Raw genomic sequence first — 68,182 nt, 5'->3', positions numbered from 1 at the left:
GTTGTCCTAGAATTCTATGGTGTCCAAAACCTGTGACATGCAGTTCAATTGAAAGAAAAGGGTGTACTTTATACTAGTTTGTTATTAAGATTTTTATACATGCTCTAGTTTCTGTTTTTCTTTAAAAGATTTTTTTGCTGAGGGTTAGAATTCTTCATCTTTAACTTTAGGGTCCATTGTATATCTGCCTGGAGGAGAGACAGACATTAAACCTGTCTGCTCACCAGGAACAGACAAGCATAACAAAGTGTTTTTCACTATTGTGGTAGGAAAGCAAAACAAACATATTTTTTGTATATGCATAAGTTGTTTTTGAATTGTGTTTCATGTTAAACTTTTGTATTAGCTCTAATACTTTCAGCTTTCTGTTGTTCTATTTCTTATATAACATTTTACCAGTGTGCGACCTAGAAGGAATTATGAAATTGTCATCATTTCCCGTCATCTGCAAATTTTGTCACTGTGGGTATAAGAGGGAAAGAAATAAAAATTAGCTTTTTCCAAGTGACTACATTGCTGGCATGATTTATGGCAAGCTGCTCTTTCATTTCAATGCTGCGTTCAAATTATATGGTAAATCTGTCAACTGAAGCAGAACATTTTTATTTTTTTCAGGGGTGGAATAATTTAGGCTATTGTATCTGACAGCCGTCTCTTGCCTGGTCTTCTTCAGACAACTTGGTTCACCTCGTGCAGCAGAAGGAGATTAGTAAGTACTTACCCGTTTGATAGATTACGGCAGAACATCAAGCTGTTTTTTTTTCATGGTTTTTTTATCCCCCTCAGAGTTATTGATAATAGATGTGTATGTTTAGAATAAAACATTAAACAGTATTGTGCAAGGCAAGTTTTGTGATGGTTATCTTACCATCACCATTGTCATGTCCAGTGTCACCTGCAGCATCATTCAATAATTGGAAATAAAAGCATAAAAAACCTCTTGCAGGTTACTTTGAAGATAAAAGTTGAATAAGACTTTGAAATAGATGGATATTGACAAAGCAGAAATTGCAACAGGTGCACGATGAAAGTAATAAACCAAAAGTTTGATAACTTTAACCTTTTACTTTTCAACCACTTTAACACTGTTATGGCGGATTATGAAATTTGATCTTTTCTTTTCTTAGGATTTGCAAAACAATTTCCAAAAATCTTTCAAAAAGAAAACTGTAGGAGAGAATGCCTCATTAGCTTAATAATTATTATTATTTTTTTATATCAACCAGATAGCAAAACAAACCAAAAAGCGAGGTCGCATGAAGCAGCAGAGTGCAGCGCATCGCCATTGATGCGCAGTAGCAAGTCCCTCTCTAATTATGGACGACACTGAACCCTTCTGACACCATGCTTTTGCAACATTCCAGCAGAGTTGTTCTTTAAAACACCGAACTGTGTTATAGCATCGTTTTCACTTGAATCTGACCACTGGATAACCTTTTTGTTGAATCATTACAATTCTGTGGAGATCCGCATATCATCGAAACTTTTTGCAGCAGTATCAACAGTTGTCAAGCTAGACTGCTTTTGATCAATGAGAATGAAGAGGAAATAGAGCTGTTGTGTTTGAGGGTGCTGGACACATCAAGTTTGTGCTGAGTACCAAGCTCTTTTTTTGTGAAAGAATTGACTTAAAATTGACTGACTTGCGCTGTGCATTGAAATAGTCGTAGCATACCATGATACTCTTGTAGGAATGGTAGTAGCATTGTGTGTTAATTCGTGAAAAAGAACTTAAAGTGATTGTAGCGACTTCCGTTGCTTGAGATATAATCAGCAGTTTTGAGACTTACCGAGGGCTCTGAATGCTGGTCATTGCTAGGTCATGTAGACTATCTCTGAGCTGAAAAAAACCCATCATGCTACTGCTTCATGACTAGGCCTCGGCATGGTCCGTTGCATGGTGGTTGACCAGGCTAGTTCTCTTTGGACAGACAAAGCAAAGCAAAACTTTGAAGTATTTCACTTTGCCAAAAGCTTTTTGGGCATCTGCTATTTGTCAGAATATATGTAAATTTGGTGCTTTGGAATAAGACAATCTCAGCAGTCATGATTTGTGGGAGCTTCCATTTTGAAACTTTTAACATTAAACAGCAGCTTGCAGTTTACCAGGCTTATAAAACCTAATGGTCAGATGAGTTTCTCTAGAGTTCATATGAACCAGAAACACAAGATTGGCGTGTCGTGAAGAGAGAGGGTGACAAAATGGCTCGTGTTGATAAACTGTTTTAGAACAATTCTTAATGCCATGTTGTTAGTTGTCTTCCTATAGCATCTTCAGAACTTGGTTTGTCTATTCCAGGCCTGCTGGCTTCTGCTGCTGCTTTGGTATTATCAGACCGGAAACAGTACTTTTCTCACTGCAGTCCTTGAAAGCATGCTGACATTTTTTCAGATTTTGTAATTGGGGTGGGATAGGGGGTAGGGTTCAGTGAGGGGTGTGATTTACTGTGCTTCCGATGCTGTTGATTAAAAGGGTAATTTGTTGATTATGAAATCATCATGGTGAAGATTCTTAATGCTGAAAAGTTTAAACTATACTTTTAACTACTTAATTTAACTGTGTGTTGGTGAAAGTTGAAAGCAGCCTGATGTTTCTTTCAGACAATACTGGCATAAATGCTATTTGATATTTAAGGTTGCCACTCTTGTTTCTTGCACAAATGAGTAAATGCCAGAAATATAGGTGATGTTTAAGTGTGTGGGGTGGCTTTCCTTGGACTACCATCAATTCCATCTTCTCCTGCCACAGGTGACTAGGTACGCTGATCCACATCACTTGTTAGTCAGCCCTTTAGTCACAGGCAGCAGAAAAGGTTGAGAAAAGAACATCATGCTATTATTTGTTCTATCTGAGATGTCTGTTTAGCTCAGAGAGAGTGTTTGTGTGTGGCATCTATCTTTAGATGCATGATAAACTATTAGTAAAGTTTTTTTAGATATATGTCAGAGAGATAGTGTTATGTTTAGGGGTGTCGCGAGTACCACTTCAGTCTGCATACTTCTTGGTACATTGTCAAGAGAGAGTGTGTTTGTGTTGTGTAGAAAAGGTTAAACATTGCATGTTTTAAAATAAAACATCTCCAATCACATGTTTTGAGTAAATTCCCTCAACCATGGTACTTGATAAGAAAAGCGTGTTTGACTCACTTAACTTTCATCAGGAGATTTAAGTGAAAGATACTGGATGGCATGTCATTTTCAAAAAAATATACTCCACAGGTATTAAGTATATGAGCATTGTTATATAATCATCTGCTGCTTGGTTGTAACAGTTGTGTTACACCATAAAGTTATTATTCTTCATTTTATATAAAACCATAAAACCACTGCTCCATAATTTCTGTGGAGAAACACTTTAGTGTTAATACATCACAGGCTTCATTGTGTAAAGATTTACTGCTTTTGTGATCCAAGCTCTTGTTTTTGTTATTCAGAACCTAAGAGTTCATATCTGACACAATTTTCGTCACTTACCTCCAGCATGATGTTTGAGGGCTAACGCTGAAATGTTTATGTAACTTCCAGCATTAGAGATTCATACGGAATACTCTGAATATGTCCTTTCGGATCAATCTACCAATACTCATTGCATCGGTTCCTGATTTTTTCACTGGTGACTTTGCCTTATGCTTATGTGTTATAGATTGTGATTAACATGGATTCATCAAGTGTATATGCCAGTGGTTTTTTTAATCTAATAAGAGTTGCCTTTGCGTTGATCCTTTGATTTTGTTTTATGTATGTTTTAGATCCACAAAGGATTTTGGAAATTCTTGAATGCAAAATACATTAAGTCATGAAAATTTTCGTGGATAGAAATGCAGCTCCTTCTATTTTATCCTGTTTTCATCTTTAAAGAATTGTTAAAGCTGCAGTTAATGTCTGTCGCATGGCTTTCAAGAGTGAGTCTGTAAGATTTGTGTAACTGACAAGAGTTTAATCAGCAGAAATGTTTTATGTAGAAACTCTTTGACTTCTGTAATATTATAAGAGAAAAGAAATACAAAGGGCACTTTGATGAATAGTGTGTAGAGTTTTGCAGCTGTATTGCAATTTGTAAAGAATGCATTAACTTTCAATGTATTGAGTGCTAATCTTACATTTAATAGCTATCGGGTTGATAAAACTCTAGCCACAGTTTCAGTGTATTTTTTTTATCCTGAAAAGTACTTACCTGGTGAACATTTGTAAGACTTCTTAGAAAAATAATCTGTGATTGAAGTGTCCTCTTTAATAAGACTAGTCAACAGAAAGGTGGCATTCCTAAAAAAAAGATGGTGCATGTCATAAAGAGCCGATTACCCAGAGCTAGACTGCAGACAGACCTGGTCATTTGTCATGTAGTGCTGCGACTGCTTTTATGTGTGATAATTATACAAGGGTTTGTAGAAGTCATATGTAACTTTAATTTTGCAGAACATTCTAGAGATCTGTTTTAGAGGGTAGAACAGTAGGTCATGATTGTACTCAACTTCTTATGACTATTTGTTTTTCTAATGAGTAGCAGAAAATAGTAGAAGGATCTGATCAAATAAAATAGTCAACAAATAGACATCATGCGTAGTTTAATCATTCATAAGTACTTTGGCTTTTACCAAGAGATGTATTTTTATGAATTACAATCAGTTCCGAATCAGAACTGTAGGAGGTAAAACAGGCATGGCCTGTATCATGTATCAATGCTAGATGGTGTAGCTTTACAAAGTTTATTGAAGAAGCAATATCCTGCACTTTTTAAACCTTTTGTTCTTGTTTTCGTATATGACATATTGTGTTTCGCAAAAAAGTGCACAATTATTGATATCACAAAGATACATATACTCTTAAGAGGAGGAATTTCCTTTTTTTCCAAAGTATTTTTGCACAAATTTACATTTGTAACAAATACACTCTACCTTCTGACTTCTTTAAAGAAACTTAACCTGCTTACCCTGAGTTTTCAGTTTTATTTAATCTGCCTGTACAGACATAGATATATCTGTGTATGGTTGTGTGTGTATGAATTATTTAGTCAAGTACAAAAATATAAAATTTGTTGGTCAGAGACTACAGTTATAATGCTAAGATTTGAAACAGGCAAATGCCTTGCAATTTTTTTTTTTTTGTTTGTTTGTTTTCTTTTAAGGAGTAAAGAAGACTTGAAATTGAATTGGAGCAGGGTGATGTAAGATATTTATTTTTTTAGAGTCACAATTTTTTTTTTTTTGTGATTGTGATAAGAATCAAAAACTTACTCTAGTCACAAAAAATGTTGACACTGCCACCATTGATTTAAAAGGGTGTGTGTGTACACGCCCGCACTGATTATTTTTTAAGCTTTATTTAGCTGCATCAAGATGGATCAATTTTTTCAAAGCGACAGCTGTCCTATGCTTGATCAATTTACTCTGCAGTAAATTTAACAGATACCTTTTAGATTAAACACTATATAACAAAATATTTGAAAAGTAATTGCTAACACAGTAGATAGCATTTTATCCTGTTTCTTCATTATACACGAATGAACATAGATGGTGAAGCTTGTATTATGGTGGTTTATTCCACTTCATAACTCATTTGAGCAAAATCTGTAGCCACTAGTAAAAGGTCACAGTTTTTGCATGAATACTGACATTAGTGTTGCACACATATTTGTAAGTGTTGCTTCAAATGATCATATTTGCTGTGTACAAAAACCCATTTTTGTCTAAAATACTTAAGCAAGTGGCAGATAACTCTGATATGTGATGATAACAAGCTGTATTATTAACTAAGTTGTTTTTACAATTACTGATCAGCCTTTTACACTTAACCTTGTGATTATTTTATAGAGATTGCAGAAACAGCTGTTTAAAAAGGTTGTTTTTTTCTATTACAAAAATGTATTACCTAATCTCTCCCTGTTAGTCTTTACTTTTATCTGGAAGCTTTTTAAAACAAAAAGGAAACTGACCAGTTCTTTCTCAGTTTTAGACTTTATACCATGTAATCAACACACAGGATATGTGTTTTACATGTGATGCTCAAGTTTTCTGCCTGAAAACCTTTTTGCTTTCCCATTTTTCATGGTTCTGGGTTCTCTGTTTCTGTAAGCTTCAGGTGTCGATATAACATCACAAATCTCCATATTTGTATGACCTCACCACTAACAGTGCTGATACACACATGAAACGAGTCCAATTGACTAGCAATGATAAAAGTGGACATTTTTTGTGGTCAAGGACTTTTCAGTACTTAAATTGTTAAAATATCTATGCAACTTATGGAAATAGATTGAATCCAAAGAATGTTTTGAGAACTGCTTGGTGTAGATCATTGTTCAGAGCTTTTGGTAAGCTTCCAGATGCAGAGTTTGCTGAGGTACTAGTGATATTGGAGCTTGGATTGGAGAGCTTACAGTTGTGTTACAGCCAGTCAGTGAAGGCTGGTATTTGCTGTTATTGTTGCATAATTGCACTTGTATGAGAAAAATGCACATTGAGATTTCATTCATTAAAATTCAGCCTCCATGTCTGGAACTCTTCTGTCAGTGTGGAATTATCTCTTAGTTTGGTATGATGTCTGCCAGCATCTTGAATGGTTGTGTCTTCTGTCTGCCAACATATGTTGTTTGCTCCCGTGCTATATGTGTCTGTTGTCTGCCAGTTACGTATCTGTCAGTAAGTTGTTTTTATTGCCTGTCTTCCAGCACACATATTGTCTATGAAGAACAAATGTGCACATGCAGGAAGTGTTTACTGATTAGTAGTCTTGGTCTGTAAACTAGTGTTGAGACATACATTGTAAACATATGCTACCTCTGCACACTGCTTATTTCTTGCTCAACAAGGCATCATACATTGCTTAAGAGTCTCACTAGCCCTGAGAATTCATTCCTTGTAGCTTATTTATTAAATACTAGTCATGAGGTAGGTGCAGACTCGGAAGTCTGGGTTTATTGCTTTTGACTGTGGAGCATATGGTTGCTGACTGACAACCTCCTTAGGCTCATAGCAGGGAAAACTGTGTTCTCTCAACACATGTCCATCAGAAATATGTACTTAATTTATAAAGTTTGTAAGGGAAGCTGATGGAAAGGTTATGTTTCATTTTGCCATGCCATGCAAGACATGGTGACCCACTCCCATTCATTTGTCCACATATGCCTCTGAGCTAGTTAATTTATGTTTTACACTTACGACTTTTCACAAGTATTGTTCTTAACAGCTGAGTCTGTAACTGTTTCTTGACAAGCTTGACACAGCCTGCGCAAACCAGCTGACACCATTGCCAGGCAGACACTTGACTGGAACCCTCGGGGGAAGAGGAGAGTTGGGAGACCGAAGCAGACTTGGAAAAGAGGCAAAGAACATCGGAACCACCTGGGCCCAACTGAAGGGGTCTGCCCTATACTGGGTCCGCTGGCGAGGTGTTGTTGCGGCTCTATGCTCCTCGAGGAATAACTAGGAAAAAACAAACATACACAGAAAATCGGGCAAGCCCACAAACAGTTTGCCTCCAGTGTTGAGACCGTGTTCCCGGATCTTGATTCTCACACCTATACTTCCTTTCTCTTGTTTACGCCAGTGCTGAGGACCATAGAGATAATTAGATGCTGGTGAGGATGATTTGTTCCTTCATAAAGTATCTTGAGAAAATCTCAGACTGACATAAACTTCTTTTGGCGTTCGTTGAATAGCATTACAACAAGTCAGGAGTATCAGGAGGATAAACATTCATTGACTCGAATAATCTAGATGATGACACCTTTGCCTGAAAATGTTAATATTTTTTTCACTTGGTTTACTAAACATCATCATCAAAAATAGTTACGCATAGCGGGTTTGCCACTGCTTGCTAATGGAATCTGAAAGCAACTCAAGCGGCACGAGGTGGGGGAGGGGTGTAGTGGAGACGAAATCTCACGAACTAGAAATTTCATGGCCTTTGTGCACATTGAATTTATCTGGAAAAAACCCACCTCCCCCCTGTATCTCTCTGACAGCTCAAATGGAAACATAAATGATAAACATGAATCCCACCCGTACTTCGATCTCTCTCTCTTTCACAGGCACAAGGAACATGGCGTGTGTGAGAGACACTCCAGTGTAACCCAGTTTCGAACCCTTCTGCCTCCTCACAGGTGAGGAGAGAAAATGTTTAGAGTGTTTCTCAAGTCACGTGACAGCATTTGAGGTCACTGCGGAACATGATACAACACGGTGTTTCCAGAGTCGCATGTAATCCTGCCATGTGTAGACGCGAAGACAGGTAAGTCTTTTTACTAACTAACCCAGACATTGAAATCGCTTAATTGGTTCATTTAATGTTTGCGTGTTTGTATGTTTGGCTGACTTTCACGTGTGCAGCAGTGTCTTGGCGATATAACTGCCTTTTCTCTTCACTGATCATGCATGAAGATTTACGGGTGGATGTACCTGACTGTGCTACCTAGTGACATACAGAAACACACCCACACACGCTGGCTTCACACTGCGATGGCGAAGGAAGTCAACACAAAAAAAATAACCTACTGGTGTCAGCTGTACCGTGTCTGCCACCGTGATGTGTGTCTGTAGGTGTGGTTGGCACAGATTAGCTTGGTGTTTGCTGACAACATAGGTATACTGTACCCGTATGACCATCATTGTTTCGCTTCACTTAACTTTGGGAAGCGACAAACACTATTCAAAATGATATGGATGTATGCGTGTGTGTGTGTGTGAGAGAGAGAGACCATCTCTCGATTTTATTGCCCCTACCATCTGGCTCATATCAAATGGTATGTCTCGATCAATGCTTGAATATGAATGACTAAAGATTGTAGTACGAAATACTGTGATAATATCCACAACATACACTGGGATGTGATCTTGTGTACAGCATACACGGAGAAGTTAGAAATACAAAATCTCATCACATACACATGTAAACATTATGTACGTATATGCATATACACATACATCGCAATCAATAAACTAGACACACACATGTGTGTACACACCATAATCAATAAACTTTATATATTTGCCCAGTAACACACATACACAGGAGCTCGCAAAATTCATTTTTAAAAATTATTTGCCGCTGTGCAAACTTATGTTCTACCTGAGCCTACTATATATAGTGATGCGATAGTTTGAAGTCTCTCTCTAACCCTCTCTCTCTTGTAATTGGGTCAAGCTGACAGTAGAAACCTTTTGATCAGACATGTTGACGTATGTAGGATATGTTAATTCACCTTTAACATGTAATCACAAATAAAGTGTACACATGAATGCTCACAACTGGGAGCTTTCGTTTCCTATTATAAAAAAAAGACAAAACAACAGAACAGGTTTACGTGTCCTTACAGTCCGCTTCCCAGAAAGAATAAATGCTAAGCTAAATGCTAAATTCACATCTTCCAGACATCCTTCATTGACGATCACGTGACAGTGATGACGAAGTAAAAGTGGAGGATATAAACAGTCGAGATGAAAACATAGCAAAGGAACAGTTCACGACAACCGACGACGTAGGTTAACCCCACCCTCACCCTCATACCCTGCTACCTTGAAGGAAAAAAAAAGAACCTGCGTCACTAAATACATTTAAATGCTGCCATAACACCTCGCTCGTTAGCGACATGATAAAGGTCATGAGACGACCTGTACAGACGACCTGTACCCTTTATCCTCACATCAGTACTAAAGCTGTTTCACAAACCTCGTGTATCATCATCACGTATTCTTTAAAGAATATTCAGAGAAGGTAAGGTCATGTAATTATAAACATGATGTTGATGCTTCAGGTTTTCTTTCAGACAATGAGCAGCGGAACAGAGATCAGCCTCATCCCCGGAGAAGGAACTCAAGCAACGGACGCTGCACCCGATACACTTGAACCTCAGGGGAGACTGTTACCGACGATTTCTGATCATCCTCCGTCTACTTCACAACAGGTAAGACAGTGAAGAATGTCAAAATTAGAATAACTGCTATCATATTTAAAGTTTGCAATTGTCTGTCATTGCTGATGATATTTACTTGTCATCGCATGATGCAAAATAAAAGAGATGTAATTAATTCCTCCAGGAAGTAAATAGAGGAAGAGACTGCAACGTTTATAGGTCACGTGGCAGATGGCATTCTGCAAATGAGGATGTACAGTTTATTAAGACATAGAAATAATTAAATAAGACCTACGATGTAACATTTTCTTATAAGAATGGGCTATGCACAGGGAGTCATCGCAACCGAAACTCAGACATTCTGGCTCCAGTGGGTTGAGGCCGCGTTCCCTGATCTCGAGTCACAGGCCTACTTCCTGCCTCCTGTCTACGTCAACCGCGTGCCTATGACCAGCAGTCTGTTGGTGGTCAGGATGTTTGGGTTCTTCAGCATGCACCCGGACAAGCTTGTCAGTCCATGGAGCCAGCGACAACTCCACCAGTTGTTTCCATTTCTCAGCCTTTTCTCGTTCAGGACAGTGACACCAGAGATGATGCAGCCATGCAGCGGGTACTCCTCCATCTTCAGAGATTGTTTGACCAGAACGAGAAGTGTTGGTCGGAATAAGTCAGCTTCAGTTCGGACAGTACCTGGGTGAACCTTGTTATGCTGCGAGGCTGCCCAGCTCCCCCTACCCGCCAACCTTCCTCCTGATCTGCCAAGAAACTGGAAAAAGGGAGACTTTGATGTGCTTCTTATTCACCGACATTACGGGTTTGTCGTCTGTGAGGTGAAGTCTTTTGGTGAAAATGTTAGGGAACTTGACTTAACACAGCAGGATATAAACAGTAACATTAAAAGGAAACTGAGACAGGCTGTGTCACAGCTGGACAAGGCGGAGGCCATGTTGTCTCACCTGGTGTCTGATGTCTGTCCCGATCTGCGCATCACTAAGACCATCGCTGTCCCTAATCTCCCAACTGCCTGGGTACAACAGGCTATATCTGATGATCCCCAGCTGAGCCAAGTAAGGATTGTAGTAGCATTATGTCTCAAAAAAGAAAGGATTCAAATTGGTATTTTAAAGATTTGTTCAGCGAAAAATGTGTCGGATAAAGTTAACTAACATTCTTTAAACCCAGAAGAACAAAGTAGATCGAGTACTCATTTTCTTGTCATTTTCTCACTAGCTTTGGCTTTCTTTTATTACATAACTATTGACTTCTAGGCCTCGCTGGGAATATCTTCCAAATTGTTAGCATTCTACCTTCTCGGCGGGTCCCTTTACTCTGCAAAAATATGGTCTCTTGTGACGCATCGTCCTTTCTATTTTTCTCTACTATTTTTCTACCAAGTTCTCTTATAGTGTGGATTTCTCTTACCTCATTTCAGTCAGGTAAAGAAATGGTATTTTTAGAGTAGGAGCAAACAACTACCCCCGAACCCGGAGGAGCGCATACTATCCGTATGCGGCCCGATACCCGTGTGACGCACTATACTTTCTCACTGTCCATATACAGCTGTAATGTGGGTATCTCACTGTCCATATACAGCTGTAATGTGCATATCTCACTATCAATATACAGCCTTGAAGTAAATTGTTAATTCTCGATATGTTCGTCTCCTGTCAATTAGATATTCATAACCCTTTACATGACATTTCCATTTTCACATTTATTTAAATAGTGTGTATTCCTCCAGCAGCAGTGCTACCATATAGTAGTAATTTTTTCTTCTTCTTCAAAGCACGTGGTTGTGTTACAGGACCTGTGTCGATGTCTAGGAACATCAGACCCCGCTGACATCGCTGGTCTGTGTCTGTGCTGTGACCAGTTGTCTGACCCCAAGACCCCGTGTGACGTCAGTAGTCACGTGCTGAGGGAACTCGGACACTGGTGGCAGCGACGTGTGGCTGTGGCTGGACCTGACCCTCACATGACCTTTGATCTGTACAAAACTCTTTTAGCCAGGTCGATGCTAATTTAGAGTTTGCTAATTTGTTCACGATAACTGCAGCCCCAGAACATGTCAATCTAAGAACAATCAAAAAGATAATTTACAAGATTGCAGAGAAAACAGCAAAAAGTAAGGTATAGCCGAATTCATTTTTTTTTTTTGGTCTTCTTGAATATACTTTATTAAATAGAAAGTTTAAAAAGATAAAAAAAATCTTAAGATAATCAATAGGAAAACAATGACTAGTTAGAAAGCAGAAGGAGAGATATTGAGCAAACATGTTTCCCTGAAAACATTCTTTATATATTGACAGGTTCTGTGGACCAGCGACTACAGTGTCTGTAAAATGCATATTTCCTCCACGTGTGAGTGTCAAGACCCTGGGTCAGGCCGTGTGGTGGACAGGAGAGTGCTATACTGCTGTAATCACACTCTTCCCGGAGCAAGTTCACCTGCTACACACGGCGCCTCCCACACTCTTTGTCACCGGACCGCCCGGTACAGGTAAAACTGTGGTGCTGCTGCTGATGGCCATACAGTGGCTGCGGTGTGGTCACCACGTCTACGTTGTGTCTACATGGAAAGGTAGTCGCTTGGCGTGTAGAGTGCTGCATCACCTGCTGCTGCAGACGATAAAGGAGGATCCGACAACAGCGGCATCATCTGAACATCTCCATCTTCTGGAGTATGATTTCTTTAACGATAAGAAAGATGCGGACAAGGCAGCGAAACACTTATCACAGGCAGCGACAGAAGGGGAATTATATGTCATCGCGGATGAAGCAGGACCAAAGTAAGTTGCACAGAATGTGAGGAAATGAAACATTGGTGGATACATGTGTTGCTTTATCTTATGTGTCGTTAAACGATTACTACTGTTGATTCTGATAGATGTTACCTACACATTGTGAGACAGTCATAAATAACTCAGATGTAGAAAAATATTTTAGCACCAAACTTCGCTTATGTAGCTTTTATCATATCCTCACAAAGAACATTGAAAGCAAAAGGAAATAAGCACCATACACTTGGTAACTTTTCTTCATCCTCTGTAACACTCATGTTGGTAACAGGCATGATGTCCAGACCTTCCTTGGCAAGCTGCTGACACAAATTCCTCAGCTTCATCTTTGGGCGGCAAGTTATTATCATGGAGCTGCCCCCCGTGGCTGGCAAGAGGAACATCTAACCAGACCCCTTCGCTGTCCCCCGGCCGTCGTCAGGGAAGTGGAGAAGGACAGCGAGATCACTGAGTACCATGATGTCCACCCGTACAGTAAGCGAGGTGTGGCCGACCAGACAGACGGCCCGCCAGTCACACGACTGTATCACCGAGGTCAGGGTCACACAAGTCATCTGCCGCAAGACTGTGTCACTTGCGGTGGTGAGGTGGCCAGCTTCCTACACAGTCTCCGTGTTGATGCTACAGGTAGGTGTGGATATTGTTTAACGTTTTTATATACCAGGAACTAATTTCTTCTATACTTTTCCATGCTTTGCGTAACCGCATACAACAATTTGTGATGTAAGAAATTAAAGCCTGACTTAGTTTAAATTACTAAAAACAGTTTTAGTTAAATAAATATTTTAATTTCTTTTGTGCATTGTGTCATAGTGTAAATTATTATCTAAATATATTTAAGGCCGAAAAGTGTTTAAAATCTGAAATATGTCTAGTTCCTGGCCTGTCAATAGCGTCATGACTAGTGAAGTAGGTGAACAAGGAATAAACGTTATAATGCGTATGAGGATTTTATTTCAGGTTTGTTTCCATTTTTATGGAACCCTCCTATATATATGAATGCGTTTTGTTTATGCACACTTTAAATATTAACAGAGAATGGCCAGGCATCTTCAGAAACTTCCAGAAGTGACAGTACAACACTTCGTCTGCAGTGGCGAGACATGTTAATGCTGTACTGGGGTGACGTGACCGACATCTCGGGTATGGTGACAGGACTGCAAGAAGCGGATATCCCAGTGAAGGTGATGAAGGATGATGACATCGAGGATGTGGCCACGGCCCGTAGTGACGTAGTGTGGGTGGCCAGCGGAGATCGTGTTCGTGGTCTGGAGAGGAAAGTCGTGGTGTGTCTGGAGCATCATACAATCTTTGTCCCACTTCATTGGATGTCCCGGTGTACGTCACAACTGGTGATTGTCTCTCCTGACGATTAGCCACGTGAACACGAGCCACAGTCGTACCTCTGTCACGTGATGTAGTTTTGTGTGTCTCTACCTCTCCCACATCAAGGCTGCCTTCCCTACTTCTTGTCTTCTTTTCTCAGCTGATCTCCATAATATCATCATATCTATAATATATTGTGCTTTTATTTTCAAAACTATGCCCATTCAAGATGCACTTTGACATGTGTTGCTGTACTTTTACAACAATATAGCTGTAGATACTACTGTATATAGTGCACCACTTTGTATATACTTGACATGCTCAGTTGAGAAGCATTTGTCAATACCCTTGTAAATACAAAAAGTCTTTAAAGTATTTCTAATATTTTTTAAAAAATGTGTTCATCTAGAAAGGGGTTGAACTGAAAAAAAATATTTCGAAGCCTCTAGAATGTTGGCATTAAGATTGAACCAATGCTATTTAGATAAAACAAAATAAAAGATATAATGAGCATTCTTGAATTTGAAGTTTGTTAGAAACAACGCATAGACACAAACAAATTTGAGGATGTATATACTACAAGTCTGCTGTATCTGCGGTGATGTCACAGTAGTACAAATGTGAGGTTGTTGTGTGTCTAGGTACAGTTTGTAACATCAAGACTACACGCTCACCTGTCATTACCTGTCCATGTCATTTACTACAGGAGACAAATCACCCATTCTCCCCACCCCTCCCCCTCCCAGTACACGTGACTGTCAGTCAGACTGGAGTCAGACCATGAAGCACGTGGAGTTGAATGACCTGAGATTCTGCTTCTGCTGGGGTAGCCCTACCTGGCCATTTGTTACCATCTTAGGCTGTTGTCCACCGTATTGTGATTGTGATAGCCCGCATTAGTCCTTTTTCAACAACCTTAATTCATGTGTTATACTAACCATTCTGTTCTTGTGTCTAGTTTAAAACTTTAAGTTCAATAACACTGCTGTTTCTCCATGACTAGAACTAAAATAAGCTTGTATTTATTAAAACAAAATCATCATAGGCAAACAGAAAAATCAAAATTAACGTTACTAATCACACTTTCTCCAAAACAACCCCCCCCCCAAAAAAAAAAAAAATCAAAGAAAAAAAAAAGCAAAGCAAAACCAGCGATAGATTTTGTAGATATTGCTCGATATCAATATTTATTTGGTAATCTTCACTTTGACTAAGGGAGACTATTTACTTCGGTAATGAACTGTTTTCTGCTTGTGGAGTTTTTTTTTCTATTGTTTCTTTTATTTCTCCTACTCATGAGAAGCAAGGCATGGTGTCAAGCGCAAGGCTTCCAAGGAAACAAAATGAACAACATGGCTGAGTCGAGATCTGAATAAAGTGTATTAGTGACTAACCGACCTTAACGACGGAGACCAAGACATTAAGCCCAGTAAATCACAGAGGTGTGAAAAACAATGTCACAGACATTAACAAATTTCAAAGAATCAAAAGGTTTGATTCTGTTCTATGAGTCGATGATGAAGACCATATGGAAATAATTAAATGAAAAAATAAAAGTTTCAAAGCATGAAAGCGTTTTTTCCAGAAATTTTATTCGATGAATTGGTTTCTAGCACACCTAGCTTCTCCTTACTGAGTTGTCTTCCTCTGTATACAAATAGAAACAAATTCCATTTCCACATTATTACATAATTTTCACAGTTTTTTTCCCGTATTTCCATGTAATAACTAGGTGGGCATAGAGTTTTAGACAGAGAGCCCACAGTAATATATTCACTCAAAAAACCCTATATACAAACTATACAATATTGTACACAACCTATGCAATGCTATATACAAACTATACAATAATATCTACAAACTATACAATACTGTACACAAACTCACCCTGACACAGATGTGCAATCACACGTGTGCACTAACACATGATGTACGCACACGTACCTGAAATCACTCTCCATGCCTGTGGTCCCTTTAGCTCTGTGAGCCTGTGACTTACAAAAGTCAGGTCTGATGGCCGCAGTAACCGATGTGAATCACGAAGACTGAGCATCAAAGGGAAGTAACCCTGAGACCACGGACCTTCATTGCTGATCAGTGACTCGGGGTCAAGGGCGGTCTCAGAGAGACTCGTGTTTTCCGGTCTGTTAGTTGGTAAAAGACACACACACACACGATCTCTTTGCACACGTACCTGGATTCAAATAAAAAAATGTGCAAACTGTCACATTGTTGATTGTCAAACCAAGAAAGCGAGACGACGAGACTTGGCATGCATATCACGTGTTATGTCCCTTTGCCTCACAGGCTGAGAGTATCGGCTCTCCTTGATTGTGTTTTATTGTTGTGGTCGTGCTTCTATTTGGATAAAATTGTTCTGCCTTCATGTTTACATGTGTTTCTGCTGTGTTTTCTCCCCTTACTGCTGTGCGGCTGGACTGCAGATGATGTTATTTGAAGTGCGAACTGTTTGGATCTATTGGAGAGATTCCACTCCGCCTGCTTCACTCGCTTCAGCGGCGACCTGGACATGCAGTGAGTAAACTGAAGTGACGATCACTTTTTTCCATTTTAATAAGATAATATTTCTTCATATTCTCAAGATTTCTCAACGTATTCCCAGTATTCTTCTGATGTCACTGACCTTATTCTCTGGAGTCGTTACCGTTACATCTACAGTTATCTCCCTTTACGGGCAGTACGCAGCGCGTCCTCGCGCTGTTCTTCCTTCAACATCTTTGTTATTATTGTGTGATGTTCTACATCTTTGTTATTATTATGTTCTACATCTTTGTTACTACTTTGTGACCTTGCTCTACATCTTTGTTACTGTTGTGGGATCTTGTTCACGGCACTGAGTTTCCTTTGGCGGAGATATTACGCTTTAAAAATTCTCACCATTATTATTTTTAAACAACAGAATCTGTTCTGACGATGTTTTTATATGATAAAATTGTCTACAGACCAATAGGCACTTTCTATAAACAAAGACAATACCTTTTATAGAAAATCCTACTGTTGATTTGGCAATCAAGATTCTTTAAAAAGGTTCTCATGAAATAAAAGTTTAATTACTAACTTTTTTAACCTCTCATAGACACATTGACACGGATATCACATCTGTAGACTGACACATTCACACACATATCACACGTGTAGACTGACCCACGTATGTGATGGCACAGTCACACACACCCACTCACAAACACGTACATCTGCAAACAGACACACTTAATGTGAATATACTCTAAATAATTTATTTATGAGTATCATTGTGATGAATTTTAAATTTTACACTGTTGTTGTGTAAAAAAGATCCAGTGTGCATACCGTATGATATTAATGTTGACACTAGTTGTTGTATAAACAGAGACACGGACCTCGTGTTGTCAGAAAAAATGACGTCATGTGTATGGCATCAAGAGTTGATGACGTAGTGATAGACTGAGTGTAGAAGAGGAAAAAGACTGAAGACAATTGATGATGTCAGACATACAGACACGTGAATACAGCAGGTGACAAAATAATGTCAGTGTCAGTCACCTGCAAGCGCCTTGCTATCAGGGGAGACAATCACAAGTTGTGACGTACAGCGGGACATAAGGTCAAGTCGGAAAGAGCTACGGGTGTACGGTCGTACCAAGTCAGATTTAATTGACTGATAATCAGGGTCTTTGAGACAGACGACGACTTTTCTCTCCAGACCACGAACACGACGTCCACCCGCCACCCACACTACGTCACTGCGGGCCGTGGCCACGTCCTCGATGTCCTCATCCTTCATCACCTGCACTGGGATACCCGCTTCTCGCAGTCCTGTGACGACACCCAACTGATCACTACCGTCATACCAGTCCAACACCAGCACGTCTCTCCACTGTACACAGGGTGGTGTTGTGCCGCCGCTGGTGGAGGTCAATGTTGTAGATGTTGTGCTGCTCTCTGTCAACATGGATATAAACAATAGCATCGTGACGTGGTGACGTAAACTAACAGACTCACGTCACTAACAAAATCTCTTACTAGACTGTTTCTCACCCGTTTGTTATTTATCACACACACACACACACACAAATATTCAGGTGTAAACAACGTTACGCTACACAATACACACACCTACCCGTAACACCAACACGGAGACTGTGTAGGAAGCTGGCCACCTCACGACCGCACGTCACACAGTCACCTGGCCAGCGACCTGAATGACCCTGACCTCGATGATACAGTCGTCTGACTGGCGGGCCGTCTGTGTGGTCGGACACACCTCGCTCACTGTACGGGTGTACATCACAGTGTCTAGTGATTCTCCAGTCCTGCTCGATTTCCCTGAAACGGCCGGTGAGAGCGGAGGGGTCTGGTTAAATATTCCACTTGCCAGCCGTGGGTGCGTATTTATTGAAACAACTTGCCGCCCACAGATGGAGGTGAAGAACTTCTGTCAGCAGCTTGTCACACAAAGTTCTGAAAGTTGCTGATCTGTAGCTGTAATTAAAACGTAGCTACGAGCGTTCACTGGTGTACTGTCTTTAATGTTTGATTTTGTTTGTGTATGCTGTGTACGATGAAACTTATAAAATAAGTGATGAGACATTAATGACAAGTGATTTGCAACAGAGAAATCTGTGTAACAGCTGATTAACTTCAAAAGACAAATGTCATTTTGACAACATAGCACCCTCCATTAAGTGTAACACATTTGTTGAGGAAATACAGAATTACCTGTTGAGCACCAAATAGTGTTGAATCTAAATAAATGCGAACAACATTTACCAGGTGTTTCTATCATCACATCACACGCTGTACAACTGACCCATAACTCCCTACTTCATCAGGCGATGACGTACAAACGACCCTCCTCTCGCCGCCTGTGACAAGTTCCTTGACGGCCTTCTCCACTCTTTATCGCAATAAGATGATACAGCAGGAGGTGAGGCTGACGGGACACACCTGCTGACTGTAGTGTGTTTACTGTCTGCGCAACAGGTGATACAACATGCTGCAGCTGCACGACTCCCCTCCAGGTACTGACAACGTAGACGTGGTGACCACAAAACGCAGCCACTGTATGGCCATCAGCGAAGCAGCATCACAGTTTTAACCTGTACCGGGCGGTCCGGTGACAAAGAGTGTGGGAGGCCGCCGTGTGTGAGCAGGTTGAACTTGCTTCCGGGAAGGAGTGTGATTACAGCACTGTATATGCACTCTCCTGTCCACCACACGGCCTGACCCAGGGTCTTGACACTCACACGTGGAGGACATGTGCATGGCACACTCACTGTTGTCGCCGGACCGCAGAACCTGTTCAAATCAATAAGAAACAAAATTAAGATTCGTTTTAAAAACGTTAACATTTAAATAAATCTTTGTGTGCACCTATAGATTATGTAGTAAGCTTTAGAATGTATTGTTAAATTACTGTTCCCTTCCACCTTACTTTTTATTGTTTTCCTATGAAACGTTCGTCGTTGCTATTTTAAAAAATGGAAATAAAGCTTTCTGTCGTTTCTTTAACCCAAACTAAGATGAACGATATACAGCTTTTTACAAGGACAGTAAGAACTGTTGACATTTGAATACTTAATCACTAAAGCAAAAAGTACAACAACATAGGATGAAACTTCGCACATTTTTTTTTTTTTATAATATAAAATACATGCAAATAGCTTGCACTGTCAGGGTTACTAGAAGGTAAATAACAAATGTACTCTGATAAAATTGATTGAAATATTATTTTGATTGCATTTACAAACATTAAAAGCCATTTAATTCTGCTTAATTAAGTAGCGGAGATCTTGTGCAGCCTATACAACACAAGACCTCGGGTACTGTTTCCAATCTTAAGGTTTTACTGAATTATAAGACAGACAAATAAACTGTTTCCTTCAGTTGAGGCTAAAGAGATTGTGGATTTATCTTTGTAGCTGTTTTACAGGACTAAAAAATCTGGATCAGATCACCGAAACAAACATCGCAACAGAACTTGTACCTGTCAAGTCCAACTGTCATCTTGCTAAGATACAACGTTATTTTACAAGAGAATTTACAATCGATGCAATATAAAACATAACCTTTTTACTTCACTATTAGTTCAAGTACAGACTCTTGTAGACATTGAAGGTGTTGTTGACTGTTTCAGGCCCCAGGCCCCCACAATACATCCTAGTATTATTCATATACCTACATTCTGTTACTCACGCTAGCTACCAGTATCTTGTACACCCAGGTGTCATGTGACTGTATGTCCCAGCCCAAGTCACACGTCGCTGCCACCAGTGTCTGAGTTCCCTCAAGCACGTGACTACTGACGTCACACAGGTGTCTTGGGGTCAGACAATGAATCACAGAACGACAGACTAGTGATGTCGCGGGTACTGATGTTCCCAGACATCACAAGGTCCTGTAACAGAACCAATAGTGTGAAGTGTAAAGGAATCCAAGACAAAGATTTTTTTTCAGATGTACTGCAGAGTAATGGAAGATCTTATCATAACATTTCACACAGTTTTTAATAGGACTCCTAGTAACATGATAGTTTTTGAAAGATAATAGTTTTCTACCTGCAATGACTTCATTATATAAGTATACACCTAAATGTTACAATAGATGGGATCATGTCAAGTCAGGAAACAATAATGGACATCTCAAGAAGGATGTACATTTTAAACCAATGATCTATGACTGTGAGCCCATGTTAGTTGTACAACCCTTTTTTAAAGACTTCGAAGCCATAAATTTAATTAGTTCACTCAATTTTTACAATTTGTAAAAGCGGTACACAACACAGTTTTAGAATTTTAAAAAAAAATCGTTTAAATTATGCCAAAAATCGAATGCCGACTGTTAGCCCTTATCAGCACATGTCATGGAAATTGAGGCTCTCATGGAAAAGAAAAATAGAAAGAAATGTAAATTACATGGCTGTCACAGACGATGACACTCACGTAGTAGACGGACATTTGAGCGCATTTTATTCAAGTGTAAACATAACAACTAAAACTGCCTCTTTGCAGGCCCTGTAAACATGTTATCATATTAAAAATAATATGGTACCGTACTTTAGAAAAATATAAAATAGTTATTCTGAAAACAAATTTTTCGTGCACATCCATAGAGTTACTCGATCGTTACTCAACAACCCTAATTATCAATTATTTTACTAAAATTTTCTTTTTTTCAGTTTAATTGTCCACAAACGATCGAATATTAGTACCAATAATAAACACAAGATTTGTATCGTGCAAACTCACACTTGTAGGAAGCATGGTCGTAGCGATTAAGAACAAGAACGATACACGGGCGACATAAGATGGACTGAGGGATAGATGTAACTTGTCTATCATAATAGACAGACTGACAGACAGTTATAACTTGTCTATTATAATAGTGAAAACAGTAGCTTGTCTATCATAATAGACAGACTGACAGACAGCTGTATCTTTCTATCATAATAACAGAGAGACAGCTGTAACTATATAATAGACAGAATGACAGAAAGCTGTAACTTGTCTATTATAATAAAGTGAAAACAGTAGCTTGTCTATCATAATAAACAGACTGACAGACAGCTGTAATTATCATAATAGACAGAATGACAGAAAGCTGTAACTTGTCTATTATAATAGAGTGAAAACAGTAGCTTGTCTATCATAATAGACAGAATGACAGACAGCTGCAACTGTCATAATAGACAGAATGACAGAAAGCTGTAATTTGTCTATCATAATAGAGTGAGAGCAGTAGTTTGTCTATCATAATTGGCAGACTAGCAGACAGCTGTAACATATCTTCCATAATAGACAGAAGAGCATGCAGCTGTAACTTGTTTATTAAGAGTCATGTCTGTAGTGACAATGAATCCTAGATTCTCAACGGATAGCACAAAGGTGATGTTGGTTTCGCTCACCTGATGTGATTAGGCAGACAAGCGAGTGAAGATCATTTTTTTTCTTCTAGAGCATAAAAGGGATTCCTTTTTATCCTATTTACTTCTTGCGACATTTTATCCTCAGTACCTACACAAAAGCATGCACAATAAAAGACGGAGTAAATGTAAAAATAAAATAATTCTTAGAGCAAGTTTAGAACACCGATGCAACACTTTTTTAAAAGCTAGGTATTGTTTACCTAAATTCTTAATTTAACAGGTATTTGAGTTTAGACATGTTCAGCTGTCCCAGATTGACTTCCTCAAAACATATTGACCTTTATCTTCAAAAAAATAGCAGTCTTCCACCAATAAAAAGCAGATTTAAAAAATGTTATTTAAAAGCAATTATTATCACTGGTGAGATTTATGTTTCTGTACTTAAACAGGACAGAATGTACTAACCTGGTTAGCCGGGTGTCGCCGGAGATGGCCTGTTGAAGTTGATGAGTCGTGAGGTTGGGGAAAGCGATGGTCTTAGTGATGCGCAGACCGGGAGCGATGTCGGACACCAGGTGAGACAACATGGCCTCCGCCTTGTCCAGCTGTGACACGGCGTCTCTCAGTTTCTGTCTAATGTTGTTATCTACATCCTGCTGTGACATGTTGAGTGTCTTCATGTTGTCACCAAACGCCTTCACCTCACAGATAATAAAACCGTAACGTCGGTGAATAAGAAGAACATCAAAGTCTCCTTGTTTCCATTTCTTTGGCAGAGCAGGAGGAAGGTTGGAGGGACAGGGTAGATGTGCAGCAGCAGCAGCAGCATCACAATGTTCACCCAGGTACTGTCCGAATTGAAGCTGACTTAGTCCAACCAACACTTCTCCCTTCTGTTCTGTCATATTTTGCAGACAGAAGAGTAACCGCTGCATGGCTGCGTCATCTCTGACGTCACTGTCCTGAACACCAAGAGGCTTAGGAAGACAGCTCTGTCCAGCAATGGATGGAGTCATCGCTGGTTGGCTGGACTGACCAGCCTTTCCAGGTGCTGACTGAAGGACCAGAACATCCTGACCAGCAACCGACTGTCTAGACATCGGCACGCGGTTGAAGTAGACAGGAGGCAGGAAGTAGGCGCGTGAGTCGAATCAGGAACGCGGCCTCAACCACTGGAGCCAGAAGTCCTCGGCTTGGGTTGAGATTACTCCTGTGTATAAATCATTATTATAAAAGCGCAAAAGTATTAAACTACAACTGACCATTGCTGGACACCATATCTCAAGACAAAGGCATGTAGTATATTCCATTCACACACAGTCTGGGTTCGGTCCATGAGATAAGATCAGAAGTAGGACAAAGCAACAGGAATACTAAAAGAGTGTTAAAGTCTGTGTAGAAATATATAATAATCTTCAGTATCAAATGCAGCTGACAAGTCTAACAACCAGAAAGGACCCTTTGTCGTTGTCAGATCGGTCGCAAACTTCAGAAGGACAAAGTCAGTACAGCGGCCTTCATTCATTCACATAAGCGAGCTCGAAGATGAACCGCACGACTTGCTATTCGTAATGCTTTCTTTGGTAAGCCATTTGCTCTTCGGCTTTTTACTGAAGATGTTAAAGGTTAAATTCTTCGTTTAATTTGATCCAGCACACACCTACCCCTTCAACCTCTCTTTCACTCTCTCACACACAAACAATTCACAAGGAGTGACTAAACCAAGTGACAAAATGCAGAATGCATCCAATGTGTAGTGACAGTATTCCTAATATAAAATTATGCCTCATACACTAACAATCCAACAATAACTAGAAAAACAGATGCTTACAATGATTGTTTACCTTAGCTTGTTGATGGCGGGGTGTTAACTTAGAGCTACTATCTTCATAAGTGTCTCCCTTAAAACTGTTAAACACCGTTAAAGATAAAACAGCGCGAACATCCCGACTTGATGATGGGTAGGTTTGTTTATTCGTTCTTTTTATCCTGTTTGAGTCGACTTTATGTAAAGTAATGAGGTTTTATTTTGACAGCCATCGAGATGGCATTTTGCTCCACGCAGTCGGCAACACACGTCGAAGCACAAGAGTTAATGGCGCTGGCTGGCTGGTTGGCTGGTTGGCTGGCTATTGTAAGAGCTCTAGTCGACTTCCTTGTCTGCTACGTTTCGGTTCAATGTACTGTCTCTTGGAAATAAGAAAGATAATCCCTTCCTTCTACTAAAATCTTCTCGCGACTACCAAGATTGTACAGTGTTTTGCTTCACTGAAGCATGACTTCATCCGCAATTCAGTTTTTCATCCACCTGGATTCTCCGTGCACCGTGCTGATCGCTAGCCCGAAATTTCAGACAAGAATGCGGGTTTCAGTGTGTGCTTCTTCATAAACTAAAGATGGTCTACGGACTGTAGTCTTCTGTCCATGCTCTGCTCTGGTGACATTGAAATGATAACTCTGCTGCAGACCATCCCACTTGCCTACGGTGCTTACATCCCTTGTACTAGTTGTGTACACATCCATGGCAGTCGATGCACTGTCTACAACTGTGTGCATGTGGCATCTGTTTATAGGGCTGGCTGCCTTACCGTGAGATAGCTTTAGTTACTAGCTTGGTGTAGAACAATTGTCCCATCACCCACAATGTTCCGTGTGGGTAGAGGGGACTTGAGTCACTCTAATCTGTGCTCAGAGATTCGATCCCCGCTATAAAGAGCAAGTGGACATTGAGACCAGATGAGATTCTACACTTGATCAGTGCTACTGTGTGAACAAAGCTGAACATTGTGTTAAAATTATCGATGACTAAATACAACATCAAAGTCAACATTTCCGACATCACTTCTTCTAATGGTCTGCTGCTAAAATTGATTTAAAATAGTGATGACCTCTGTGACCTCTGCCCTCTCACCCCTCACCTAAGACAAAGTCCTGGGCTGACGACACCTTGTCTCACCTGTTGTGGAGCAGACAGTGGATGACCAGACATGGCTGACAGTGGTCTCCCCTCAGCAGGACCAAGTCTATCAGAGGCAGCGACTGTCGTCTGCGGTCTTTGTCAGGACAGGACATAGACTGTCAGTCCGCTCTGTGCTTGATGGTAGACAGCTAGGATAGCAAACATAGGCGACACTAGGTGTAGTGAGATATTTATTGTGCATGATTGTCTACACTGTAAGTACCACGTCTGAAAATATGTCACGTAGCTAAATGTAATACTGTGTTGATGATGATAAAAGTGATAATAGCTGTATTATTACTAACATGATTGACTTTGTATCGGATACTAAGCTTTCAAGTAAAATCATCCTTTATGAAGTAATTGAATGAATCATGAATGTGCAGCATACACACGGTGCACAATATCGGACATTACCAAGTAAATAGATAATTGACTGGACAGCTGATAGTCTACTGCCATATCATAACGACAAGATGTACACGTCTACATATCACAAGGTAAAAAAAATAATGATATTGTATGATATTGCAGTCCTCTAATAACAACAGACCTAAGTCTTTTTGTTTAGAGATGTGTTAAACCGATATCTCCATGGTTTACATGTAAACAAGAGTAATCTTTCAACTAATGATAAGGTATATTTCCACACAGCAATAAAAACAAAATAAATATTTTTAGTAAGCTTAATATTTCCAACGTAAAATGCAAATGAGTCATCGCAAGATCTTAGGAAAACGACTTGTGCTTCAATCACTACTACAAACTGAAAGATCCGTGTGTGTGTGTGAAGGGTGGGACCTGTACATCTATGTGCCTCTGTGTGTGTTATTTGATTCTATATAACACTGAGAGATTTGTGCGCACATATTGTGTTTACTTTCCGATAGTCAACATTCATGACCAATTTTGTTTACTTATTATTTCTCATCAATAATCATCACTGCCACTGCTCATTGCTTACCAATTAATATACTTCAGACACTTCTTTTCCGGCTCTTGTGTCTGTTGTGATATCATCGATGTTCTCAAATGAATTAATCATTTAACAACATCAAGTAATACACAGTCACCTGTCATCAAATAGACTGGGTGGTCAAACCGTGTATCTTTACATAACACTGACAGTATCTGTCACCTCTGTTAATCTGATCATGAAGAAGATGGCAAGATGGCGGAATCATAGTCGTCTACATTATCGGATTTTCCCAAAGCAAAACTTTTATATTTTTGATATCAAATCGTCAGTGCATCTTATTTGCAGCAAATAAATAAGGAGGAATGTGTACTATTATAGGAAATATTATTTATCAACGGGGAGAGATGTTCAAGAAGTTCTAAAGAGTGTGACCACTCGATCGTACAGGATACATGTCCTGTTGTAGGCTTGCTGGAGGTCTCTGTAGTTGGTCATAACAGGGGCTGAGGCCTCTCGGGATGGACTGTGTCTGTGGTTCTCAGTGTGTATGTGGAACAGTCGATAAGAAGACTTTAATTTCTAGAGGTATCAGCTGACTTTTTTTTTTAATAGAAGTCTGTTTAATTATGGAAAAATATGTTCCGTAGGTTTTATCCTGCTTCTGTCATTGCTGCTAGATTTTATGTGTTCTGTGTTTTGTAGGTTTATACCGTGTTGTTACTACTAATAGATTGGTGTGTCTGTTTTACAAGACTAGTAAGAGGATTTTTGTTCTAATGTTTGCTTAAAGATGAATGCAAGATAACTTTTCCCACAAATCTTTGTGAAATGTTGTTCTCGAAACAGGTCGCCAAACATTATAACATAATTGTGATTGGATTCATAAAATCGCTTATTTACCGTCGAAACTTACAGAGTGAATATGAAGACCACACATTCATCACTCCACTACCATCCTCTCCTCTAACTGTGTGTCTCAGTGTGTTTGTGGTTCACCACTTATGTCGAATGTTGAGGCTTCGGGAAAATCCCAAAACAGATTTTCGATCACATTTGTAGCACCTGGAAATCTTTCCTGATTACAGCTTTGCCATTTCTCTTATTGGCTGGATATGCACTGCTACAGTGACAGCTTCTCAACATTCAAACTGAACACAAACACTGACGGTTGTCTCTGCCAGCTGCTTGTCATTTATCTCCGCATATAGGCTATAAATAGGACGATCTATGTAATTGGATTTTTCCGAAAAGGGAGACGAAATTGTGTTTCCTGTCTACGAGATCGTTCGCTGTTCAAGATAACTAAAGCAGTTCATTTTATTTGAAAGCAAAGGACAAGTGAAAAAATTTTGTAGAAATAGAAGTTGTGAAGTGTCCAATACACGTATTCAGGTAAGATTTATTTGATTAAGTATGTTTGGTAGTTGATTATTGTACTTGTTTGTGGCAAGTAACACGTCGCCGCCATTTGCATGGGTAGGGCGCCAGCTCCTTTATCTCTCATCATTCTGATCAACGACAACATAAAAATGTACACATCGCAAGATTAAAAATAACCGGAGACAGTAATTGCACATTTTAACTGTTCTTTTCTAATATGTGTTCAAATAACTTTTTTTTTATATAGAAGTCTGTTTAATTATGGAAAAATATGTTCCGTAGGCTTTATCCTGCTTCTGTCATTGCTCCTAGATCTTTGCTCTGCTCTCTCGAACTTCCTGTTTTAAATCAGGTTTTCACAACGATAACTAGCAGGCGACTCGAAGTGAAAGGGAAATAGTTAATATGGATGACATGATCAATACGGACTTTTTGAATCCAGTTTGATTACAATTTGGGTTTGCACATACATCGTTTACTTGTATCACCGCCTGAAATAGTTTAGTGCTGATTAATGAAGGTCGCCATGTTGGGTACTCACGAGTTGACCCCAAATAAAGGTCAATGAGTCAAACGATGCTCTGACCCTGTTGTGTCGGTTCAGTTTATAGCTTGTGGCGGATACAATTTTCAATCTGCCAAAAGGTAAAGTTTAGAGGTAAAGATGTAAACATGTGTTTGTTGGTTGCATTCTGTATAATAACAACGTGCGTAATAATAATAAACAACGTGGTTTGACAATGAATTGCTCACCTGTGCGGTAAATGACCATGAGAAACTATCGGGTTGAAGGCTGTTGTTGGTATAAGAAGATATCGAGGTGAATGTGTGTAGGGGGAAGGCAGAGATAGAAGGATGTCAAGGTGGGTATACGGGCTCTGGTGATGAGAGGGAGGTGAAAGGTATTCTAGGGATTTTGAAGTGGGTGTGGATCCTTGTAATCTTTTCCTAGTATGACAGTGCTGTATAACTACAGGTGTATGTGGGTGTGTGAGAATGCAGATGAATTGTGAATAAAAATTGTATAGATTTGGGTATGTGGCCATATTTGAGTAGGTTCTTGTACTTTTGCTGAAACCAATATGGTTAAAGCAATGAAAGATATGTGTATGCCTCTCATTCTCAATATCAATTAAAACACATTCACTGAGAGTGCCAATATATGACAAGCTGTAGAATGTTGTGACAGCGATTTTAATGATTTACTTATTTGATTATTGATAACAGTCGCACTTACGCAATGTTTTAGTTATAAAGGCCTTATATAACGATGTATAAATAAAGCAAGCTGTGGCAATGATCTCACTTCAGTGTGCGATAAGCGGCAATGACTCGGAGATGTTTGTCCTGTCCTATGATAGGGCCACGTGAGAGACAAGGCTTCCAGCAAAGTTTGTCCTCTTCATGGACGACTACTGATAGCAAGGTCTGAACATTGACTTCTTGAAAAACAAAGAGAGACCATTGACACTCACTGAGGGAAAGTTGCTGGACCTGCTAATATGGTAACAACTGTTTGTTTTAACAATCAGAATATCTTGTGTGTGTGTGTGTCAGAGAGAAAGTGTGTATGTGTGTATGTCTATGTATGTGTCAGAGAGAAAGGGAAGACACAGAAGCGAGTATTAGGTGGAGTAACATGTTAGGTATCGAAAACAGTTTTGACAATTTGTCCATTTGCACGTGTTGACACATCTGATCAAGCACAACAGTCCACATACAGTAATGTAACACAAACCTAACAGCTAACGATCATTACAGTTGTTTGTTTTATTTAAGGTCAGGAAATAACTGACATGTCATCAACCAGGTCAGGTTATGTCGATGAAATGTAGTCAGCCTTGTGTAGGATTTTTTAAATTACAGTTTGCTATTCTTTAATCATCGCGTAGCCTTGTCTTCAAGATTATTAAAAATATTTGAACAATTCTTGTGGCTTTCTTTATTTTTGACGTAGAGTGCACTGCACAATACAGAATTGAAATGTGTGTCATGACACTGTCACATACTGTCACTGTCACATTCACGTCACATTACATCATTGCATTCACAGTTTTATACACTGTGTTCATATCTTCCACAAGTTGAAATGTAGACTTGTGTACCTGATGTGCTCACACTGTGTCATGTTCACTGTATGTGTGTTCACACTGTCTGTCATGTTCACCGTGTGTGTGTGTGTGTGTTTTCACACTGTCTGTCATGTTCACTCTGTGTGTGTGTGTGTGTGCGCTCATATTGTCCGCCATGTTCACTGTATGAGTGCTCACACTGTCCGCCATGTTCACTGTCCAACTACAGGCCAAGCGGAAGAAGGGGGCGGGAGGTGGTGGAGCAGATTCTGGCGGTGGTGGCCGGGTCAAAGTTTATCTCCATGCCGTGACCAATGATGAGGCTGCTCTTCTAACAGACAATGGTTGGTTGTATTTCTTTCAGCCTGTAAAGGTTTTTTTCATTATATATATTTAAATAAGTCATCTGTATTTAAAGATACAGCAGGATGTAATTCTTACAGAAGAAACTAATTTTTTCTTACCTCCTCAAGTAGGATGACACTTTTTCTTCATAAATAAGTGTAATTTTATTTCCTTTAAACACAATCAATCAGCACTTCTTAAAGATAATAGCAGATTGCATGTCTTAGAAAATAAACAGTCTATGCCAGCCTTATGTGTGCACATCAGTCGAAATGTTTTACACAGAAGAAACAGCGTGGGATGAAAACAATAAAGATAACTTGTATACACATTATCTACCTCTCCCTTGTCTTCGTGTAATATGAGCATCAGAACTAAAAACATATTTCATTACAGTTTGTAAATAATGTGTTGCTTTATGTTCAAGGAAAGACAAGCCCCCTTCAAGAAGTCAAAAAGCAGTCACGTGCTTCTGAAGTACAGTTCCATCAGAATCAGCCTGTAACGGACATGAAGATTATCATCATCTGTGGCAATCCAAAACAAATCGAGAAGGCTGTCAGCCTCATCAATCAGAAAACTGGTTCTAAGGTTCAATAACTATGTTGGATTAATTCAGACAAAGAGAGTTGCACAAGTTAGTATTTGTTAATATATTGAAAAGCGGGGAACGTGCCTTAGACGTATCAACATTATAAAATAAACATATCATATTTTGCAATTCAGGATATCTCCAAGTATCATTTGATATCACAAGACTTTCTTCAAACACATTCACACCTGACCGTTGCGCATTGCTTCTCCAAAGAACTCTTCGTCCTCCCAGGTCGCATGTTATTTGTTATAGCGGACCAAGAACCCCACAACAGTTATCCCCCCACTAGCTGTACAGAAACAAATTTTATGGTGTAATGGCCAGGGAGGCAATGATAAACAATAAACAAACATTTAAACCAACACTGCTAGGTAGTTGGCCGGCAAAACACTCTCAGCAATGTAAGTCTCGAATCATTTATAATATCTACTAAAGGAATTCAGATACAGTGATACCTCGGTTCTCGAACGCCTTGACTTTCGACCAAATCGGTATTCGAACAGAAAATTCGAGAAAATTTTGTCTTGGAATCCGAACAAATATTTGGAACTCGAACATCCGAACGTCCGAGATGAGCCGAGTTGAGCCGAATGGCGTTCATTCGGCCCAGCGCGCCTTGCTTGCGTCATCAGTGTGAGTGCAGAGAGAGAGAGAGAGTGACTTTTGTGGAGAGAGTCATGAAATGTGTGCAAAATGGCAGAAATTGCAAATTTTGTTGAACAACATCACCCTGATAAAGTGGTAGCAAATAGAGCAGTTAACATTTTTATGACAATGTTATGTCCACTTTCCGCAAAATTTGCAAAGGAGAAAAAAAACAGCAAACAATTGACAAATTCTTCCGTAAAAAATCAGACAAGCAACTGATTCTCCTCAGCAAAAAGATACAGAGAACAGAAACACCCGAAGAGCAGTTACCCTCTGTTTTTATTGAAGAGACTCCCCTTCAAAACAATAACCATCCCTTCCCTCCTCCCTCCACATTCATTCCCTCCTGCCATAAAGTTTGTACAGGTACAGTAAATGAAACACAATTTTACTGTACTGTACAGTACATTTTTTTTTTTGTTTAATAAATACACTTTTATTTCTTATTTCTTTGTGAGACTTCATGTTTTTCTACATATTATATACAAATTAGACCAGTAAATAGGCATTTTCTGGGGCTTGGAACGAATTAATCCAGTTTCCATTATTTCCTATGGGTTTCATTGCTTCGGTTCTCGAACAATTTGGTTCTCGACCGTCCTCCCGGAACGAATTATGTTCGAGAACCGAGGTATCACTGTATTTGTAACTATTCCACAGCAACAATGAGGTGTGTAGTTCAAACATAACCTTCTGATGCCCACGCTATTCAAACAGCATAATAACCATCACACATCACATTGTTCTCTGGCAAAAACAGGCCAAACTCACATTTTGCAGTTTTAACCCAACGATTATTCCTCTCGAGTGTTGAGGACATTGAAATAATCTGCTTCAGTTCAGTTCCTTGGACGCTACTTTCTCTGTCTCTCTACACGAGAAGTGTTTCACTTGTCTACATACAGGTATCTGAACCTAGTGCTTCTTTCCTCCTTCACTTCCAAGGCAAGCTTTTGCGGTTTCTCGCCAAACTTTGTATGATCAGGTCTGGTCAGTAGTTGGCTGTTTTTGTGATGCGACAAATACCAGACATACTTTTACCTATTCTCACAGAGTTATCAAAGCCATCCTGGTTTAACAAAACTCTAAATAATGAACATGTCTACCTTTTTTGTAGTTTGAAATATCGGGTTTTAACATAATTCGAACTTTCAGTTTCGCAAGCACCTTACAGGCATGTTGTAAAACACGTCTTCCAAAGCTATCCAGCAACCAGTTTAAATACACACATCATTAAGAACATGAGAGACTAAAAAAATTAATCGTATGTATTTTTAATTTTGAAAACAATTCTTCTAATATGAAAGCTATCTTTAAATATTAAGCTCAAGAATACTAAACAGTAACGGTTTCCATTTGTTATCTGCACGACAACTGTGGCGCCTGACGTCTAACGATTGAGACTCGATTTAATTGTATTTAACTTAAATGCATTTGGTGCTCATGGAGCAATTGGCCTACCCCGTGTTACCACCTGTTTCATGTTTTGTACCCTTTTCCCCTATATTTTCCCTGAAACCTTATCTCCATCCCTCTTAAACTATTGCAATTATAGTCATACAACACGCATTCTCTCAACGGTTTTCCTTATGGTGCTATTTTGCTAATAAAAAAATGATAATCTCATTTCTCATTGAGGAGACAATGTGGGAATTAAAGCGAGTGTTGTGAACTATGTGGGGAAGGTGGGACACAACTAGAAAATAACCTAGGTTACCCCAAACCCGTGAAGAAACCCTAAACATTTCATTTTAGGTGTCAACTCATTACTGTGAGACCAGCAATGGATATAGTTTAGTTTTATATACTAACATGCTATAAATTATCTTGCTTCAGGAAACCATTTCAGATCAAGCCCAGAAATTCTGGCTCCAGTGGGTTCAGGAAGCGTTCCCTGATCTCGACTCTCGCGCCTACTTCCTGCCTCCTGTCTACGTCAACCGCGTGCCGATGACCCCAGGGTCAGTTGGTGGTCAGGATGTTCTGATCCTTAACACAGAACACGGACAGTCTAGTAAGTCAAACCAGCCAACACCACATGAAGGAGTCGGAGGGTCCAGCGAGCAGGAACTGCCTAGACATGCATGTGTGAGCATTCATCCAAGTCTTCCTGATGACGAATATCAGGACACCCAACCTACTTTACCTGGACAAACCAGTCAATGTATCCAACCAACATCAGATGAAGAGTCTTGCATTTGCAACCACAGATTACCATCTGGACACTTCAGCCAGGTAAGCCAGCTGGCACCAGATCACAAGGCCAGGGGTTCAAACCATATGGCACCACAAGAACAGGCCGGTAACTACATCCAAGCGGCATCACCAAGACAGGCAGATGAGTGCATTCAACTGACACTACCTGGAGAAGTCAGCCACTACAATGAGACATCACACAAACATAACGGTCAGTTCATTCAGACTACTCCTGGACAGGCTGATCAATACATTCACACTTCACAACCTACACAGACAGGTCAGTACAATCAACTGACCCAAACTGGAAATACAGATCAGCACATTCAATCGGGCCCACCTGTACATACCGGTCAGTACAAGCAGACAACACCAAACGTACAAGGCGGTCAGCATCTCCAGACGACAACAACAGGACACACCTGTCAGTACATCCATTCACCTCCAAGACAAGATAGTCAAGGCAACCAGAGTTATCCATCTGGACAGACTGGTCAGTTTAGCCAGACAACATCAGGACGATATATTCATGACACACAGGAGACAGGATTTGGACTAGCAAGTCAATATAAGCCGACATTACCTGGACAAGGTGAGTACAACAATGTACCAGCTGCGCAGGCCTATCAGTATAGCCAGACAATACCACTTGGACAAGCAGGTCTGTACATGCATCCGACTGCACGTGGGGAGGCATATCAGTATAGTAAGATGATACAATGTGGACTGACATCTCAGTCTATGCTGACGATACCACCTAGACAGGCAGACCAGGATATTCTGTCGCCATCTGGACGGACCGGTGACTACATCCAGACACCACCTGAACCAACAGGTCACTATATCCAGACAAAAGCACATGGACAAGCAGGTGCATGCATCCTTCCGACTCCACATCAGCAGACATCTCAGCGCATTGAGCTTGAAGCTTCTTCTTCCGATGTCGTTCAGCCTTCAGTCCATCGGCCTGCTAACGTTCTAGACAGTGACGTCAGAGATGACGCTGCCAAGCAACGAGTTCTGGTCTGCCTGCAGGAATTTTATGAACAAAATAAAGAAGTTTTGGTTGGGATGAGTCAACTTTTGTTTGGACAGTACCTTAGTGAACCTTGTTACGCTGCTGCAGCTGCCCAGCTCCCCACAGCCGCCAACCTTCCTCCTGCTCTCCCTCGGAACTGCAAACAGGGAGACTTTGATCTGCTGCTGATTCACCGACATCACGGTTTTGTCGTCTGTGAATTGAAGGCGTTTGGTGACAACACACAGACACTGAACTTGTCACAGCAGGATATAGACAAGAAAATTAGACAGAAACAGAGACGCCGTGTCACAGCTGGACAAGGCGGAGGCCATGTTGTCTCACCTGGTGTCCGACATCACTCCCGGTCTGCGCATCACTAAGACCATCGCTTTCCCCAACCTCACGGCTGATCAGGTGCAACAGGCCATCTCTGAAGACATTCCTCTGACTGAGGTAACTATTCCATCCAAAGCTTCATGTCCGTCAACCTGCTAGAAGATAGTGCGTATAGTTTGTAAACTGAGAGAGGTACTACAACAGGTGTGTACTCTGAGCATTTAATAATAGACTCCATTTTAGCACTAATCATCCCCCTCATAACTGTTAAAAGAAAAACTGTTTCTATGAAATTTAATAAAACAATTATGTCACTTATTCATATGTTGTCCCAGACTGATATCGGCGTGAGGTGTAGCCCTCGTGTTTATATATATATAGCATGAGACTACTTTAGTGGTGAAATATTTCCCATATAGTGTCTACAGTTTGTGTGTCACAGTAGCTGGTAAGATACATTTACACATGCTATTCTAGGATTATTTGTTATCATCACAGACACCAGTTTGCAACATCACTTTCCCGCACTTGACAGGAATTTTGAGCCTCCTGTTGATTACAGGTGCAAAACTCCTGCGATACAAGCAAATGTCCTATAAACGGCTACAAAATACATACATATCTCAAATCTTCCTAAATTCTCTTAAAATTACGAAACATTCAAAGCATTATTATAATAAAGTTTTAAGAAGTAAATTATTTCATACTCTTTCATGTATTTTTTGCATAATATTTTATTTTGCTGGCAATTGATTTCAATAACTTACGGGTACCACAGTACACAGGTAGCCAAGAGAGTACATTACAACTTTGCGATGTACCATTACCTTTAAGATGACATATTTTTCATTTACATCGAACAGACAAATATTTATCTGCGTTGCGTAAAACAAAAACCCATTCTGCAGTCTGTGACAATAAGGATGTAAGTAAAGTGTCGGCACTTTGTGTGTAACTGTCTGCAACTCTAAAATAATAATCTGATGTTACCTCTCAGGTGTGTTTTCAGTTTGATTTGTTCGTTAGATAAGTTTGATTAGTTAGTCCTCCTGTTGTTGTAGCTGTACATGTTCTGTCTTAATGTCCCTCGACATCAGAGGTTTGTCAAGTATCGACAGGTTTGATTAACACCTTAAGGCCCGTGGTTTATGTACAGAACCTGTGTCGGTGTCTGGGAACATCAGACCCCGCTGCCATCCCAGGTCTGTGTCTGTGCTGTGATCAGTTGTCTGACCCCCAGACACCGTGTGACGTCAGTAGTCACGTGCTAAGGGAACTGGGACACTGGTGGCAGCGACGTGTGGCTGGGGCTGGACCTGACAGTCGCATGACTGATGTGGTCTACAAGATGTTAGTAGCGAGGCAAGTATATACACAACACAGTATTCCGTACAGTGATCTCAGATGGTTGTTCACATGTGTGTGTGTGTGCGCATTCACTGACTGAAATACACAAACCCTGTACTGTATATGTGTACTTACATGTACAACAAGCTTTGGTTACATTAACATGATGTCAATGGAGGTGCACATAGCAAATAGCATATTAAATGTCAATCAAACTTTATTTAATATCGTTGTACAGTTTGATATCCTGATATGTCGTTGGTTCTTTCTTAAGATTTAGCTTTGCTTAGCTGAGATGTCTCATGCTACAGAGTTTGGTTTCAGCATTTTAGGTAGGTACTTTTTTAAAAGTAAAATGCAATATATAAGTATACAGACGTACAAAGAGTATTGGCCACACACGTTATTTTAAAAGAGAGAAAAGTTTATAATATTACTTTGTGCGCTTTATGTAACCAAAGAAGACACTATCCAACATTTATTTTTAAATGAATCATGTTGGACAATTCAAAATAGCATTAGAGACTGGAATTCATGAGAAGTGTAATTATGTAAATATAATAAAATTTACCTTACTCGGCTACAACGAGAATTTTTTTATTTACAAAGTAGTAATTAATAGAAAGGTTTTGCGTATATAAATGTAGATTTTAAACTAATTAAAAGACAAATTGATATTTACAATTAAAAGGGACATTCTTTGGATTTGCAGTGTTTCCTCCCGTTTTGTAGTCAAGGGAAAGAGGACAGAGATGTTGATTTCGATAATAAACTAAATATATGTATAACAATAAAACTAACATATGTTTAAATTTTTATATGCTTTCTATCAAGTGGTACTAAAAGTATCAAATAAAATTGTTGACGGAAAAAATAAAGAATAAGTAAATATGAAAAAATATATATATTCGTGAAAAACGACCATTAAAATGCTCTAAACAATAATATAATGACTTATTAACTGATAAAAACAGAAGGCTGGCTGATACTTTTTTAACATGTATCTGTTTTTAATTGACAGTAAATTTTTCTTTTATCTAATAAAAACTTTTCACTTTTATCAACTCCATATATTGCAAGACCATAAGAGACATTCGTTTTTGACGGCGAAAAAATAATTCAAATTTTCCTTTTTTTCCCATGAGGAACATGTTTTAACGATATTGTTGAAACTGTATCTTTGATGAAGAGACAGACTGTGAAAAAATCACACAAAGGATGATTTTAAAAAAAAACTTTAAATGAGTGATTGCTATAAGTGGCTGGTGATAGACTGAAGTACTATTCAGCATGCCAAGAAAGTTCCTCTTTTCTAACCACTTTTAAAAATATATTCAAAGTTTGCATTTACGCCGGCAATCAAATAAAAGCTCGTAGGTATCTGACGAAGTGAACAATTTCAAGATGCTAATCTTGTTTCACACTGGAATCAAACCGCCACTTGTACCTCTTTTGTCTTATCTACACAGTCATTGTAGTGTGATTACTGTCTTTTTACCAGGTTCTGTGGTCCGGCGACAACAGTGAGTGTGCCATGCACATGTCCTCCACGTGTGAGTGTCAAGACCCTGGGTCAGGCAGTGTGGTGGACAGGAGAGTGCTATACTGCTGTAATCACACTCTTCCCGGAGCAAGTTCAACTTCTCAACAAGGCTTCTCCAAGAGTCTTTGTGGCCGGACCGCCCGGTACAGGTAAAACTGTGGTGCTGCTGCTGATGGCCATAGAGTGGCTGCGGTGTGGTCACCACGTCTACGTTATCAGTACGTGGTGGGGGAGTCGTGCAGCGTGCAGCATGTTGTATCACCTGTTGCTGCAGACAGTAAAGAAGCAACTCGCACCAGAGGTATTAGCCAGTCAGCTTCACCTCCTGCATGTTAATCTTAATGGCGAAGAAAAAGTGGAGAAGGCCGTCAACGACTTGTCACAAGCTGCAAGTGGAGGATCGTTGTATGTCCTCATTGACGAAATTGGACACGAAGACAAGGCTTTCATGGAAGCAACGAAAATGTAAGATTAAAAACGTGTTTACAATAACTGAAATAAGGTAAATGGTGTTTGTACGGAATGAGCGTCTGTCAACAACATCTCATTCCTGTTCATTACCTTTTACTTCGTCTGTTAGCACGAGCAGGGGAAGCAGCATTCAAAACTGTGTATAAATAGCGGGTAATAATAATTTTTGATCCTCAGCAACCCCAAGGTTACCTGGCCCACCCTCCCCCCCCCCCGCGCGCTCTACAGACGTTTATCACCCCAAGATGATGAGCGCTGTTGGTAGAGGAGTAAAAAGCTCTGGTGCCTCAATATTCCTGCCCGGGACTCTCCATAAAGTAAGGTGCCGGGTCCTGCTTGGCAGAGGGTCATCCTCCCCTCAAGCAATTGATTCTCGGAGTGTCACTAGCTTTAACCACCCGTATACATGACTGTGCTTATGAGTAGTGATCGCAAAATGACCATACATCATTACTGTGGTTACTATGGTGACAAGAATCATAATAATGAGCTGATAAGACGAAGAGCAAACATTCTGGAAGGGATTTAGAGGAAGAAACGTTTAGAGAACAACTGAAGACAAGTGCTTGAAAGAAATAAAAGTGAGGCGCAGACAACTGACACAGAATGCTGACGTGAGCAGACAACTCTTGCAGAGGACAGAGGAAGGGAGTGTCAGGGTCTTTTATTGTTTTGTCTAAACACGAGGCATGAAGCAGTTTTGTACCTTTTAAGGTTCGTGTAGAAAGTTTGCATGGAAGCCCGAGAGCAACAAACAACAGTGATTAAGCCTTGATATAAATAACACACAGAAGTGGCAAGGCTTTGGAAATAAATTTGTATACATGTGTAAATATTGTAGTTACATCTATTTTATACATACGTCCTTATTCACTGATTCTATTGATACAAATATTATAAAATACTTTTGAAAGTTTTATTACGTTGATAGATAAGTCCTTTTGGCAATGTAAAACTTATTTAGAGTGATCTGCTTACTACTTCTTTTTAGGAACTTCCATACTTATAAAAATTTGTTTCCTGGCCATGTAAGCGGCGTACTTGATGACATAGTAACATTAACATACAAACAATGCACCTCAGCTACATAAACAGTGTAACACGTGTCTCTCCATCCTCTGTAACACTCATGTCTGTGGCAGGAAACACATCCAGACCTTCTGTGAGAAGTTGCTGGCACAGGTTCCTCGTCTCCATCTTTGGGCGGCAAGTTGTTACCATAAGAACTGTCCCCCCGGCTGGCGAGTGGAATATTTAACCAGACCTCTCCGCTCTCCACCCGCTGTTGTCAGGGAAATCAAGAAAGATACAGTTATCACTAAGGGTGTTAGTATCAAGAAATACAGTGAGCGAGGTGTGCCCGACCACACAGACGGCCCGCCAGTCACACGAGTGTCTCACCGAGGGCAGGGTCACTCAGGTCACAGGCCAGGTGACTGTGTCACGTGCGGTCGTGAGGTGGCCAGCTTCCTACACAGTCTCCGTGTTGGTGTTACGGGTATGTAAGGCTACAATGTAGTTTAGTTACCGTTGACATGAGATACAAGGCGTAACACCTAAGCGAATCTTTGTGATAATTTACAAACAGTCCAGTAAGAGAGGTTGTGAGGAATTCATTTTAATAATTCAATATGTTTGTTCATACTCCGTCACAGGTGGCTTGTCATTCTTTGTCAGTTTGCGTATGTTGGTTTGTGTGCGTTTTGGCGTTTGTGTGTATGTGCATGCGTGTGTGTTGTATCTCATACAAGACAACGAATAAATATGCTTTGTATGTTGACAGAGATTAATGAGCTGACAACAGTAAACACCGTCACTTCAACAACTTGCGGCACACCACCCTGTCTACAGTGGAGAGACGTGCTGGTGTTGAACTGGGGTTACTTTATGTTCTCGGGTATGGTGACAGGACTGCAAGAAGCGGGTATCCCAGTGCGGGTGATGGAGGATGATGACATCGAGGACGTGGCTACGGCCCGCAGTGACGTGGTGTGGGTGGCGGACGGGGAGCTTGTTCGTGGTCTGGAGAGAAAAGTCGTCGTGTGTCTGCAGTACGATTATCGGTCCCTGTATGGTGACGTCACAAGATCTGAGGCTTCAAGACTTCTCGCTCCTGTTAGGTCTGACAGTTTCCACTCCATATCCCGGTGTACATCACAACTCGTGATTGTGGAGTAGCCACTCGCCACCTGAACATACTTCACACTCCCTCACCTGTCACCTGTTGTAGTCTCATGTCTGTCTCCATCACACCAACATCTATAATCAGTTGTAACATTGTAACATTCTGCTTTAGTGTGCGGGCTACTGTACTCTGCTAAACGACTGTATCAACAGTTTGTATCCTGGAATGTGATGCATGTTCTCGAAAATGAAGTACAAGCTACTTTTTTAAATACATAAAATACAGATATACTAGAATAGTATTGTTGTGTTCTATTAGCGAAAAATTGTAAATGATTGTAGACATGCTTTGTTATATCACATACTCGCCGTGTACCTTTAAACACGTGAATATTGACAATGCTGCAGTACCTTTCCTCATCACATACTTATACCCTAGTGCACCCTAACCCTAACCCTAACCCACATAAATACAAGTACATAAGACTAATACATGAACCAATCAGACTGAAGAGGTATGACCATTGAGCAGCTCACAGTTCCAGTACATTCTACAGACTCAATCCACCACTCTCCAGTCTGGCATCATGGCGAGGCGGGAAATGTTGAGATTCCAGTTGTGTAATGAACGATACAAAGAACCCACCGACAGCAGAGCCACCAATCCACAGATAGTTTACAATATGCGCATGTTTAAAAATCTGCCAACGAAAGTGTTGATGCTGTTCTAATGGGACGGCAATACAGCTGACAACGATGAACATTTGTCTGTTTTAGAAACAGAGATAACTATCCATGGGGTTGACTGCTGCAGGAAGTCATTGACGACCTTGGCCATGTTCTGTCTGTCGTTTTCGTCCTTAAGACCGACGCCTGGTCCAACAGCTTGTAGTGCTGACAGTACCCGAGTCTGTAAAATAGTATCTCTGTATGCCACACCTGTCCGGTTCTCTTGTACGAGGTAGTTAGAGGTGAGGTAGGCCGTCACAATTCCAACCCACACCATGATGGATGGACCCACCACCATAATCATCACACTCCACGACAGTTACATCGTAGTAACGGTCTAACTGTCGTCTCCAGACGTGGATTTGGCAATTGTGGCAAGGTCTGGCAAAGCGACATTCATGAGTGAAGAGGAGTGAGGTCCACTGTTGCCGTATCCATGTCTCATGGCAGGTGTCAGGACAAGGGACAGCGGGTCTTCTTGGCCGAAGGTTGTTCATTTTGGACCTGTTGAGTATCGCCTTGTCACTGACAGTTATGTTGGCGACTATCCCCTGGGTGTGCTGACCGTGGCTGTTGTCTGACTCAGAGCCGACAGAACAGTGAACCCACCCTGCTATTTAGTGATTGACTGCGGGCGTCCGGGTGTCTTCGCTCTGCAAAACTTCCCGTTGCATTATAGTGGTCATTATAGAGTTTGACTAACAGAGGGAGCAAGTCCCTATTGGCAGCCAATTTCTCCAACAACTAAACCCTCTACAGGCCTACATTACAACCCTCCTTCGTCTCTGAGTCATGATTAAAATGCCACAGCAACTTCACTTTACAAGACCTTGAATACATTTCTCACTGTTGATACAAACACGATTAATAATAATGTAGAAAATGAGAAGTTTGCGTGTTCATTGTTTCGAGCTGTGTAGTATTCGGTAGATGTTGTACATGTACCTGCGATTAACGTGTAACAACAAACATGGGAGGTGTGTTACTTGTGACTGTCTCAGTCCTCATCAGCAGACTGACAGCCTGTGTAAACAAATAATCACAGCCACTTGTACGGTGATGAGCACCACAGACTTGAATGGACCCTAACGGCCATCTGGTGCAACAGCTCAGGGCGACTGGGAAGGTTTGGTACAGGAGGATATTTGTTGAGCTGTGGGGCTGAAGGTGAGGGGGTCAGGTGTTAGGTGTGTTTAGGTGCAACAAAGCAATAACCTGAGACGTGTTTGTGTGCAGAGTGTGTTTGTGTGTGCATGTTGAGCTCCAGACACACTGAATCCAATCGGAGCAATGAGACATGAGTTTATCCGAGGTAGACAGCAGTTTGTCTCGCATGCCAGTCATAGACCTTTAAACTAAAAGTACAAGAAGTTTGTTGAATACAGTTCATTGGATTTCTAAACATTAGTAAAATGGTAATTACTGAAAATTACATCCAAATGGTAGATTGTAACAACTAACCATGTTTGTTGTCCTGGAGGGGAGCCTCCATGGCTTGTAAATCTTTATCACAGGTGATCGGTGCTATATCTTTTCTCTCGAAACCAGTCCTCGACTCTGGTTGAACGTTTGTAGATATATTTGTTTACACATATAAGCTCAATTGACTGTTTGCCTCGTCGTCTTCTTTTACAATGATAAAAGCACATCTAAGACTACAGTTCTTCATGCAATGTACTCCCATTATCAGTCAAAGAGTTTCATAGGAATTCATTTCTTTAGATAAAAGAAAACAACGTGGTACTACTTGATAGTCCAAGTCTATACATTGAATTCTGCAGGATTTTTTTTTTCCTAATATTTGTTTAAAGATGAATGCAAAATAACTTTTCCCACAAATCTTTGTGAAATGTTCGCGAAACAGGTCGCCAAACATTAAAACATAATTGTGATTGGATTCATAAAAAAGCTTATTTACTATCCAACATTACACAGTGAATGTGGAGACCACATATTCATCACTCCACTACCATCCTCTCCACTAACTGTGTGTCTCAGTGTGTTTATGGGTCGGATGCAGGTTCACCTCGTTTGTCGAATGTTGAGGCTTCGGGAAAATTGCAAGTCACAGATTTTCGATCACATTTGTAGCACCTGGAAATCTTTCCTGATTACAGCTTTGCCATTTCTCTTGTTGGCTGGAGATGCACTGCTACAGTGACAGCTTCTCAACATTCAGACTGAACACAAACACTGACGGTTGTCTCTGCCAGCTGCTTGTCATCTATCTACGCATATAGGCTATAAATAGGACGATCTAAGTAATCGGATTTTTCCGAAAAGGGAGAAGAAATTGTCTTTCCTGTCTCCTGGCTGTTTGCTGTTCAAGATAACTACAGCAGTTCATTTTATTTGAAAGCAAAGGACATTTGAAGAAATTTCGCCCCTTAATTTGTAGAAATAGACGTTGTGAAGTGTCCAATACACGCATTCAGGTAAGATTTATTTGATCAAGTATGTTTGGTAGTTGATTATTGTATTTGTTTGTGGCAAGTAACATGTTGCCGCCATTTGCATTGGTAGGGCGCAGCTCCTTTATCTCTCATCATTCTGATCAACGACAACATAAAAATGTACACATCGCAAGATTAAAAATATGTCAAAAATATGCGAAGACAGTAATTCCACATTTTAACTTTTCTAATATGTGTTCAAATAACTTTGTCATTAGGTCTTTGCTCTGGTCTCTCGCACTTCCTGTTGTAAAGCAGGTTTTCACAACGATAATTAACAGCCACTCAGAGTGAAGTGCAGGGGAAATAGTTATTATGGATGACATGATCAATACTGACATTTTGAATCCAGTCTGATTACAATTTGGGTTTGCACATACATCGTTTACTTCGGTCACCTTCTACAATAGTTTAGTGCTGATTAATGAAGGTCGCCATGTTGAAACTCACGAGTTGACCCTAAATGAAGGTCAATGAGTCAAACGATGCTCTGACCCTTTTGTGTCGGCTTTAGTTTATAGCTTGTGGCGGATACAATTTTCAATCTGCCAAAGGGCAAAGTTTTAGGTAAAAATGTAAACATGTGTTTGTTGGTTGAGTCCTGTATAATAACAACGTGCATAATAATAATAAACAACGTGGTTTGACAATGAATTGCTTACCTGTGCGGTAAATGACCATGAGAAACTATTAGGTTGAAGGCTGTTGTTGGTATAAGAAGATATCTGGAAAAAATCCATCATTTGTCCTGTGCCTAAAACCAGAAACCCGGTTGAACTAAATGATTACAGGCCCGTGGCATTGACTTCTATTGTTATGAAATGCTTCGAACGCATCATCCTTCGCACACTTCTCTCACAGACACAACAACACCTCGATCCCTTTCAATTTGCATACAAACAGCACAGATCCACTGACGATGCCACACTCACTCTTCTGCACAATGCATACTCTCACTTAGACAGGTCTGGCTCCTATGTACACATTCTTTTTATTGATTTTTCTTCTGCATTTAATACTATACAGCCTCATCTGTTAGCTCTGAAACTTCTTAAACTTGATGTCAGCCCCAAACTCATCCTATGGATTGTTAACTTTCTGGTAAAACGTTCCCAGTCAGTCTGTTTCCAGCATGCACTCTCCTCTTCCAGAAATACATCTGTTGGGAGCCCTCAGGGTACATGTCTCTCGCCTGTAATCTTCACCCTCTATACCAATGACTGTCGTGGCACTGATTCATCTCTCTTGATTAAATACTCTGATGATACTGCTCTCCTAGACCTCTCCAACTCACACTCTGCCTATGTTGATGTAGTAGATAAATTTCATAAATGGTGCACAGAAAACTATCTTGATCTAAATGTAAAGAAAACAAAAGAGCTGGTGATTGATTTCAGACGCAAGAGCACTGTTATCCCTGACCTCTATATTGATGGTGCCAAGGTTGAACGTGTTGAACAGTACAAATATTTAGGAACTGTGATTGACGACAAACTCACTTTTAACACCAATACTGAGGTTATTCATAAGAAATGTCAATCTCGATTGTACTGTTTACAAAAACTCCGTTCCCTGGATGTCAACAAAAAGGTTTTAAGTGCTTTTTATAGATGTTTTCTTGAGTCTGTGCTGACATTTGGATTTTTATGTTGGTATGGAGGATTGAGAGCTAGTAATAGGAATGTGTTAGATAGAGTTGTGCGTGTGAGTGGGAAGGTGATTGGGGAGAAGCAGGAGTGTCTGAGTGAGTTGTATGAGAGGCGAGTAGTACGGAAAGCGAGAGCGATTGTGAAAGATAGAACACATGTTTTAGCTCAGTATTATAACCTTCTTCCGTCCAAGAGACGTTTTATTGTACCCAGAGCTTCCACTGCCCGTTCTCGGAATAGTTTTATACACCAGTCTGTTGTCTTACTGAATAAGTGTTGGAAGGATTTGTGAGTGTGAGGGTGTGGGTGTGTGGTTTTGGGAATATAGTTTTAGTGTTGTTTCTTATTTAGTCGGGTATTTACATGGACTGTAGGTGTTTGTGTGAGATGATAGTTTGAGTGGAATTAAGTTGTTATCAAGTTTTTATTATAAGTTTTATTATCAGCCAGTTGTTTTACCACGTCTTTTAATTTCTCCTAGTGAGATAATAAAGTTAAATTGAATTGAATATCGAGGTGAATGTGTGTAGGAAGAAGGCAGAGATAGAAGGATGTCAGGGTGGGTATAGGGGCTCTGGCGATGAGAGGGAGGTGAAAGGTATTCTAGGGGTTTTGAAGTGGGTGTGGATCCTTGTAATCTTTTTGTAGTATGACAGTGCTGTATAACTACATGTGTATGTGGGTGCGTGAGAATACAGGTGAATTGTGAATACAAATTGTATAGATTTGGGTAAGTGGCCATATTTGAGTAGGTTCTTGTACTTTTGCTGAAACCAATATGGTTACAGCAATGAAAGATATGTGTATGTCTCTCATTCTCAATATCAATTAAAACACATTCACTGAGAGTACCAATATATGACACGCTGTAGAATGTTGTGACAGCGATTTTAATGATTTACTTATTTGATTATTCATAAAAGTCTCACAAAGCAACTATTTAGTTATAAAACCATTATGTAACGATGTATATCAATAAAGCAAGCTGTGCCAATGATCTCACCTCAGTGTGCGATAAGCGGCAATGACACAGAGATGTTTGTCCTGTCCTATGATAGGGCCATAGAGAGACACGGCTTCCAGCAAAGTTTGTCCTCTTCATGGACGACCACTGATAGCAAGGTCTGAACATTCACTTCTTGAAAAACAAACACCATTGACACTGACGGGAAGTTGCTGGAGCTGCTAATATGGTAACAACTGTTTGTTTTAACAATCAGAATAGCTTGTGTGTGTCAGAGAGAAAGTGTGTGTGTGTGTGACTGTGTGTGTGTCAGAGAGAAAAGGAAGACAGAGAAGCAAGTATTAAGTGGACTAACATCTTAGTTATCGGAAACAGTTTTGACATTTTGTCCATTTGCACGTGTTGATACATCTGATCAAGCACAACACTGTATGTGTATTCACACTGTCTGCCATGTTCACCGTATGTGTTCACACTGTCTGCCATGTTCACTGTATGTGTGTTCACACTGTCTGCCATGTTCACTGTATGTGTATTCACACTGTCTGCCATATTTACTATATGTGTGTTCATACTGTCTGCCATGTTCACTGTATGTATGCTTACACTGTCTGCCATGTTCACTGTATGTGTTCACACTGTCTGCCATGTTCACTGTCCAACTACAGGTCAAGAGGAAGAAGGGGGCGGGAGGTGGTGGAGAAGGTTCTGGCGGTGGTGGCCGGGTCAAAGTTTATCTCCATGCCGTAACCGATGATGAGGCTGCTCTTCTAATAGACAATGGTTGGTTGTATTTCTTTCAGCCTGTGCAGGTTTTTTTCCTTATGTATATATAAATCATCTGTATTTAAAGATACAGCAGGCTTGTAATTGTTACAGAAGAAACTAATTTTTTCTTACCTCCTCAAGTAGGATGACACTTTTTCTTCGTAAATAAGTGTAATTTTATTTCCTGTAAACACATTCAATCAACACTTCTTAAAGATAATAACAGATTACATGTCTTAGAAAATAAACAGTCTATACCAGCTTTATCTGTGTACATCAGTCGAAATGTTTTACACAGAAGAAACAGAGCGTGGGATCAAAGCAATAAAGATAACTTGTATACACATTATCTACCTCTCACTTGTCTTTGTGTAATATGAACACTAAAACTAAAAACATATTTCATTACAGTTTGTAAATAATGTGTTTGTTTATGTTCAAGGAAACACACGCCCCCTTCAAGAAGTCAAAAAGCAGTCACGTGCTTCTGAAGTCCAGTTCCATCAGAATCAATCTGTAACGGACATGAAGATTATCATCATCCGGGGCACTCCAAAACAAATCGAGAAGGCTGTCAGCCTCATCAATCAGAAAACTGGTTCTAAGGTGCAGTAACTATGTTGGATTAATTCTGACAAAGAGAGTCGCACAGGTTAATATCTGTTAATATATTGAAAAGCAGGGAATGTGGCTTAGACGTTTGGAGTTGGATGCAGTTTGTTTTTAAAAAACTTCATTATCACCTCATGTTTGTTTTCACGAGGTATTGATACTCAAACTTACTAAACATTATAAAATAAATATAGGATATTTTACAATTCAGGATATCTCCAAGTATATATCATTTGATATCACAACACTTTCAACACATTCACGCCGGACCGTTGCGCATTGCTTCACTAAAGAACTCAGAGATTACCTTCGTCCTCCCAGGTCACATGTTATATGTTGTACCGGACCAAGAACCACACAACAATTATTCCCCACTAGCCGTACAGAAACAAATCTTACGGTGTAATAGCCAGAGGAGGCAATGATAAACAACAAACATTTAAACTAACACCGCTAGATAGTTGGCCTGCAAAACACTCTCAGCAATCTAAGTCTCCGGCATAATAGCCCAAACTTACATTTCTGAGTTTTAATCCAATGATTATTCATCTCGGGTGTTGAGGACACTGAAATAACCCGCTTCAGTTCGGACCCACTTTGTGGTCTACACAGGTAACACTTACAGTCTTCAATAAGAACTTGAGGTACACACAAGGAATAATTACTCGCGATGGGGACACTCCACTGGTCACGTGACTAGGCGAGGTTGACCTCGACTTCCCAGGGTCGCTGTCGTTGCTGGGTAACGCCGTCCTCAAGAGTATTGTACAGTTTTCTGTATGTTTGTCGCGAAACTCCTGGGGAAGAGTCCGTGGAGATGGTAGAGGTTGTGATCCGTCCTTCGGTCTATCACACTGTCGATACCTCTACCAAATCACGTCGACATTTACCGCGTGCTCTCACACTAAATTGCTTATCAATTAACACTTTAATTAGCTCGAGCCCCCAGCACGCATAACCCCAATGAACAACTCAAGGCAATTTAGTGTATAAAAGAAAGTTATTAATCATCGAGAGGATTATACAAATTATGGCAAAATGATACAATTTCAAATATAACCATATGGTCGTTATCTAGGGCGTCCCGTTATTCTAATTGCTCTCCTTCTTCTAGTCCAGATATCTAATGAGCCACGATTCAACTAATCTTAATCCAACCACACACTGCACACACCACACGCCACTTATCTTTACACACAAGTCTCTAGTCACTTGAGGGGCCCTCCGTTGTTGACGTCCGAGAATCCGTTGATGATGCTCCGTCGGTCGTAGCTGACTCCCTCGCAAGCGCTGAGACCCTGGCACCACCGCGTGCCCCCCACGTGTCTGTCTCACGTCCCTTAGGGCGGACTGCTGTCTCAAGCTTAACAGCGCCTACAGGACCGACACTTATCTACCAGCTTTGCCTCTACTGTTTGCGACCAAACAGATGCTGGAGATGAAGCGTCGTACACTCTGCGACAGAGCGGGTCTTCCACACCTCTGAGTCGGTTGTGCTGGAGTTGTCACGATTCCCAGACAAACTCACAGCAGAGAATCTGAACAGCCTTGAACAGATTTCGGCTACAACCTTCCCCTTCGAGCATCGGTGCGAAAGACCACGAGTCTTGACCGATCACTGTACTAAATCCTCGTCTGCGAGGATCATCCTCTCTCGCGATTGGTCCAACATACTCCAGTCTTACCTTCAACCATTCCATTACCTAGCTACAACCAATCGTACGTAGCCAACACATGATAGACAGGTGGTCACTTTGGCTTATTCCAGCCCACACTACACCCCCCCCCTCTTTACCCCCACTCACCAGTAACGCAGTCTACGACTCCGGCGCCGTCCAGTCTGGCTTCCTATTCACTACCTGTGTCCGGCGGGTGACAACAAAAGGTAGCTCTGTTGTCCTGTTTCAGGTGTACCGCGGACTTCTATAATTAACGGGTGTAGGCTGATTGATGCTCTCCTTTCCTCTGAGAGATCCCCTGCATGACAACTACCATCCCGCATTCCAATCTGACTCTGATCTATGTCCGTCGTGATGTAAGCGGTCCGCGGTCACGGGTCTACTGATCCCAGGGGAGATAAACGGTGGTGAGACTTCCTGGCCCTTTGTCCACCCGACGGTCCAGTGCCGCCAAAGGCCGGCTACTCGTCTCGACATACCTCACCGCAACCGCACCCTACAATTACCCATCCCGCCTCCTGACAGTCTGCTTACCAGCGCGTCCGCCTGTTCTGGAGCAGAAGTGAGACACCAACACTATAGCCCTATACTACTTATCACATGACAATGTTTCTATATTCATATCCATGCGTTCACCATTCATTCAGCAAGTCCAGATGTTACAATAATTTTCAAACAGTTTCGTCGTGTTTACAACAAAATTAATCATCAGACAACACTGCAAAAGATAATTACTTCTATGCCTCGTCTTGGCGAGGACGATTACCATCGGATCAAATACCTGCGATGAGTGCGGCTTTCACCGCTACTTTCTCTCGCTCTGTCTACACGAGAAGTGTTTCACTTGTTTACATACAGTATCTGTATCTAGTGCTTCTTTCCTCCTTAACTTCCGGTGACGAGCTTTTGCGGTTTCTCGCCAAACTTTGTATGGTCAGGTCTTACAGGCATGTTGTAAAACACATTTTCCAGAGCTATCCAGCAATCAATTTAAATACACCTCATCATTAAGAACACGAGAGACTAAATACTAATCGTATGTATTTTTTAATTTTGAAAACAATTCTTCAAATATGAAAGCTAACTTTAATATTAAGCTCAAGCATACTAAACAGTAACGGTTTCCATTTGTTAGTTGCACGACAACTGTGACACACGTCTAACGACTAAGACTCGATTTAACTGTATTTAACTTAAATGAATTTGGTGTTCATGAAGTGATTGACCTACTCCGTGTTATCACATGTTTCATGTTTTGTACCCTTTTCCTCTATATTTATCCCGAAATTTTTATCTCCATCCCTCTTAAACTATAGTAATTATATTCATACAACACACATTCTCTCAACGGTTTTCCTAATGGTGCTACTAAATATTTTGCTAATAAAAATGATAATCTCATTTCTCATTGAATAGACAATGTTTGAATTAAAGCGAGTGTTGTGAACTATGTGGGGAAGGTGGGACGAAGCTAGGAAATAACCTAGGTTACCCCAAACCTGTGAACAGTAAGCAATTCATTTTAGGTGTCACCTCATTACTGTGAGACCAGCAATGGATATAGTTTAGTTTTCTATACTAACATGGTATAAACTATCTTGCCTCAGGAAACCATTTCAGACCAAGCACAGAAATTCTGGCTCCAGTGGGTTGAGGCCGCGTTCCCTGATCTCGACTCTCGCGCCTACTTCTTGCCTCCTGTCTATTTCAACCGCGTGCCCATGACCCCAGGGTCAGTTAGTGGTCAGGATGTTCTGATCCTTAACACAAAACACGGACAGTCTAGTAAGTCAAACCAGCCAACACCACATGAAGGAGTCGGAGGGTCCAGCGAGCAGGAACTGCCTAGACATGCATGTGAGAGCATTCATCCAAGTCTACCTGATGACGAAGATCAGGACACCCAACCTACTTTACCTGGACAAACCAGTCAATGTATCCAACCAACATCAGCTGAAGAGTCTTGCATTTCCAACCACAGAACACCACCTGGACACTTCAGACAGGTAAGCCAGCTGGCACCAGAGCACAAGGCCGGGTGTTCAAACTATATGGCACCACAAGAACAGGCCGGTAACTACATCCTAGAGGCTTCACCAAGACAGTGCATTCAACTGACACTACCTGGAGAAGTCAGTCACAACAATGAGACATCACACAAACATCACGGTCAATTCATTCAGACACCTCCTGCACAGGTATTACAGATACAAGCACATTTTCAATCGGGCCCACGAGTACATACCAGTCAGTACGAGCAGACAACACCAAATGTACAAGGCGGTCAACATCTCCAGAGGACACCAACAGGACGCACCTGTCAGTACATCCATTCACCTCCAGGACAAGATGGTCAAGGTAACCAGAGTTATCCATCTGGACAGACTGGTCAGTTTAGCCAGACGATGACATCAGGGCAATATGTTCATGACATACAGAAGACAGCATTTGGACTAACAAGTCAATACAAGCCGACATTACCTGGACAAGGTGAGTACAACAATTTACCTACTGCGCAGGCCTATCAGTATAGCCAGACGACACCACGTGGACAAGCAGGTCTGTACATGCATCCGACACCACGTCGGGAGGCATATCAGTATAGTCAGACGATGCAATATGGACTGACATCTCAGTCCATGCTGACGACATCACCTAGACAGGCTGACCAGGATATTCTGTCGCCATCTGGACTGACCGGTGACTACATCCAGACACCACCTGAACCAGCAGGCCCATACATCCAGACAAAAGCACATGGACAAGCAGGTGAATGCATCTTTCCGACTCCACATGATCAGACATCTCAGCGCATTGAGCTTGAAGCTGCTTCTTCCGATGTCGTTCTGCCTTCAGTCCATCGGCCTACTAACGTTCTAGACAGTGACGTCAGAGATGACGCTGCCAAGCAACGAGTTCTCGTCTGCCTGCAGGAATTTTCTGAACGGAATAAAGAAGTTTTGGTTGGGATGAGTCAGCTTACCTTCGGGCAGTATCTGGGGGAACCTGTTTACGCTGCTGCGGCTGCCCAGCTACCTCTCCCCCAAAACATTCCTAAGACTTCTTCCAAGACCACACAGGGCTCCTATGATGTGCTTCTTATTCACCGACATTACGGATTCGTGGTGTGCGAGGTGAGAGCTTTTGGTAACACCGCAAATAAGCTATCTATGTCAAAAGAAGAGATAAACAAGAACATCAAAAAGAAACTGAGAGATGCCGTGTCACAGCTGGACAAGGCGGAGGCCATGTTGTCTCACCTGGTGTCCGACATCGCTTCCGGTCTGCGCATCACTAAGACCATCGCTTTCCCAAACCTCACGGCTGACCAGGTGCAACAGGCCATCTCTGAAGACATCCCTCTGACTGAGGTAACTATTCCATCCACAGTTTTGTGTCCGTCAACCTGCTAGGAGATAGTGAATATAGTTTGTGTACTGAGAGAAGTACTAGTACAACAGGTGTGTACTCTAAGCAATTAATAAGGAGACTCCATTTTAACACTAATCATCCCATTCATAACTGTTAAAAGAAACACTAATTCTATGAAATTTAATAAAATTATCGTGTCACTTATTCATACTATGTCCCAGACTGATATCGGTGTAGCCTTCGTGTTACACTATATATATATAGCATGAGTCTACTTTAGTGGTGAAATATTTCCCATATAGTGTCTACAGTTTGTATGTCACAGTAGCTGTAAGATACATTTATACATGCTATGCTAGGATTATTTGTTATCATATCAAACACCAGTTTGCAACATCACTTTCCCGCACTTGACAGGAAGTTTGAGCGTCGTGTTGATTACAGGTGTAAAACTCCTGTGATACAAGCAAACATCCTATAAACGGCTACAAAATAGATGCATACCTCAAATATTCCTAAATTGTCTTAAAATTGCGAAACATTCAAAGCATTATTTAAATAAAGTTTTAAGAAGTCAATTATTTCATACTCCTTTATGCATTTTTTGCATAATATTTTATTTCCCTGGCAACTGATTTCAATAAGTTACGGGTACCACTGTACACAGGTAGCCAAGAGAGAGTACATTACAACTTTGCGATGTACCATTACCTTTAAGATGACATAGTTTTCATTGACATCGAACAGACTAAATATTTTTTGTTGCGTATTTCTAAAACAAAAAACCATTCTGCAATCTGTGACAATAAGGATGTAAGTAAAGTGTCGGCACTTTGTGTGTAGCTGTCTGCAACTCTAAAATAAATAATCTGATGTTCCCTCTCATGTGTGTTTTCAGTTTGATGTGTGTGTTAGATAAGTTTGATGTGTTAGTCCTCTTGTTGTAGCTGTACATGTTCTGTCTTAATGTCACTCGACATCAGAGGTTTGTCAAGTATCGACAGGTCTGATTAACACCTTAACGCCCGTGGTTTATTTACAGGACCTGTGTCGATGTCTGGGAACATCAGACCCCGCCGACATCGCTGGTCTGTGTCTGTGCTGTGATCAGTTGCCTGACCCCAAGACCCCGTGTGACGTCAGTAGTCACGTGCTGAGGGAACTCGGACACTGGTGGCAGCGACGTGTGGCTGGGGCTGGACCTCACAGTCACATGACTGATGTGGTCTACAAGATGTTAGTAGCGAGGCAAGTATACACACAACACGGTATTTCCGTACAGTGATCTCAGATGGTTGTTCACATGTGTGTGTGTGAGCGCGTGTTCACTGAATTAAATACAATAATCCTGACTATATTATTATGTGTACTTACATGTACAACTTCTAGTTGCATTAACATGATGTCAATGGAGGTGCACATAGCAAATTGCATATTAAATGTCAATCACAACTTAATTAATATCATTGTACAGTTTGATATCCTGATATGTCGTTGGTTCTTTCTTAAGATTTAGTTTTGCTTAGCTGAGATGTGTCATGCTACAGCGTTTGGTTTTTAGAATTTTAGGTAGATACCTAGTAGTGATTTTTTTCCTTTCACAACACTGACATTAACAATTAAAGTAGTTTATTTATAAAGATTGCCTCGCAACAAAATTTCTTCAATATAGTATACTTACTGGAGGTAAAGTGGAGATTCGGTGCCTACAATTAATTAAAGCAACACCATAGCAACTACATAAAATTCAAATTTGAGTTGTACTCAAAAGATATTAAAAAGTACTCAAAAGAAAAAAGAAATATTTATTGACAGGATACATAGGTTTTCCTGAACATTTGTATAATTTGCAAAAAAAGGTTCAAAACCCAATCAGTTGGAAACGACTATCAACAAAACCATATGAGAATTTAAACTAAAAAAAATAGAGTGCGAATGAGAATTAAAGTTTAAACAGATACTTTTTTAAAAGTAAAATGCAATATATAAGTATACAGACGTACAAAGAGTATTGGCCACACACATCATTTGAAAAGAGAGAAAACTTTTTAATATTATTTTTTGCGCTTTATGTAATCAAAGAAGTGACTATCCAACATTTGTTTTTAAATGAATCATGTTGGACAATTCACAATAACATTAGAGACTAGAATTCATGAGAAGTGTAATTATGTAAATATAATAAAATTTACCTTACTCGGCTACAGAGAGAATTCTTTTATTGAGAACGTAAAGGTAAAGGTCGTCCCATAACCTTTAAAGGTCGTTTGGGGAGTGAGGTGTTAGAGACCCCACTTTTCTCGGGGCCAGCTTTTTACATGAGGGTGGTGCCCATCTCCTCTCCCTCGCTCAGGGTCGCTGCCTTACCTTCCCCAACCCTCTATGGAGTCAGGTACCCATTCCCCGATTCCCGTCAGCTGGGTCGACTGGGGGAAGTTTGCTGCGCTTATCGGGAATTGAACCAGCGCGCTCTCGGTTCGGACGCCAGCGCTCTAACCACTCGGCCGTCCGCTTCCCCCTATTGAGAAAGTAGTAACTAATAGAAAGGTTTTGCATTAATAAATTTAGACTAAATCCTAATTAAAAGACAAATTGATATTTACAATTAAAAGGGACCTTTTTAGATTTGCAGAGTTTTCTCCCTTTTTGTAATCAAGGGAGAGAGGACAGAGATGTTGATATCGATAATAAACTAAATATATGTATAATAATTATACTAATATGGTTAAAATTTATATGCTGTCTATGAAGTGATACTAAAAACAGAAATTAAATTGCTGATGGAAAGAAATAAAGACTAAGTTGAAAGGTAAATATTTAAAAAAATATATTGGTCACAAATGATAATCACAATGCTCTAAGTCTAAACAATAATATAGTGGTTTATTAACTGATAAAAACAGCAGGCTGGGTAATACTTTGTAAACTTCTATCTGTTTTTAATCTACAGTAAATTTTTCGTTTATCTAATAAAAAAAATATTTTCAATTTTGTCAACTCCATATATTGCAAGTCCATAACAGACATTCTTTTTTGACGGCGGAAAATTAATTCAAATTGTCTTTCTTGCCCCTTTTTTCATTATCAACAGATTTTAACATTATTGTTAAACTGTTTCTTTCGAGTGCGGACGTTTCACCGCATTATGTCAGAGAGAGAGAGAGAGCTTACTTGCTTCTCAAAGAATAAAAGTAACTACTAGATTACACAATAATTCTTTATTTCAAACAAATTTTACACACAGACTTCACACACAGTTCACTTTGATTGTCACAGATTATGCGCAACAGCTTTGAGAAAAAACATTGATACAATGGCGAGAGAAATGTGTGAGCTAACGGTTCACATGAGGAGGGATGGTGAGAGAGAGTTCACTGATACATTGATACAATGGCGAGAGAAATGTGTGAGCTAAGGGGCGTCGCACACTTGACTTCGGCTAAAGGTCCCGTGTGAAATTCCGAAATGAAGTGCCCCGCGCCGAAGCGTCCGGCGGTAAAACGTCCGTGTACCGTTTCTTTCATGAAGAGACAGGCTGTGAAAAAATCATACAAAGAATAAAGATAAAAAAACTTTAAATGGGTGATTGCTAGAAGTGACTAATAATTGACTGAAGTACTATTCAACATGCAAAGAAGGTTCCTCTTTGTTGACCACTTTTTAAAATATATAAGTTTGCATCTCATTTAAGCAGCCGATCAAATAAAAGCTCGTAGGTACCTGACGAAGTGAACAATTTCAACCCTCTTTTGTCTTATCTAAACAGTCATTGTAGTGTGATTACTGTCTTTTTACCAGGTTCTGTGGTCCGGCGACAACAGTGAGTGTGCCATGCACATGTCCTCCACGTGTGAGTGTCAAGACCCTGGGTCAGGCCGTGTGGTGGACAGGAGAGTGCTATACTGCTGTAATCACACTCTTCCCGGAGCAAGTTCACCTGCTACACACGGCGCCTCCCACACTCTTTGTCACCGGACCGCCCGGTACAGGTAAAACTGTGGTGCTGCTGCTGATGGCCATACAGTGGCTGCGGTGTGGTCACCACGTCTACGTTGTCAGTACGTGGAGTGGGAGTCGTGCAGCGTGCATCATGTTGTATCACCTGTTGCTGCAGACAGTAAAGAAGCAACTCGCACCAGAGGTATTAGTCAGTCAGCTTCACCTTCTGCATGTTGATCTTAATGGCGACAAAAACGTGGAGAAGGCCGTCAACGACTTGTCACAAGCTGCAAGTGGAGGATCGTTGTATGTCCTCATTGACGAAATGGGACACATCTCTTACATGGACACCCCTAAAATGTAAGATTAAAAAGGTATTAACCATAACTGAAAAAAGGTAAAAAAAAGCAAAAAGCGTCTGTCAACAACATTTAATTCCTGTTCATTATTCCAACCCTTTACTTTGGCTGTTAGCATGAACAGTGCAGCAGCATTGTAAAATGAGTATAAACAGCAGGAAATAATAACTTTTGACCCTCCGCTACCACAAGGCTACTTTCCTACCCCCTCTTCTTTCCCTCTACAGACGTTAATCACCCCAGGGTGACGAATGCTGTTGGTAGAGGAGTAAAATACTCGGGTGCCTCAATATTCCAGCCTGGGACTCTCCATAGAGTAAGGTGTCGGTCCTGCTTGACAGAGGGTCATCCTCCCCTCAAATAATTGATTGTCGCAGTGTCACTAGCTTTAACCACCCGTATTCCCAACTGTGCTCATGAGTAGTGATCGCGAAACATATTTGTTTACAAGGCATGTTTAGATGATTCAATGATGTGTAAGTGGCGGATGTCAGCGGCCATGGAGCTTCAATGTGTTGCTGCACTTAACCTCACAGACAAGTGACCATACATCATTACTGTGGTTACTGTGGTGGCAAGAATCCATAATATAAGCTGATAAGACGAAGAGCAATTTTCTGGAAGGGATGGAGAGGAAGAAGCGTTTAGAGAACGACTGAAGCAAGTGATTGAAAGAAATAAAAGTGAGGCGCAGACAGCTGGCACAGAATGTAGGCGTGAGCAGACAACTCTTGTAGAGGACAAAGGAAGGGAGTGTCAGGGTCTTTTATTGTTTTGTCTAAACACGAGACATGAAGCAGTTTTAAAATTTTTGTTATGTTCATAGATAATTCCTTTTGCAATCTAAAACTTAATTAGAGTGATCTTGTTTACATTTAATTTTATGAACTTTGTTCAATTCTTTGGAAAGTTTCTGCTTCCTGGCCATGTATGCAGCGTGCTTGATGACATAGTGACATTAACATACAAACAGTACACCTCAGCTACATAAACAGTGTAACACGTGTCTCTCCATCCTCTGTAACACTCATGTCTGTGACAGGAAACACATCAAGACCTTCTGTGAGAAGCTGCTGGCACAGGTTCCTCGTCTCCATCTGTGGGCGGCAAGTTGTTACAGTAAGAACTGTCCCCCCAGCTGGCAAGTGGAATATTTAACCAGACCTCTCCGCTCTCCACCCGCTGTTGTCAGGGAAGTCGAGAAAGATACAATTATCAGTAAGGGTGTAAGTATCAAGAAATACAGTGAGCGAGGTGTACCCGACCACACAGACGGCCCACCAGTCACACGAATGTATCACGAAGGTCAGGGTCACTCAGGTGACTGGCCAGGTGCCTGTATCACGTGCGGTCGTGAGGTGGCCAACGTCCTACACAGTCTCCGTGTTGGTGTTACGGGTACGTAAGGCTAGAATGTAGTTTAGTTACCGTTGACAAGAGATACAAGACGTAACACGTAAGAGAATCTCTGTGATAATTTACAGTCAAGTATGGGAGACTGTCGGTAATTCATTATAATAATTCAATATGTTTGTTTTATACTCCCTCACAGGTATTATTGTCAGTCTTTGTCAGTTTGTGTATGTGGGTTTTTGTGGGTGTGCCTTTGGCGTGTGTGCGTATGTGCATGCGTGTGTGTTGTATCTTATACAAGACAACAAATGAATAAACTTTCTATGTTGACAGAGAATAATGAGCTGACAACACTAAACACCGTCACTTCAACAACTGGCGGCACAACACCCTGTCTACAGTGGAGAGACGTACTGGTGTTGGACTGGTGTGACGTTAGTGATCAATCGGGTGTTGTGAAGGGACTGCAAGAAGCGGGTATCCCAGTGCAGGTGATGAAGGATGATGAAGACATGGAGGACGTGGCCACGGCCCGCAGTGACGTGGTGTGGGTGGCGTGTGGAGATCGTGTTCGTGGTCTGGAGAGAAAAGTCGTCGTGTATCTGAAGTACCCTAATGACGATTATTTTTCAAGATCAAACGTTAATCATACACTTGGCAGTTTCCACTCCATATCCCGGTGTACATCACAACTCGTGACTGTGGAGTAGCCTCTCACCTCCTGAACATGCTTCACACTCCCTCACCTGTCACCTGTAGCAGTCTCCTGTCTGTCTCCATCACACCAACATCTATAATCAGTTGTAACATTGTGACATTGTTCTTTAGTGTGCGGACTACTGTAATCTGCTAAACGACTGTATCAACAGTTGTTATCCTGGAATGTGATGAATGTTCTCGAAAATGAAGTACAAGCTACTTTTTTAAATACATAAAATACAGAAATACTAGAATACTATTGTTGTGTTCTATTAGCAAAAAATTGTAAATGATTGTAGACATGCTTTGTTATATCACATACTCGCCGTGTACCTTTAAACATGTGAATGTTGACAATGCTACAGTACCTTTCCTCATCACATGCATTATACCCTAGTGCACCCTAACCCTAACCCACATAAATACAAGTACATAAGACTAATACATCAACCAATCAGACTGAAAAGGTATGACCATTGAGCAGCTCACAGTTCCACTACATTTTACAGACTCAATCCACCACTCTGGAGTGTGGCATCATGGCGAGGCGGGAAATGTTGAGATTCCAGTTGTCTAATGAACGATACAAAGAACCCACCGACAGCAGAGGCGACCAATCCAGAGACAGTTTACAATATGCGCATGTTTAAAAATCTGCCAACGAAAGTGTTGATGCTGTTCTAATGGGACGGCAATACAGCTGACAACGATGAACATTTGTCTGTTTTAGAAACAGAGATAACTATCCATGGGGTTGACTGCTGCAGGAAGTCATTGACGACCCTGGCCATGTTCTGTCTGTCGTTTTCGTCCTTAAGACCGACGCCTGGTCCAACAACCTGCAGTGCTGACAGTACCCGAGTCTGTAAAATAGTATCTCTGTATGCCACACCTGTCAGGTTCTCTTGTACGAGGTAGTTAGAGGTGAGGTAGGCCGTCACAATTCCAACCCACACCATGATGGATGGACCCACCACCATAATCATCACACTCCACGACAGTTACATCGTAGTAACGGTCTAAAAATGGTAATTACTGAAAATTACATCAAAATGGTAGATTGTAACAACTAACCATGTTTGTTGTCCTGGAGCCTGGAGGGGAGCCTCCATGGCTTGTAAATCTTTATCACAGGTGATTGGTGCTATATCTTTTCTCTCGACACCAGTCCTCGACTCTGGTTGAACGTTTGTAGATATATTTGTTTACACATATAAGCTCAATTGACTGTTTGCCTCGTCGTCTTCTTTTACAATGATAAAAGCACATCTAAGACAACAGTTCTTCATGCAATGTACTCCCATTATCAGTCAAAGAGTTTCATAGGAATTCATTTCTTTAGATAAAAGAAAACAACGTGGTACTACTTGACAGTCCAAGTCTATACATTGAATTCTGTAGGATTTTTTTTTTCCTAATGTTTGTTTAAAGATGAATGCAATATAACTTTTCCCACAAATCTTTGTTAAATGTTGTTCTCGAAATAGGTCGCCAAACATTATAACACGATTGTGATTGGATTCATAAAATCGCTTATTTACCGTCCAACATTACACAGTGACTCCAGCAACATCACTCCACTACCATCCTCTCCACTAACTGTGTGTCTCAGTGTGTTTGTGGGTCGGAAGCAGGTTCACCTCGTGTGTCGAATGTTGAGGCTTCGGGAAAATCCCAAAACAGAATTTCGATCACACTTGTAGCACCTGGAAATCTTTCCTGATTACAGCTTTGCCATTTCTCTTACTGGCTGGATATGCACTGCTACAGTGACAGCTTCTCAACATTCAAACTGAACACAAACACTGACGGTTGTCTCTGCCAGCTGCTTCCCAGCCTGTAAGAACTCTTGGGTCCCTCATGGGACCTCTTCGGGAAGAAAGTTGGGTCCCTCGCGGGTTTTGGAAGAGGGACCCTAAGGGGACCTTGTAGGGAATTCCCTAGGGTTCCCATGTTTTCCCACGAAAGACCCACCCACCTTCCCACGAAAGCACCATTGCATACCCACCGATCGCCCATGAGAAGTCGTGTTTTCCCATCAACTTCCCCACTCCCACTCCCCTCTTGCTGCATTCCTCACCCTTTCTCACTTTTACTTACACTGGTACACAGGCTTGCACACCATGAAGAAAACATTCAACAGCTTTTCAAAATCTCGTTTCCTCACAACCCATAAATAGTAGGCAAGAGATATCATTAAAAATTTTATTATTTTACAACAAAAAACTATTTTAACAGTTTACATTATTTAAAGCATTAAAGTTGTTTTTGAACATAAGCATTCATCCAATTATTTACATAAAAATTACAGTCAATAATTTTTTACCCCATGAAAGTTATTTTTGAAAAAATTATTTATAACATAAAGTCAAACAATTTACATAAAAGATAGAAAAATATGACACCAAAAATCGATCCATGAGTGGTGGAATCCCTGTAGAAGAAAAGAAAAAAGTTACAATGTATTTACATATTTTGATTTTTGCTATGTAAGTAGAACTAACCTCTCACATAGATGAAAGCTTAACTCTTTCTTTATGCACTCAACACGGGTGGCCGATTTTGCCCTGCTCACTTGTTACGCAGTATTCACATTGGGCTGATGCATTGTTGTAATTTTGTTTAGGCCTTTACAGCTCGTGGTTTAAAAGAAAAACTTAATAAATAAGATAGTTTGGGCCTTTATGAACACAATTATCTCCCTTACATGACGAAGGACGTACGTTTAAACGAAAGTCTCGCCGATATTCTACACTACCTGTCCTTTTCGATGGTACACATTGCGAACATCATGCATCTGAAACGTCGAATAACAAAAGAAAGAACATCCCAGAGGATATTCCTGCTTCAGATGAAGGAGAATTTGACCACAAATGGTGTAAAAATGGTTTTCATCTGCTCCCGAATTTTTTGTTTGAAATGTGTAAAAAAAAAAAACATTTTCCAAACTTCACATAATATACCTAATTTTGGTTGGATTATCATAAAAGAGAGTTGACAAGCAAGATTAAGGTAAAATTGTTCCACTTCTACACATTTTGATCTGTCATAATCAATTTAAATTGCTGTTCTATCTTGTTTAGTTATTTTTTAATAATTTTTTGAAAAAGGGTAAATTCATGCGTACAGGGGGGTTTGACCGCCTTTAGCCTTGTGTAAAGAAAGAGTTAAAGCTTTCATAAATCTACTAATTACTAGTGAGATTACAAGAACTTGAACAAGAGTCGAATAAAAAGATTTTTAAACACTAATGTCTAGATGGCCATTTGTGTGTATGAGAAGTTTTGGATAATATCTGAAAGTAACCAATTAATCTTTTGTACAAAAAGTAAAGTAAATAGGCCTACTGAATAAATCCACAAAGAATAAAACAATGCTCACATTAATAATTTTAACTTGACAAACTCATTTTGTAATTCCACTCACCATTAGATGGCATCACCCTTCGAATCATTCCTCAATCCATGTCTCTTGGACTGCGACTGTGCACAAATAGAAATTGTAAGGTAGATTTAAATGCTATTGTACACAATAATAAATTTGTAAATGTAGAGAAAATAATACTTAGATTCACTATTTTTTAAAATTGTTCGGAAACTTTGTCCTTTTAAGTTCATATTGACGTACACCTCAAAGAAGTCAAAACCAAACAAAAACTACACACCAATTAATATACTTCTCAGCTGAAGTGACTGGAAACTTTTTCCCCTTTGGTTCCACTGAGCCAAATCTGAAGAAAGCAGCCGTTTTAAAATTCTCCGTGCACGAGAGGTGCTGAACCTGTTAAAAAAATCTTTAGTTGTTTCCACCATGTAAAATACTACAATACAAATGCAAAATAAATTAATTCACTGGATTGGGTAAGTTTAAGATATAATGCTGAACCCTACTCCACTGATGAGGGATCAATGGTTGCATGATGAATGTCGCGTTCCACCCCCAGTGGCTGCGGAAGCACGCGCACAGCCGCTCACACAGCCGGCCAGACACGCACAGACACTCGGCTGGAGGCAGGCAGCGACTTACCTCTCGAAACCCGTACACGGCACAAACCACGACAAAGACGGGAAAAACGATACAAGCACGCAGTTTAATAACAAATACAAACACGAATACACATACACCCCCACACCCCCACAGAAAAACGGATCAAAAAATACACCTACGAGTACTCGTCAAATAAATATAAAAAACAACAGGGGACTGCCTACCCGCAAAGAGGTTACTAATAAAATACACACACAGCAGAGAAAGTACAAAGTGCACTGCGACACAGCCCAGTCAAGTGTTCGCTCACAGTGTTCATCGAATCAGCGGAAACACCAGTCTTCTTCTCCTCCAGCTGGCCCCCCCTCCCTCCTCGCGTCCAGGTACGAGAGGTGGGTAGGCCGCTGGTCACGTGAACCCCTGCTCGCCGGTCCTAACCCTGGCTACTCCACACACCCGCGCAGCGAGATCACGTGTTCACACGCCGATGAGATGACGTGGGTACAGGGTGGCTGGTTGACACAATGGCGGATGAGACGTCGACGACGAAGAACATATAGAGTCTGTCGAACACGAGGAAGATGCGAAATACGAAGACGTTGCAAAATATGGCGAACATGTAGAACAGATAAAAGCCTGTAAAAAAAACAAAAACAATTCCTCCAATAAACAGGCAGCTCTTCCACAACTGCACAGTTTCTAAACACATATTCTAGCACACGTATATGCAAGTGACCGTTACAGCGCCGGTCCTAAAGCATACAAATCCATTTAATAAAACACGGGTGCGCGCCACATGCGCTGCGACCCGGCCAATACAAAAGCCATTCTAACCGGGCACAAGTCTTACACTCAAAAAAAAAAAAAAAAAAAAAAATCGTGAACATAGTCATTAACACATAAAGATCAACCCATTCACACTCCAATCCCCAACTAAGGGCCCCATAGACTGGAAACGTGTAGAACTCAAAGAAAATGGACTCTACTAACCCAAATCGGCTTGTGATGGTACCCGACGGTCAGCTGCCCTCCACAACGGGAATGGCAGAAACTCTCCCGTGGAAATCCGCGGACACTTTCCAAGGGAAACTCACATGGCCTGGGAAAAACGGCGCAGCCTACACTGCCCACAATGGCCCGGTCTCCCGCCGTCCTTTCAGACACAACACGCTCCTCTCTCCACAGAGCCCAGGTCAGAACTGCCACGAGGGACGCTGCTCTCTGGGGGTCACTTCCTGTCGCCCAGGGGCTGTGACCAATCGTCAGCGCCCACGACACCCAGCCCATGCCAAGGCGCGTGAACGCTTTTCACGCCAAAACCTTGGACAGGGAAGGGAGGGGCCCGACCAGTGCACCCCCAGAGCTCCCACCGGCAGCACACAGCACTCAAGCCGACGTCACGTGACGTAGCAAGAGCGTGACGTAAGACACGGCTACGGTCAGAGGGAGAAGGCCTTGACCTTTCCCCTGCACACCGTACAAAAAACAGCCGTCAACCGTCGTCTGCTGTGAGCTGCCTTACTAAACAGGAGCGTCCCCAGGCGCTGACAGAAAGGCCGAAATCGTGACACGCGACAATGAATATAGCTACAAACCAGACCCAGTCTCTTAAATAAACCCTAGTGAGAAAATAATGGCATTAAGTGACTCAAATCACCAAGTTAATTAAGAGTTTAATCAAAGCTATTCTTTATGAAAGTAAAACAATTTTAGTGGTCATAGTTAATAGACACAGACTGCTCATTTTGACACCATGAAAAGCAAGTGACAGAATTATTTTATAAATAAAATCTATGCATATAAAATACTACATTATTTTGTACTTCATAAAATGTGTATTATTTTTAATGCAAATATTACACTGACCACACATTCTTGTCAGGAGAGTTAACCTGTAAGCCGATGCTATGCCTGCCTGTTTGTTAAATGGTTTATCAAGACTGTAAAGCATAACATACATATTAACTGATATATTAGCTAAAGCTAAAGGTAACATTTAAAAAAGGTGTCTAGTACTAACACATTATACTTAAATGACATACCACTTTTGTTCTAATTCCTTTCTTCATCAGCTCCTCTTTCCCCATATTTTGAAGAAGCAGGGTGACCTGATTAAGTTTGTGAATTACATTCTGTAGTGCTTTGCTCTGCTCATCAACTTTGCTGAGAACTCTGTTCAAAAATGTATTTGAAATAAAAATATTACTTTTAGTCTTTAAAGTAATGACAAAACAAAACTATGGATGTAAGTCTATTGACAATTTTTTTAATTAACAGAAAATGTTTAGATGGATATAATAAGGATGTGCATGTACACCATTAAAAACACAAAACCTGTGCTTGTATAGTGATCCTCATGAAATCATAGAGGGAGACAAAATAAACTTACTGGTAAAATTCACTGAGCCAGACCTACAGTCAGTGTGATCTGCAATTAAAGATTGTTATAATTAGTTCTTTTTGTAAATCATAGAAAATAAAATGAAAAAATGGCATGCAGAATTTTAAGAGAATAGAAAATATATGTGATCAGATAAGTGATTGTTAGAAAAATGACAGACTTTGACATAGTTCATTGCATAGCTTTCGATTTCATACATTTTGTTTTAATTTCAAAGTGTATAAGTACAAAAATAAAATTCTTTCTTTTGCTTTGCATTAATTTTCCAAAATTTTAGTTGTTCAGAAAGCAATGTGATTGTCTTGTTGCTTTTCCCCCCAGAATGCACCAAGACGGAGACAAACGTTTGGTAATCGCAGCACCGCTGTTATTGAGAAAGCAGACGACGAATTTCAAGCATGACTCAATGAGTTCATGTCATAGATTTCAACTTCGAAGTTAATCATCAATAATACGAGAGATTGTGTGTGTGCAGTGTGCTTTACCTCTTGACTAGTTAATTTGAACCCATCATGTATGTGTGAGACCTGCCGGGTACAACACGTGAAACATTTCATAAAAGCACTACAATACTTATATTTGATCATAAATTATTCATGACTATCCACACTGTTATAAAGTACAGTTGTTTTAATGGCATCTTTCACTTAACTTTATTAAGACTTACTTCAGAAATCGGCGGTGTTTCACTTGAAGATGGACGTACAGTTCAAAATGTCCGCGCGCCGGCCGGTATGACCTACCTGTGACCCGCCCGTGTAGCAATATGAATCGTTGAAGCGAGGCATGCTCATGCGTAGAAACTATGGATCTTCTAGTGCTGTTGAATGAATTAACAGACATGTTCGTAGTATTTTTTAAAATCAAAAACAATAAGAAAGCGTGAGTTTTATGTGTTTAGGTTTTTCATGTTGTTTTTATTTAAATTTGACGTGTATTTACTCTTTAGCAGACGATCAAACACCCACTCGCGCAGGGATATCAAACAAAAATAGTCCACTGTCCACATCACTTGCAAGCTATAATAATTTGAACCTAAAAGTTTCATTTGTTTCTCAACTGTTAAATTTAACTTTGTAGTATTTTATTTTTTGTTAGTTTCAGTACATTCTCTTCGCATGCCTCGCTTCAACGATTCATATTGCTCAACGATTCATATTGCTACACGTGTAGAGGACAGTGTGAGTCATTGGTTTTTTTCCAAAAAGGGAAAAGAATTTATTTCCTGTCTACGGACTCGTTCGCTGTTCCAGATAACTACAGCAGTTCATTTTACTTGAAAGCAAAGGACAGTTGTAGAAATTTTGCCTCTTAATTTGTAGAAATAGAAGTTGTGAAGTGTCCAATACACGCATTCAGGTAAGATTTATTTGATCAAGTATGTTTGGTAGTTGATTGTTGTATTTGTTTGTGGCAAGTAACATGTTGCCGCCATTTGCATGGGTAGGGCGCCAGCTCCTTTATCTCTCATCATTCTGATCAACGACAACACAAAAATGTACACATCGCAAGATTGAAAATATGTCAAAAATAGGCGAAGACAGTAATTCCACATTTTAACTTTTCTTTTCTAATATGTGTTCACATAACTTTGTCAACAGATCTTTGCTCTGCTCCTCGCACTTCTTGTTTGAAATCAGCTGGCCCCTTATGCATGTAGACCGGAGAAGGGGTCTAATCGGTAATTGAGCTCATCCGGGTGGATAGAAGCGAAAAATTCGTATGCACGACAGCACGAGAGCCCGGAGAAGCTGTCCGGTCTGGCTTCTCGAGTATAAAGTTATCGGTGGCCCCGGGGCTGTGTAACTCGCTATTCGGGAGGAAAAATGGCGGCCTTCACCGTGTTTACTGGCAACAAAGTCGATTGTCGAGACGAAATCGGGTGTTTGGTGACAGATCGCACCCGTTTGAAGTGTTGGATGAATTAATTAAAACTGTATTGCAAACTTCATTTTAGACGAGAGAACATTCTAGCGCTGACCGCTGTAGTGGTATGCGAGATCGCTGTCACCAGTCGGCAAGGCACACTAACATGTTTGCTACAAGTGCTCATGACTGACGATATTTTGCCATATCAAACTTTCAAGAAGTGTGTGGAGAATTCACTGATGTAGACAAATCGACTGTTATTAGTACTGTGGCGAGAGTCATCGATAGTTTGCATCGGCGAGCACCTAACAAAATGTCATTGCCGGATCAAGGTTGTGTTGAAAAGACAAAGATATGCAGACACATCGGGCCTGTGAATTTCCAAAAGTAGTTGGATTTATCGACAGCAACTTGATTTCAAACTCCATTGGAAAATAAAGTCAACTTATACATAATATTAATACTTGAATTTGTAAGGCGCTTGTAAATGTTTGCTGAATGCACCACACATGAAGTATTGCAAAACAAACCTACAGTACAAAACATGCAAACATTACAAGAAACATGTAGACAATATGAAACCCTAGAAATGAAAGGCTCTACATACTTTGTAATTTCATTATCTATTCAACTCTTATCAACAAATAAACAGACCCTTATTAGACGAGCTAAGTTTGTTTACTTAGGACGGTAATCTAGAAGAATTAAGAGAATATGTGTGGAGGGTGGGAGGTTTACATAGATATATACAGGGATGGGGAGTAGCTGTAGCCTAGCTACAGCTACTGTAGCCGGCTACAAATTTTGTAGCTTGTAGCTTAGCCGGCTACAAATTAAAAAAAAGTAGCTTGTAGCCGTAGCTACATTTTAGAAAGTAGCTGTAGCTTGGCTACATGTTGGCTACTTTCACGACTGTAGCACTCTAGTAGTGTACAAAGTATAATGTCTTTGGGTTGTAGATTTGCATCTATATTCCAGAATGTTCAGCACGGCAGCAATGTAAAAGATAGAATGTCTTTGTGCGAGGGAGGAAATGATGTTCAACAATGTAGCGATGTTCAAAAATGTCTTTATTGCGACGAAATAGAATGTCTGTGCTAGAATGTTCGAGGGGAGGGAGAATAAATAGCAGGGCTGACAGTGGTGGAGATATAAAAAATCAGACATGGTACCCCCGACTCAGTGTGAATGTGGCAATTAAATATTTAGAAAATATTTAGAAAAATGTTCATTTTATCAAAAGTAATGTTTATACCATATTCTCAAATGCATCACTTTGTAGCTTATGCATTTCTAAAAAATTGCAAAAATTTTACTGCTGTAGCACAAGCCAATCTTGAGAAATATGTTTTTATAGTTTAGGACTTGATGTCAAAAACGACAAACAGAGAAATTCAAGCTTAAAGATTTAAAATAAATATATCTTGTATCAGATCATTTTTGAAAAATATATTTCAGTGTTTATATGCTACATTTGACATCCTACTATATAATTAAAGTCTATTCTAGTATGCCAGGACTATACTTTTCACCCTATCAGCTTTTGGAAACAATT

At 40.4% G+C, this 68,182-nt stretch overlaps 3 protein-coding genes and 4 long non-coding RNA genes across 8 annotated transcripts; 4 read left to right on the top strand and 3 right to left on the bottom strand.

Annotated features, from left to right (window-relative positions):
- Positions 1-8,127: 8,127 nt before the first annotated feature.
- Positions 8,128-10,488, top strand: LOC112576103. The gene is made up of 3 exons (XR_003101757.1): positions 8,128-8,229; positions 9,764-9,901; positions 10,183-10,488. It is a non-coding gene; the product is annotated as an uncharacterized LOC112576103 (long non-coding RNA).
- A 1,499-nt stretch (positions 10,489-11,987) lies between these two features.
- On the top strand, positions 11,988-15,546 carry LOC112576098. The gene is made up of 3 exons (XM_025258351.1): positions 11,988-12,639; positions 12,920-13,275; positions 13,684-15,546. Exons 1-3 carry the CDS (start codon positions 12,374-12,376, stop codon positions 14,022-14,024), a joined length of 963 nt encoding a protein of 320 aa, XP_025114136.1. The 5' UTR covers positions 11,988-12,373; the 3' UTR covers positions 14,025-15,546.
- A 1,663-nt stretch (positions 15,547-17,209) lies between these two features.
- On the bottom strand, positions 17,210-18,889 carry LOC112576105. The gene is made up of 3 exons (XR_003101758.1): positions 18,785-18,889; positions 18,095-18,456; positions 17,210-17,916 (listed from the first exon to the last, which is right to left on the bottom strand). It is a non-coding gene; the product is annotated as an uncharacterized LOC112576105 (long non-coding RNA).
- Positions 18,890-19,217: 328 nt separating this feature from the next.
- Positions 19,218-26,955, bottom strand: LOC112576108. Its single transcript, XR_003101761.1, has 3 exons — positions 26,630-26,955; positions 24,795-24,946; positions 19,218-19,272 (listed from the first exon to the last, which is right to left on the bottom strand). It is a non-coding gene; the product is annotated as an uncharacterized LOC112576108 (long non-coding RNA).
- A 12-nt stretch (positions 26,956-26,967) lies between these two features.
- LOC112576088 lies at positions 26,968-41,407 on the top strand. Of its 2 annotated transcripts, XR_003101746.1 has the most exons (6): positions 26,968-27,108; positions 28,458-28,601; positions 29,398-29,512; positions 29,941-30,104; positions 32,593-34,426; positions 35,466-35,525. XR_003101746.1 is itself a non-coding variant. In XM_025258338.1 (5 exons), the coding sequence occupies exons 1-5, from the start codon at positions 34,304-34,306 to the stop codon at positions 39,846-39,848; spliced, it is 1,587 nt and encodes a 528-aa protein (XP_025114123.1). In that variant the 5' UTR covers positions 34,161-34,303; the 3' UTR covers positions 39,849-41,407. The 2 variants fall into 2 exon arrangements, 1 of the variants encoding a protein (XP_025114123.1); XM_025258338.1 differs by lacking the exons at positions 26,968-27,108; positions 28,458-28,601; positions 29,398-29,512; positions 29,941-30,104 and adding exons at positions 37,158-37,664; positions 38,813-39,168; positions 39,454-41,407 and having other exon boundaries at positions 34,161-34,426; positions 35,466-35,671.
- A 14,611-nt stretch (positions 41,408-56,018) lies between these two features.
- LOC112576095 lies at positions 56,019-58,621 on the top strand. The gene is made up of 3 exons (XM_025258349.1): positions 56,019-56,319; positions 57,361-57,716; positions 58,005-58,621. The coding sequence occupies exons 1-3, from the start codon at positions 56,033-56,035 to the stop codon at positions 58,379-58,381; spliced, it is 1,020 nt and encodes a 339-aa protein (XP_025114134.1). The 5' UTR covers positions 56,019-56,032; the 3' UTR covers positions 58,382-58,621.
- Positions 58,622-62,090: 3,469 nt separating this feature from the next.
- LOC112576102 lies at positions 62,091-65,270 on the bottom strand. Its single transcript, XR_003101756.1, has 4 exons — positions 65,244-65,270; positions 64,747-64,785; positions 64,400-64,529; positions 62,091-62,150 (listed from the first exon to the last, which is right to left on the bottom strand). It is a non-coding gene; the product is annotated as an uncharacterized LOC112576102 (long non-coding RNA).
- Positions 65,271-68,182: the final 2,912 nt, after the last annotated feature.

This window comes from Pomacea canaliculata, linkage group LG11 (genome assembly GCF_003073045.1).
Source record: "Pomacea canaliculata isolate SZHN2017 linkage group LG11, ASM307304v1, whole genome shotgun sequence".
Classification (NCBI taxonomy): Eukaryota; Metazoa; Mollusca; class Gastropoda; order Architaenioglossa; family Ampullariidae; genus Pomacea; species Pomacea canaliculata.
Note: the sequence above shows the minus strand (reverse complement) of the source record. Positions and strands in the feature narration are given on the sequence as shown.

Coding starts and splice junctions, on each gene's coding strand:
- LOC112576098 (XM_025258351.1), top strand. CDS start 12,374: ATGGCCATACAGTGGCTGCGGTGTGGTCACCACGTCTACGTTGTGTCT. Junction 12,640..12,919: donor GCGGATGAAGCAGGACCAAA/GTAAGTTGCACA, acceptor TGTTGGTAACAG/GCATGATGTCCAGACCTTCC. Junction 13,276..13,683: donor TCTCCGTGTTGATGCTACAG/GTAGGTGTGGAT, acceptor AAATATTAACAG/AGAATGGCCAGGCATCTTCA.
- LOC112576088 (XM_025258338.1), top strand. CDS start 34,304: ATGTTGTCTCACCTGGTGTCCGACATCACTCCCGGTCTGCGCATCACT. Junction 34,427..35,465: donor AAGACATTCCTCTGACTGAG/GTAACTATTCCA, acceptor GTTTATGTACAG/AACCTGTGTCGGTGTCTGGG. Junction 35,672..37,157: donor TACAAGATGTTAGTAGCGAG/GCAAGTATATAC, acceptor TCTTTTTACCAG/GTTCTGTGGTCCGGCGACAA.
- LOC112576095 (XM_025258349.1), top strand. CDS start 56,033: ATGGCCATACAGTGGCTGCGGTGTGGTCACCACGTCTACGTTGTCAGT. Junction 56,320..57,360: donor TACATGGACACCCCTAAAAT/GTAAGATTAAAA, acceptor TGTCTGTGACAG/GAAACACATCAAGACCTTCT. Junction 57,717..58,004: donor TCTCCGTGTTGGTGTTACGG/GTACGTAAGGCT, acceptor CTATGTTGACAG/AGAATAATGAGCTGACAACA.